Source organism: Haliotis rufescens, unplaced genomic scaffold, assembly GCF_023055435.1.
Source record: "Haliotis rufescens isolate VD_foot unplaced genomic scaffold, xgHalRufe1.0.p SCAF_3, whole genome shotgun sequence".
NCBI classification, from domain to species: domain Eukaryota; kingdom Metazoa; phylum Mollusca; class Gastropoda; order Lepetellida; family Haliotidae; genus Haliotis; species Haliotis rufescens.
In genome coordinates, this window is record NW_025964001.1 from 44,962,348 (window position 1) to 45,034,436 (window position 72,089).

The window sequence follows — 72,089 nt, forward strand, 5'->3', positions numbered from 1 at the left end:
TGCTTGGCCTGCAATCATGGGCCGCATGACAGATTATGTCCCTGAATCGCCTTTGCCCACTAGACGTATGCATATATCATACACATGTCGAATTTCACCCCATTAACAAAGCTGTCAATTTCACCTCTTTAACGAGTCTGCGTGGAATTGGCAAGTAGTTCTTGAAAGAAAATTCGCCCTGCGTGGAATAACATAAGTCCCCTTTGTCTCTTTCGGACTTCATGATTAGAGATCGGTTTTAATTGACAGCGACCCGATTTCTACACCAGCGAACGATATAATTTCATGAAAACCCCAAGTAGCGGATTTCGCCAGTCGCCGAAGGGCCTCCTCTCAAGTCCATACGTCAAGCTCTGTCCATTTCAACGTACGCGCTTGTAACATGCAGAGTGAACGGACCAGATTATCTCCCCTTATCGCATTTGTCGCGCGACTCGCGGGTTGTAAAATTCATAAATAGCCGATGATATCTGCACTGCGACCATTATGTTATCGAGTTGGCTTTACCACACTGGAGCCCAGATGAGATAATGTCACAAGACGTCTTCAGATACAAAATTTCGGCTTACGAATCTTGTCATATCCTCATAAATGTGTATAAAGTGTGTAATATCAACAAGGCAATATCGGGTCTGAAGGTCTAACTTTTAACCTCGCCGGAAAACAAATGAATGCAGTCACAACGAATGATTCTCTCATTTCAACCAAAATGAAAATTCTGAGATAAACAACGAAAACATTTAAATTTATGGAATACTAACTTGGGAGGGGGCCTATCAATGAATACATGCGATAGACGATATCTGCCGAGCTAATGTTGAAGAGGCGGATATCTTTATTTAATGTTGTAAACGTCCAGGATGCTTTGGTTCGAGAATATATCATTTTCAGAGAAATAACAGAAATGGGCAATAACCGTAATTTCAAGTTTTAAATCTTGCGGAATAACTTTTTAAAACTTAATGACCGCCCTTTGAGTGAATATCATCAAAATGGCATCAGTTGTGGACGTATGTTTACCTCGATCTGTTCCCACGAGAAGGTTTATTGTTTATCATATAACTGCTAGGAATGATGTAGAAATTCATAATGCACTTTAAAAAAAGAAAAAGAGGTTTAACTATTCGTTCAAACCAATTAATCACTTGTTAGAGATGCCCTATACCTGTGATATGAATAGTTACGACTAAATGACGAGTATCAACTTAACATTGTATGCTAAGTAACTAAAATTACCTATGGGGATTTAATTGTAAAACCTGAAAATAATGTTCTTTCTGAAATCTCCACAGTATTAGGAAATTATTGTTTCATTTTTTGCTAGACTCCAACAAAATGGAATAAAAAAATATTAATTTCACATCATATTTTCAATTATCGGAAAATCAGAATGGCGCCTGATGTTTTTCACTAAAATAATTTTCTGTAATTTGAGAGAAAAAAACAACTCTTTGTTGCCTCATTTTTTAACCAATACATCTGACACACAACTGTTTGAGGACTCACTCGGATTTTTTGTTATGATTATAAGGAAAATGATGACGTCACAAGTCGCTAGGCGATTCATCAACATGGGCCCTCTTTTTTCCAAGAATAAAAATCCACATTTGCTGAATGTCCCTATCATCTTTGTAAATGAAAGTGTCAGAATTCTTGCGATGGACGTCATGATACAACCAATCCTGCTCAGCTGATTTGGCGTTGTCAATTTCATCCATGGGCAATACGAAAACCTTCCCGGATGGGATTTTCCGAAACTAGATTCGAATTTAAACCCTCAGACTCACGGCGCCTCATTTGACAGAGAAACATCCAAATTCATAATTCCAAATCCCCCAAGATTAAAACGGGCCTTTCTTTCTATATCTGATTTCAGGAAAACATTAATATTTACAGCAGAATCGTCAGTATCTTTGTCAATTTGAAATTATAGAATCACTGTAAATTTCTGACGCGAGACGCAGTTTCTAAGATTAGGATTCGTGTTGCTTTTGCTTCATCTTGGAGGAAACGTCTTAATTTCTGTCAGAGAGGAGTAATCCATCATTATTCAAATTAAAAATACCAAAACAATGCTCATGCAAGAATAACAATACCTCGGTTTTTACATTGCTGCAATTGTCTCCCACTTAGCAAAACGTGGGAATACAATCATGTCATTTTCTTTTCGTTTTGTTTTATTAGTCGAGAATAGCAAACGGATATGTCGTAAATGCTATATTTTCTATTATACATTTTCCACATATATATATTATCAATTCATAGCTATGTAAAAGATGATTAAGAAGAGAATGTATATAAACGTCTCAGCAAAGATGGGCGAGGTATATTTTTATGATCGATTTGTTGAAATTTATTCCTGGAGTTAAAATTATTAGTTATTTTTTAAAATAATTTATTTATTAATATGAATATGATCTTTGAAAGCTTTGATAAGTTCGACCAAAACACAACACAGAGCCCTTGTCTGATGACAGGAAAACACATTTTCGATGAATTTTAAACTAACTTTCGAAGTCTGTACTTTCAGCTCAAATAATCTTATCCTTTTTGCTTTTTTAGCGTGCGGAAAACCCCTCCGTCGCATACCGGTGTTTTAAGTTCTCTTTCAATCTGAACGAAACGTAAGATTTCTTATACTATTAGAAATTATAGTTTCATGTCTTTGAGAAATACATTTCCGTAATCTTCAAATTGTCTTTCACAAGGCTTGAAAAATATTGTTTGAACGAACTAGGTAAAAGTTTCCATTTTCTTTGGATACAAACTAATTTGCATTCAATACTAAAGTGGTTATAACTATTCTACGATGACAACACTGTTCACTAAGAGTGATATATATTCGCTTTAGTAATTGAAAACAATGAAAGCGAATAATGCTTTAGTTCAAATTGTACCTTTATTTTACAAAGTGTATGAGACAATGTTTATTTATTTGTTAGTGAAATAGAATAGTCATTTGAAATGCCATCATCAGATTTATGATACATTAACAACATTCGTTATAAACAAATTAATATTTACATTCGAAAAAGATACTATTTCAATTTTTATTCCATTTCATATTAAACGCAACTTTATAAACAATGAATCCAATTAAACCCAGTCGAAACATTGATTATTTATTGCTCGAAATCAAACACTAAAACATATTTACTTATTTAAAACCGGTAATTTTGATTAACTTTTTTTTTTTCACACGAGTGACGAGGCTACCTTTGACGGCGAAACGGCATTATTTACTAGTGCGCATGGCGTCGGCTATTGTTTAGCGGAAGAAAAACTACCTAGGGTCAGAGTTCAGTAAACAAGTCATACATTTCCCTGTCAAATCACGGGCAAATTGTTTGGCTCGTGTCAACATATGATACGGTCCTGGGACCACCCTTACAACACAGATAACCCCCACCCAGAAGCGGGGAGCTCCACCCCTCTTTCATTTCCGACAGGTGTTTCACTAGGGGTGAGGTTTGTCTGCAGGGGGTTGGGGTGGGGCAATGCGAGGGAAATTGTAGGGTGATGGGGTCGCAGGGAGGGATATAAATGCTATTGTTGCAGCCAAAAATGTTACACGTGGTTGTTTGGGGGTTCACTTTACTTCTTGAATATATTGTAACACAACTATGATGACAATCGGTTGATGTTTATTTCTTGAAGATCGGTTGATAATGTTTATTTTGTCGTATTGTATTTCCACGTAATGCTGAATCTGTATACCAGAAGAAAACTCGTGAAGTATCAACTGCCTGCCCCGTGATATCGTCATACACAATACACAAACTGATGTGATCGTAAGAAGTTAATGAATATAACCATGTTTGTCTGGTGATAACGGTGTATTTACTTCTCATACCAGACGTTTATGATAACGGATAATGTGCATAGAAACTGGAAAGTTGCATTTTCTTTCGTTAAGTTTATGAAATTTCTTCTTCCTGTGTAGCTTTTTGAATGATGATGTTTTGAGCTTCTATAACCAATTTCATAACTGAATTATCCGTTTTAAGAGGACATGAGTTAGATTTTAATAATAAACAAAACCTACTAATATAAAAGGGTGCTTGGATCGCATTTGAGTTTTATTTCAATAATCGAAACTTTAAGGTCGTTTCAGATATTTAATATTTCCACACTTGGAAACATATTCTCGAAAGTCAGTAGTGCGCCTTGTTAGGGTGTGTTACATGCGAGGTCACAGGCACATTTGATCTCCAAGCAAAACGTTGTCAAATCTAATCAGTTGGCAAGTTCTGGAGTTTCATAATACGGGCAAGTTAAATAAGTTGAAAAATGATAACAAAGGGGAGACAAATTTAAGTTGAAGTCTGTTACTTGTGTCGCTGGAACTGTGAAGATTTAAAGATACAGAATCCCTTAACCTTTGACCTCTCCCGTTTTCGTCTATTTGCATCAAGCGAAACTGTCAGCTTCAATTTCTGAAGTTGTTTGTAACAATTTCCGTTTTAATTTGCACTCACCGCGGTAAAGGTGTTCCTTAACACGTGCCAATCCGTTTTTGTGTCATTCCAAATTTTTGTGAAAATTGTGTTTGTCAACCGCTCTAATTATAACACAAACATATAAGACACCTGACGTCCATTCGGATAATTTCTTAAAATGTTTCCGAAATGAATCTTAATTTTCTCACGCACACTTGATTCACCTGTTTTGTTTTCTGATCAGTATCGTGTTTTGATGTGTTTTGTGATCCGCGTTCGTTGATTGTCCACACTCATTGACCACACCGTTAATTACAATCCTGTCACCCTGCATGACTCGTGATATATTTCACAAGAATAAGGCCGAAAACAACGAAATATTCATTTTAGCGAAAACAATATGATTGAAAGTTATCTCGAATAGCGGTGCATGTTTTCAGAAGAAATCGACAGAGTTGACTGTGATAGTGAACATATAATAGTTATCATGGTAACTAAGGTTTTAGCGATTATGACCAATACATTTAGCTAACACATCGATAAAACGCTGTGGGTATTTTCTAAGTTAATATTAAGACAACTGGATCTTAACCGCTCAGTTTAAGTCTCTCTCAAATAATAAATACTTTCACAAATACGAGGTTTTTTTAACGCTCATAGTGATGTAGCTATTCAGTTTTGAGAATTATACAATCAATCAGTTAACTAACTCTATTCATTCAGTATTGTAGGTCGAAGGCCCGTCATACAATGATAATGCGGGGAGTAGCAGACTCATGATCAGAGCGCAAATTTGTTTCCAACACACATTGCTTTATATATATGTACGTAGATAGGTTCCAGACGATGTATTCGTTAGTGTAAAATTGTGTCTAGTAAAATAGATTCAATATCTTGGTGCTATAGATTATCTGGTAAATTCACAAACTGTTTATTTTTAAAAATCTATTTATACGAATTGTCTTATGTGGACTCATGGAGTTACAATGTTGAATGAATAGTGGGACAGTGTTACAATTGATAGAGCTGATACGTGTGGACATAGATGTTATGAGTATTGTTTTCGATCTAAATTGCAGATTTAAAATTATATTAAACTCAAATTTACTTCGTAAGACATTCATTTCATAGATTTCTTGCAATTATTCTAACTCTTATGTGATTCGTCGAAAAAGACAAATTGTATCACAAAAATTCCAGTTTTGACCAAAAATTTCAAAGAAATATACTTTATGAACAAATTTCAGAAATATTCTTTAAAGCGTTTATTTAAAACCGTTTTTCGTTTTTTAGTTCGTCGTCGATATGTGACACATAAAACATTTGAAATTGACAAATCCTCACATACACATGCATGCGCGCACACACAGATTGCCTCTCCTGTACACCTTCATCCGCACTGTCTGTCATACGTAGCCCGTCCCCACCCGCCCCTCCCCCCGCGGTCAGACTCTACCGGACGGGTAGGAGTAGCAGAAGTCCTCATTAAAAATGACACAAGGTTTTGTGTGAACCCTAGGGCCCCCTAATGTTGAGACACAAGTCGCTAGCGAGCCTTGACGTGTGAAATCTATCTTCGTCAAGCAGTCGCTTTTTAACCAAATGAATCGCAATATAAAAGTTGTGACCACGCCTAAACTTCGCGACTACAGTATCTCGTGGAAGTGAGGGACGGGCAGCTTTGCCCCGGGGTAGGGGGATAACGGTTTGGATATACTAATGGGTGATGATTGAGGTAATTATGCGTACTCTATCTCTCACCTTTGTCTCCATGCATATTGATTAGGTTTCGCGTAACATATCTCAAATGTGCCGATGTCCTTCATTTCACTTGGAGCACGTTGTAAATGTCTTTTTCTTGTTTCAAATGAGTTTATTCTTTCTTGAAATTCGTACGTGAAATTTTATTACCTTTATAGATTTCATTGAATTTGATATCTGTCCAATTCATCCATGCTACTTTCGTGAAAGTGTATCCATTGCGAATTATTTCCGAGACAATGTATATATAAATACTCAACACCCCGACATTTTACTAGTTTTACGAGCGTGTTCAAAGAAAGATGATGATGATGATGATGTATTTAGGTTACAAGATACGTCTGTATATCAAACGAATATTGAAGTTTACGTTGTTTTATAGCTACATCCATCAGTACTATACTACTCAATACTGTAGACCAGGATGCCTTCACAGTATCTTTTGCCATTTTATTCTTGTATTCTTATTTGCATACTTTCTGTAGTGAAGTTCAACATAATTGCATAATCAACGAGGTGACATAAAAGATAGCTAATCATTAAAACGATATGTGAATATCGAACTTACGAATTCACATTCACGACAAACAAATACACATATTAATGTTAATTTATCCATGTAAATACATGTATAATAGACCTTGTAACAGACGAATTATACGCCTGTGACAGAGTCGATTAATATTTTTTGTTACAACTCGGTGTTGCAAAGATGAAGAATGAAAAACAAAATTATAGATAGTGATTATCGGATTTGTTAATTGATTAATTGAACATTGGGGGGTTTGTGACATGTTTATGTCAAATTATAATGTTAGATCAGTATTGATTCAGCAACACCAGATAGTTGTAAGAAAAGAAATCCAACTTAGGTACGTGATTGATTCGTACATACAGCCGATTCATCATTCCTTGAAACTCCAAACATTCAGATCGCTGGAAATGTCATATACATGCCAAACACAGTGTTTAATCAACGGATAAAAATGAAATCATCTACTCTATCTTGTTGTTATTTCTATAGAAATCAGGAAAACTATTAATATTTAAGTGTTTTTGTACTTTCGTTAATAATTACATATTTTGAATTAAACTAATTGCATAATATTTTTATGTGAATACACCAACGGTTTACATTGTGTTTCTCACAAAGAAATGTGACCCTGGAAGTCACAGCAGTTTCAAATACGACACCCAGTTTCTTTTCTCCAAAACAAATCAAGTACCCGAGTTAAAAAAGACGATTGTCGTGATCCACCGGAGCGTAATGTCCACATGCAGTGACTTTGGGACTGCTTCTAAGGTATCCTTCGTATTTTCGTCAAATGATATTTAGAAAACAAACAAAAATATTAGCTTAAGCCCCGAGGCATAACACCCAGCTTTCCTCGGTCGATGCACATATCATTCCTCTGGTCCACTTAATTAATGTTCATTCTCTGTGAATGACCTACCCTGCTATTTCCAGTCTTTAAAGATGGAACGTGTTTTTATTTACTCAGGAAAAGGATCTTCTTTGTCGAAGATTTGTATAGTGAATACAAAGCTATCCACGTAAGACACAGTATCGGGGCTTTTATTCACCCAACAGTAAACTGATCCTAATATATTTAAAGAAATAACAAGCAACTCGCTTCCCCGACCCATGTAAATTAACCCTGGTGAACTATCGGTTAGGGGGAATCATTAAAATGTAAAGGAACCCTACCACTATTGTTAAACTGCCAGCCATGCGGCGTTCTCGATACCCGAAAAAGATTCCGCTTTTAATTACATTGTATATCGAAATTCATATTTACATAGGATATTCTGGCGTCAGTGTCTATCCCCTCGGGGTATGGTTTAACAGACGTACACCATGTCGAATTTGTCACTACAGGAATTCTCCCAAGCTGTCATTTGTGAGCCTGAGGATTGTGGTAATGGGACAGCATGTTACAGTCATGGTCGACCTGATCACATGTCACCTGTCACGTGACCAGGTCACGTGTACGCCCATCCCATGGGCACATCACATTTTTAGTATGACTAATACGCTATATGTCTAATTATAGCATTGTAATTGATATTTGAAATATTTAAAAATTGATCATGATCTGACATGTTGATATTGAAATTTTGTTCAAAGATTGCCTAAAGAAACGCTGGAAGCTAAATTTCAAAACTGAGCTGATCGTGCTCCAGTTCTTTGTTTAATTATTAAAGTTTAAAAACAAGGAATTACAGATTATTTTGATAACCAAACATATTTGAACAGAACTATCATAGAAGGGACATACTCATGAGGGGTCGTTATATATATGGCCCACTCCTGTAAGTGAAATCACAAATTTGTATTTGTCAGTTAAATAGCAACATAAAAAGCAATTTTAGGTCTCAGAGTAGTTGATTTATACAACAAACTTAATGTTTCTATGTCGTGTACAACCAGCTAACCTTTAAAATACAATGAGGATACAGACAGGGTAAAAACTCGGCACATAGGTGTCCTGCAAGGATCCTATCTATACCCTCGTCTCTTCATTCTAATTACAAACAGTTTTAAACAAAAACGATTACGTGCATAAATCCTGTAAATGTACTCTCACAAGTGATAACTAACACGAAACATTTAATGAAAATGTCACTTATAAAGTCGGACCTTTAATTCATATTGAAACGTGTTTGCGTTCATTTACTGCGTCTTGATCTGTAGTGTTTACTGTCGGTGAAGCCTTCTCAAGGTAAAATATGAACTCTTAAGTTACTATATCATTTTTTCGAGTCCTCAACACACATCTGTAAATCATGTTCTGGGCCTTGACACGTAAACGGTTAAATCCGGGGATTAAAAGGGAATATATAGTTTTTAACACATTAGAGTATATCCTGGAAACATCCCTCAGCTGTCAAATGGGGTTTTCTATTTTCTGTTTGCCCCACTGTCTATCCATAACCTTATCTTCCAGCTGAAACTGTATCGATGTACCCTCCCAACGAAACCCGAGGAAAATAAATAATACTTAAAAATGGGATCTGTCAATGATGTCCCTTGCAAATTCTGTAGCCATGACAAACTGATAAACTGACTAACTCCTACCCGTTCAAATCCTACCAGCGTTTGCGAATGTTCGTTTTTTCTCTCTCATCTGATATCAAATGGACGAAATCGTACTCCCAACACGCATTCATATCTTTAGTTGAACATGGTTACAAAAACAAAGATATCTTTTATTTGATTACACAAACATTACTTTGAACGACACAGATACATGATGCATTAATGAGGAACCAGTGGATATGTCTTGTCTGGGTCACAAAACACTGCTGTGGTTGTGTACGCTTATCTTACAGTCACGAATAAATTGAAAACTGATGGGTGACCAACTTTAAGACGTATCGAAATATTTCACTTTCTGTCGACATTTTCCCTCATCTAATCTACTTCTATGGCGAAATATAACACATGCAACACAAGACACCTGATTAGGTTGATTGGTTGATCGTTGAAAGCGTTGTAGGTGTTCGGGCAACTGGGCCATTTACACACTGCCTGTAAGTAAGGTTTGCTACGAAATGTCCTAGAAATGTCATAATGTAGCTAAACTTACCACACGCTGTAATATAAGCAAGAATGACATTATGAACTTCACATCGAACGGTATTCCCAGAACATAATAGTCCAGCCAATGAGATGGCAGTAATAAGAACTGTAAGAGACTCCATCATTGGCATTTACATATTATTGGCAGTGCATTAAATAATGAGCCACATTGTCTTGTTGATTACACACTGTACAATGTGAAGAAATGTCTTTATTAATAATATTGAGATATGCACCAAGACCACAATGGCCAAGACGAAGTCTGGTTAAGAGAACCTCTTGTCTCCAATTGTTTCGAGATATTTGTAATTTAGTAAAAAATGGCTCCATGCCATAGAGTTGGCGTCCTTTTGAGGATGATGCCCATCTCTGTTGCCATTTTGCTTCGGCATGGATCTTACTGACGGTGCCTAATTCTGCAGGAGAAGGTGATATTGTTTCATCCTATTCTGACTCATATTGTATCCCACAATAACATAAATGTGAAAAACTCCACGGTTTCAAATATCTTTAATCACCATACAGAATAGAGCTCAAAACCTTCCCAATGTGTCGTTGTCATTTTACTATCATTAATAATACATTCACCACTAAATTATAACCAACGACACAAATTCAAATGGGGATAATTCACTCACTCACTCACTCACTCTTTTTTTAAAGGAAAGAGAGGCTACAGACACAACTTATCCCACAATAAGACTACAAATCCGATTTTTGACAAACATACATTATCGACATATTTCAATGACTGTCAGTTTGTTCTATTACCAAGTATAGGCCTCTCAAACACATCCTATAACACATTTGTCATTACGTTACCATTTATCAACACGTAAATGTCATGGCTCAAACACTTGTACATCGATTTGGAGTCATACCCCTAAGATATATCCTACGGCTGACATGACCGACCACAAACCCGTATCTTGATACATCCATTCGTGCAAACATACCCCCAACACTCTCCCGTACATACGCCTCACCTTTTCTTTGAGACATTTTACCTGCGAAGGACGCGGCATAAAGAACACTTCTAGAAATCCCCGATGCCCCCAAGTCTTGCTAGGTAATTGTATTTTGTCGCGAAATCCGATAACTACTGTTTAACACCATCAGATAGAACTGCTCATCAATTACCGTTATCATTCATCATCAGCAAATATGACAGGTACCTGGGTCTAACAACACTTATCTCCCTTGAAACTGCAACTCTTCAATCACGAGAGATCCTTTTTTGAGAGCAGAAGTATGTTTCTGTTGTTTTCTCACGCCGATGAGGTTGAAGAAAGTGGTGAGAGACCACATACTAAGTCCATCTTGGCCTTCCTGAGTGTCGGTTTCACACGTCAAACATGTTATTTCAAATCTTTCGGGATCTCCGTTTCTCGCGGAAACTGGCCCCTGATATGTTTGGGTTTATCTATTATTAACGAAATAAAGAAAACACGCCCCGTCGGAATCATGGGTTTTATTTTTCAAGGAGTAGAATTGCAAATAGAAAGTTACGTTGCAACATTTTTATCCCAAATAGTTCCTTTTTTCAAGAGCGTCCATGTTTGTCACAACAAATATGTTATCTATCATGGTACAAACGTGTGTTGAGACATCTTGGACACTAACTAACAATTCGCTACAATGATTTCATACAAAACTATCAAAATTCAGTTTAATTCATTTTTTAAAGTTTTTTAAATAAAGCCAGTTTACAAAATAGAAGGGTTTAGTAATTTTAGCATATTTTCTTATTTTTGTGGTATTTCTTGTTTTTTGTCTTCGGAAAATAATTCTGGAAAATAAATGTGTTTGGTTTATCACACTGACGGCATGTTCTACCACATCTCCACTTCATCACTTCACAATCTGTTAATGCATCTCGCATCTTAAAATAGCATTAGACTGGACCTTTGCCATATCACGAGTTGTGTATACATAACTAAAAGCTTTGCTCAACCATCTACTGTTATATTTGTTTAAGGCAGCACCGTAGTCTAAATATGTGACACGTTCAACATAAATATTACTGCCAATGCGGAAAGTGTTTAAATTAGGGGTAAATTACCACCTGGAATGCTGTGAAGAAATGTGTCACTTACATTGTTGTGAATAGAAGTGATTAATTTACGGAATGTAGCGGACTGTCATGCAGAGTGTTTATTTGTGATGTTGTTTTTCGGTTATATGGCTATTACTGGTAGACAAACGCTGATCGTCGTCGACATCGTCTTTAACACCACTGTCGTGTGGGTCGTTGCTGTTGTTCACAAAAATCACAATATCATATATTTTTATGATTGTTGTTGTTGTTGTTATTATTATTCACGTTTACAATAACAAATATGTTGTAATCGGATTCTTCAACGTTGTCTTTAACAATTATATTCAATATAATACTTAATTTAAAAAGTGGTGGTAGCGACACTGGGTCTTTTAAAAACGATATTTAAATATTGTATTATTTAAACGTATTCTTGTTTGTCCAACATGCAACAAACAAGTCTCTCGGTTTCCAGACACCGCTTGGTTTGAATCTGCCGCCACAAAGTTATCGTTCATACTATTGTTTCCGCTTCAGTGAACAAGTCAAAATGCTCAGCCAAACAATTATTCAATCTGTGCTAGCCGTATATTCATTTTAATCAACAATGCATAAACATATAACGAAGAAGCTTCCATTTTAAGACATCTGTCAATTTAAAGAGTTGTATATTTCAACTGCTGTCTGATGAGACCCGCTCGTCTCATCATGTTTAGTTCAGACTACCATCAGACGTATTTTGCATGAAATACATGCGCGCACGTGCTCTGTAATGCACATGTGTATATATACACCGTGATTGAAAGGATCTTGACAGCCGGGGAAGTGTAGTGTTTCCACTGTTACACATTTGGACAGGTTGGCAGGTGACATGGAAGTCTTAATGTTGGATGCACACCCTCAGCGTATCAGAGTAATCTACACAATTACTGGCTAATAACGTGATTGCACATGACTTTCTGGGCTTGAAGTTGTACGATGATCGAGAGAACTCCATTTGTCAAGTACATTTTCACACTTCCCTGTCTCTACACTTCTGATATTCAGTAACATATATACTCAGATTAGTCACCAATTTTCCGTTTATTTTTTTTACCCGTGAAGATCCGGGTTAGAATAGGTCTTCAGCAACCCATGCTTGCCGTAAAAGGGGCCTATGCTTGTCGTAATGAGGTGACTAACGGGATCGGGTGGTCAGGCTAGATTGTTTACAGACCGCCGTCATATAGCTGGAATATTGCGGAGTGTGCCGTTAAACAACAAACAAACAAAAACCTTTCATTTTTTTTAATGTTAATTCCTAGTCTGTTGTTCGTTATGTGTATTAAATATTTCCCTTTCAAGTTTAAATATTATGTCAAATTGCCATTTTAATGGTATTGAAAATAGGAAAAGTGTCATTAAAATTTTGGATTTTTTCAACTATATCGATGAATTGTTGTCAGTCTTGCTTGACAGCGGTATAAGGATCTATACCGAAACGTCGCGATTACAGAGTAGTAGCGATTACAGTTGTCATCCATAAGTTTTCTCTACTTTGTAAGCTATAACGAAATAACAAAATAAGGCCATGTCTTTCTTCTTTCGAAATGTTTTATATAACATCACATCGAAATTATTCTGTCAATATTTTAAGCTATTGAAATAATTCATATTTTATTTTCTTAAGCTGCTTGTCATCTGTAAAAAAAAAGTTCTCATGCAATTTGGTCTTCAGTTTTGTATACAGTTACGTTTGTATTTATACAGTTACGTTTGTATTTATACAGTTACGCTTGTATTTATACAGATTTTGTTGAGATAGGTTTGGGTTTTATTAAATTATCAATGTAATAATTAAGATATCATTTTATTTCTTTCCCCATAGGGCAATATTTACTAAGTTGACAATTTCTTGCCAACTCCTGGGAATGCCTGTAATATGATTGTAAAACAAAGGCCACGCCGGTCGCATAGTCTAATAACAAGAAGAGCGGTGGTAATCAAATATCAAGAGATACCCGTTCGCTTTGGATTTATATAATATAGAATGAGACATTGTACTATTTGTCTTTACAGAAACGACACTTACAAGGAAGAAATTCCCTTTTTGTCAAATATTCAAACTTGCAGAATATTATTTTACCTCACATTTTTTTAATCTGTGACATTTTACAAAAGTTTTGCATGCATCCTAAAATTACTATTATTTTACAGTTATGTTTTTAGGGATTTGGCAAAGTTAAATGTTCTGCCACTGGAGTTGAAAAATGAAGTTTCTTTCAGTTGATACTTCCTTGTCGTTTTTTCAAGTAATTAAAAATCCAAATGATGTTTTTTCTCTGGTAATAATGTCAATTGTACTTTTACGTACAAATGTATTATTAAAACTAATCTCTAGTTGGTGTAAAATTCCCCCCAGCTTTAAGTGGATCGGCTTATCGTGATAGCCTCTTCGCTGACCTCACGTGGATTTTTCTCTCGACAATTGAATAAACAAAGCAATCTCATCAAAAGTAGAAAAATGCTCACTTTTATCGGAAGACATAAATAATATCGTCCAACTTCAAACGAAGGCCTGTCACAGGTATGAATGTATGAATTTGAAAAACTACTTGTTTCAGCCAGGACGCTGTCTTGGTCAAACACTGGGGCCGCGCAATGTTTGCAAGTCCATGTCGAAAATCGAAAGTTTTGATTTATCGTTTCGGTAATGACTTGTCAATTTCAGCCGCCCGTGCAATAGACACTGACAGGCGTTATATATACACACCCTGTCGACAAGGTGTTGCTAAACACGGCTTTGCGCAAGACTTTAATCACATACAGTAAATAACACCGATTTGCAAGCTTAACCTTCTCCGGATAAAGTTTTCACCTCAGAGAGTAACTTTTCGTTTCTCTATTTCAGCCGAGTTGTCGTTTCCATACCGGCTCTTTATGATTGCAATAAACTAACATTTTGTTCTGAATCTAACACATATACATGGGTAATTACACGATATGTAAATCAGCCCGTAATATTTGAATGGATGTTATGTATTTAGTGAATAGCGGGTATTTAAGGCGCATTTTACTTTTCAAGTTTTTAATAATTTATCTAAATGATTGTATTTGTTCATTATAACGAATAAACCAATCCAACATATATCAAAGAAACGCTGTAATAGGAATAGATAATAGAACGTACGAGATCGTCATGGTTGAACTCAAACACATATATACCAAGACGTTTTATATAATTCGCTTAATCATATTGAACTTTTTTTGAAGCAGTGTCATTTCTCAGGTTATGACCCAGTGTATTAACCGCTGATATTTTTCTTTCAGCACATTAATTTATTCAAAAAGTAAACTATCGAATATATTTTTCGATTCCTGTAAGAAATGTTTTAAGTAAAATGTTCCAAAGATTATTATTATTATTATTATTATTATTATTATTATTATTATTATTATTATTAATAAAAAGACTACTGTAGCTTTCATTTTACAAAATACTTACTTGGTTTATTTTACCATTTATTTTAATGTATCAAGTCTTTACACATGGGAAATAATTACTCACATTCTTGCTATGGCGTTGAGTACAATTCATTCTTCTGTCGGAGGCCTTCACAGATCGATACATCACACACAAGACAAAATATTGTCGTTAGTTTCAAAATCTTAATAACCATTGCGGATGAAGAAACGACTGTGATCACACTTATATGAAGATATTGAATTAAGTCCACATGACTTTGAAAGCTGTCACTTCACAAAACCCTTTCGGTTCCTTCAATACATCCCATCAGATTCTGTTAACTGCACGTGATTACCGAGAAGGCAGTAAACATCTCTGACTCATGGCAATGTTGTTATACAGCCCAATTGGTAACACAAGTTTATGGCGTTTCAGTCTCGCGAATTCTTCTAGATTTCATCAATATTTTTGTCAACTATATAATGTGTCATATATCGACTGCATTCCATAAACGACAAAAGATCAATTGTCATTATTATGAAGAACAATTACAAGATGACAGATTCGCGTCAGAGTTGTCAAGTTGGACATGTCTTTGACTTACATGTAACATACAAGACAATAATTCCTCGGGCGAAACAGAGGATGTATATCTACTTTGACAAGTGACGTGTCAATCATTCGAAGCAGATATCCATCTGTGTTAATTTCAGAAAAATTAAGGATTACAGAGAAATCTCATCTTTTTGAAAATCTGTTATGTTCTGAAACTGTTTCCTTTCATTATACATTCTAATATTCTGTATTTTAAATATAAAGTATAAATTGCTACTCTAGATTTAGAAGTAATATGTATCTGTTCATGCGATGTCACAGAAGTAATAAAAAAATCGGAATTCGGGGGGAAATAATAGGAAGATTTCTTCTGGAAATATTGTTGTCTATTTCACACACATGACACGTAACGTTATTGTAAACCTCTGTACTGGCGCCGTAGTGGCATCAGACTGCGACCACAGGTGACCCCACAAGCCCTCATTACAAAGACAAAGAATTAGCTTCACAAAATTGGTCTTTCGTTCAGAAACTTAAAACTGATATAATGTAAGAGACATCCGTGTTCGTAGCTCCGTAGCATCGGACAGAATCTAGCAGAAACAGAAGCCGTCGTTTAGAGACAGAAACCTGAATTTATTCAGTAGCGGGGCACCCGCGAGACGAATACATGTGCATCTATTCATTTTTGTCACATGCGCATTCCTACTTCTTTTTACCCAATATTTTTTCCGATGTTTCAAATTTTTCGTTTGACTCCCTCGTTTTCGCGGTTTCAATGGCTTACCGACGATCTTCATGTGGATTTATAAGTGACATATTTCTCATAAATGCACGTGTACCTATCTAATCTAATCACACCATACGCTTACGCATTGCTACTGTATTATCTTTCACCATAACAGAATGTTCAAAGTCTCAACTCGTGAGCTTGAAGTTTAGACGAACATGGGTAGCTTCATTTTTAACACATATCATTCATATATAATCGTGCTATAGATATATTCTGTAAATTAAATCCGTCATACAGCATTATTTTATAACCACCCTTTCTTAAATCAATAACTTTTCTTTTATGCTGTACGATCTCCATGTCTTTGCCATTATAAGTATTTTCTCATGCCTGACTTTTTCCCCATGAGTTTTAGCTTGTAACTTTGGTTGAACTTCATGTAAATTGAAATTCACCATTTTCAACATATAGGAGTCAAAATATGTCTCATATTGTTAAGGTTTAACAAAAAAGTGAAATCAACCATCTTGAAGTGTCATCATATCAATTATGACATGTCGATTTCTTCCTGGTCGCGTCCCACGCGCATGAGCAGTTTCACATCACCGCCGTGAAATCAACATGAGCTTGAAAGGCATTGACACGACCACAAAGTCGTCTCTTTGTCATATGTCTCACTTATAAAAGTCAGTCGATTAACACTTAAATCATGCGCAGACCTCCCCTTAGGAACAGAAATAACAAAATTTAACACTATGGACAGTAATGCGCCCAAAGATACGAATAGGATGGCCACGGTAAATGATAGCGTCAAGCTATAATGTCTTGTATTAGTCGTTTCACTACCGTCAAAACTTTGACGTTGACCCGTTACCCGTCAAGTTAAGTTAAAGAAGTACAAAAAAGACCTTTGGCAGGCGGAGCTTTGAGAAGTCTTAACCATCTTCGACGTTGTCGTTGTAACGTTAAGGAGAGGCGTTGACGTGTCATCTTGACGCTGGAATGTTAGACGTTATTAAGCGTTGAATTCTATTACGGCGTTGTGTGCGGGACAAAATTTGATTTGAAGTGTTTTTAACATACAGACTACCGACATTGAGCATTGAATGCTGGAAAATTAAAACGTTCATGAATTTTTGAGGTTTTTGTAGCTGACAACTTTTACGCAAAACATGATTATGAAACCGAGGCTGAAAGCCCTGAATCGCAGACTGTCAGCTCTGCTTAATTTCCACGTTCTCGGTTCTTCCTTTCTCTTTGTTCTAAGTGCCTGTACAGTGTGAGATAATTGTTTATAACTTTTCAGCATGTTTATTTCATATACGGCAGTGTCCATTTCACCTTTCCGTTACCAGAGCTCCTCTCACCTTCACTCACATGCCTGCAAACTCGTGTACATTTCAATACAGTCGAAATCAATTTCGCACTTATGTTTGGGTTTTTATTGGGTTTTTTCAACATGTCTAAGGTCATTAGGTGCATCGGAATTATGCAGAGCAAATATATGTAAACCATTCATATGTTACACCTGAAGCCGAATTCTTCGGGTTTTCTATCACACGATCCTTATCAGAATGAAGTTAAGAACAGACAGTTGAGTAAATGATGTTAATTTTTAGAAACTGCAAATTTGGCATATCTATGTGGCTGAGATGCTGACTTGTATTTCTAGCCATTTCTTCATCCATGTTTTAGTTGTTGTCGATGCGTTTGCAAAAAGCTTCTTCATGCATCTTTTTTACCCAACGTAAATTATCAATTCTACACACACAAAATATATGTCCTTTGTAACTGTCCTGTGGGGTTATGAGATTTCTACCGACGAATAACCAAGCTAGAACCATAAAAATGTGCCAATATAAAAGTTCTGTTGCCAACGGATTTAAAGCTTTCTGATAAACATCTGACATTAGAAATCCCCGACTTATTTTCGCTGTACCGTAAGCCGCACCATTAAAGACAAAATCACCAAATTCCCATGTTTATGTCCATCAGAATGGCACCTATTTGGTAACACTGTCAGGGACCGAAATAGGTAGAGACCTTTGCGTCTAACAGCAATTTGAAGTGGAATTTTAGTGACTGTCAGTTTCGTTACTTAAACACGTGTGCTGTTGACAGAGAGTACTTACAGCCACGTTTAGGCGTGACACCGACATCAACACCTGTCAATCAAGTGCTCCTTTTCCCACATCAAATGTTTGTCGCCATTGTCAATTACAGACAAATATGCACAACACAGCCATGTCACCTAAATGGTTTCGACTCCGTAGTGGCATGAGGCTGCGACCACAGGTGATCCTACAGGCCCTCATTACAAAGACAAAGAATTTGCTACACAAAATTGGTCTTTCATTCCTAAACTCGTGGGTGACTAGATGTCAATTACGTCATAGCGTTCGCGATGGCTTCAATTTTCAGAAAACCAAACTGACAGAGTGGGCTTTTAAATGACTTAAAAGCTTCTAAATAATGGAAATGGTGTCTTTGGGAATTAGTTGCTGACACACTGAAACTTCTTGCAACATTTTCTCTGAAACATTTAACCCAGGAAGGCATCACGGGTATTCCCCCTTGGGCGAACAGGATCACACACTTCAAAAGTTGAAATTTCGGTTTTTTGATATTTTAAACTTTGACAAACAGGTTGTTGAAGGCTAAATACTTTCAAAGAAGGTAGCCGAGGATAACTGACAATGATGACTGAACTGAGAGAAGCGACTGTTGAAAAGTGCAAACTGTTCAACTAGCATGCAATAACACAACCAGAATATACACTCAAAGTTTTGGTTCATCAGAATATGCAATATAATATATTTTTTTCCAGATATTTCGCTAAAACGTCATTACCGTATTTTCTTGAGTATAGTGCGCACCCATGTATAATGCGCACCCCCCTCTAGCGGATTTAATATTTTGGAAAAAAAGAAATTTTAATATTATGCGCAGAAAACAATTACACCGTACCCCTTCAGCGAAGTCCGGCAAACGAACGGGTGATGAGAAACTTTGTCAGTACAAATTCGAAATTTGAGATAAAAAATCACCAGACATGTTGATTTACCGTTTAAATTGTATTGCTTGTTCAGCTACGCATTGTTTTATATCCAGGGATTAAGATTACCTTGTGTATTTTTTCGTAAACTAAGCCGGACACAGCAATCAGCTGTACACACGTTTTCTTCGAATCTACCAGTGATTCGGTCAAGACACACCCAATGATATTACTTTACAGTATTTTAATGCAAGGATCGGCAAAAGTTGTATCTGAAACTATTTTTTAATCAGGAATAATATATTGCAATATCTTGTTAGTTTAGATGCAGCTTTTACTAAACATATTTAAAATAATAATAACCCGAAGCGAAGCAGCTGATCGCTATTGCTTGTTTTGGGGGGTACTTGTTTTGCTCTTACAAAAGTATGCAGTACCCACAACTTGGTGTTGTCACAATTCGAGATACTTTGAAATATTATTTTTTTTAATGAAAAGGCGACAATGTACGATTGTAAGTGAACTTCATTGAAATTATTCAGTTACTAAAAATTCTCTCCTACTCATATTCGGTTGTTAACATGTTATCGACTACATCAATCATATCCTGGAAATATCAAACACTACTTATTATGCACATTCTACTTCTTTAAACAAAATACGTCCATATTTATTGTCAGTCCTCTAATGCATGTTTTGCGACATTTGCTAACGAAAGAATCCAAATAGATAACGCCTTATAATTTTATGTTTAATATTCCAATACAGGTATTGTGTTACTGTTATCTGATTGTTCAGAACCTCCATCTGCCATGACCGTATGCCGCTGCCTGATGTCCACATGTCTGTCAAGGTTCTACCCATTCTTTGTGCAACCACTCCATCCCTCTAATCCTGCCCAATTCTTGATGGCATTGACATGGCGTTAGATCAATTAGTTTCTTACCAGATCTTAACATTCTGTCATTCAGTTCGAATGTTTCTATATCCAGATGCATCTAATTATCACCAATCAACTCAAAAGGTAGGAAATTTTATCAAATAATTTACAGAGATATCCAAACCTGTTAATCCCCCTTAGCAGTGTGTGTCAGTCTCGGGTCACTCCGGATTAACGCGTACCACGTGGTCTTGGTGAGATTTGATTTAACACTGACAATAGTTGACAACTGAGGGATCTAGCCTGCTATGGTCTGGCAGTGGCTTTAATCTACTATTGTAAGGGGCTTACGTGCAGATCTCGCTGCATGATATCAACATTGTCTTCAGCAATGTATAGGCTTGTTATTGACATCACTGCAAATTTAGGTAATCTCTGGCACCATCGCAGAGTTAAATTACCATGTGAGATTTACCTGTTAAAGTCTGTTTTATGTCATTGTAATTCGTTGGTACATCATAGAACCATAAAAAAATATATTCTTTGAGTGTATAAATATTGACATACTTAAGTTTTAATTGAAAATGGACGTTGGCTTCTGATATACCTGAGGACAATAAACCAATCATGCATTCCCATTCTGTTACTCATGACGTAAAAGCTAGTTCCGTGTATTGTTATATGCCGCAGTCAGTTATATTCCAGCCTTATCACGATGGCCTGTAAATAACAGAACATGGATCTGACAGACTACATGCAATGACTGAGTAATGAACCAGTCTCACTCCGTCGGGTTAGATGACACTCATCCACGAACAACCTTCCTATTGGTCACCTCTCACTATCTTCTTCTTGGAACCTGTTCTAGTCCGTCCCAACAACTATTGGAAATCAGATTGGGGTGGGATAGAGTGGTTATCCTTCAAAACATTGTTTGTGTTTGCCAAATTTATTTTCTATTTCTCCACATATGACTGTTTATTCGTTCCGCTGAAGGCCCTATACGTTGAGATAATGGCCATAGTTTTTACAGGGTGTAGCGATACACATGCATGTGCCTCAACTCATGTACTCTTGCAGGTTAATAGCAATCCTAAATGTCATTCGGTTACCGGCTTCTAACACAAGAATGTCAGTATTTTGCGGTGACTTGGTTTAATGATGCGTCCAAGATTATTGCACTTATATAGCGACGTGTGTGTGTGTGTGTGTGTGTGTGTGTGTGTGTGTGTGTGTGTGTGTGTCTGCTTGTACCAGTCCGAACTAATGCTGATTTTATAGTGCTACCATGACTACCCCAGTCAGAAAACAGTATCCGAGCCGACCAGTCATTGTTTTTAGCCAGGCATGGTAACAACAAGTACCATCTTTTAATGTATTTTGGTATGACGCTGCCGGTGATCCGCACACAATGCAGACGCTCTACCACTAGACCACTGAAGCTGTCGTCGCCATTTTGAAGCAAAGAGAGATTATATATATGACTGACATGGCAGAAAAAAATGGATTTATATAAATGTCATACAAAACCTAGTTAACAAAAGGTGATTAAATACTAACGTTAAAATCACGTACCTTAAATAAACTCGACGTTATTTGTAGATTTTAGGATGGACTGGATATGCAATAACAACCATCTATCCATAAAAAAGGGGTACAAAATCCTTTTTGAAAAAAAACATTTCAATAGAAAAAGAATGGTCTTCAGACAACTAAGAGAGGTCGAGAAGTTCAAAGAAAATGTATTTGTACCGAGTAACTTCAAACGATAACAATATAATTGTTACAGACGCTATCAGGCGATTGTCAAACACTTCGTTATAGAAACGGGGTTCAAAGCACCTACTGTGTAAATATGTTTCAACATTTTTCAGCAATAAAGAATTGATATTCAAAATCGTTTCCCATGCATTTCAAAATTCAAGGGTTTGAAATAACGTGCATTGTACGATACATAATTCATACGTTGTAGGAAAGAATGAAGATGAATAAGTTGATAGAACTTTTCAAGACAGTTTTTGTCGATTCATTTCCTTAAAATAAATTGCCAAGTTTCAAATACATGTATGAACATATAATTGATAAACCTACCTTGAATCACTTTATTGGAAAAGTAAATTAACATGTCCCTATCGGTAAATATGGCTTTGTCTTAAATATATATCGTCATCCATAACCTATGGCTCTTTCTTCATCATGTTCTTTACCGTCACATATGATCTTGTCTTCTGTCGTCACATGTGACCGCGTCCTCTGTCGTCATATATTGTCTCGCCCTCTCTCGTTATATAGTATCCTGACCTCTGTTATGAAAAATTATCTGGTCTCCGTCGTCCTATATTGTATTGTCCTCTGTTGTCACATGTGATCTTTTTCTCCGTCGTCATATATTGTCTTGTCCTCTGTCGTCATATATTGTCTAGCCCTCTGTCGTCATATATTGTCTTGTCCTCTGTCGTCATATATTGTCTAGCCCTCTATCGTTATATATAATCCGGGGGCACGGGTGGCCCAGTCGTCTAAGGCGCCGCGATTCGCTGTGCAGAGTTGCGTCCCTTTGGGCACGCCAGAAACCTACTATTGTGGGTTCGAATCCCGGTTCGCCCCGATAATGTTTCTAGGTTTGTCAGCACCATACCCGTGCTCGTGTGGTAAACGTCTGAGACCTGCATTACTTTGGGCTTTCCCCTCACATTAAGCTGACATGCCGTGATATAACTAGAATAACGTTAAAAGCTCACTCACTCACAATCATATATAATCCTGACGTCTGTCGTCATATATTATCTCGTCTTCAGTCGCCCTACATTATCTTGTCCTCTGTCGTCCTATATTGTCTTGTCTTCTGGCGTCATATATTTTCTTGTGTTCTCGCGTCATATATTGTCTTGTCTTCTAGCGTCATATATTGTCTTGTCTTCTAGCGTCATATATTGTCTTGTTTCCAGCGTCATATATTTTCTTGTCTTCTAGCGTCATATATTTTCTTGTCTTCTAGCGTCATGTATTGTCTTGTCTTCTGGCGTCATGTATTGTCTTGTTTCCAGCGTCATATATTTTCTTGTCTTCTAGCGTCATATATTGTCTTGTCTTCTAGCGTCATATATTTTCTTGTCTTCTAGCGTCATATATTTTCTTGTCCTCTAGCGTCATGTATTGTCTTGTCTTCTAGCGTCATGTATTGTCTTGTCTTCTAGCGTCATATATTGTCTTGTCTTCTAGCGTCATGTATTGTCTTGTCTTCTAGCGTCATATATTGTCTTGTATTCTAGCGTCATATATTGTCTTGTCTTCTAGCGTCATGTATTGTCTTGTCTTCTAGCGTCATGTATTGTCTTGTCTTCTAGCGTCATATATTGTCTTGTCTTCTAGCGTCATATATTTTCTTATCTTCTAGCGTCATGTATTGTCTTGTCTTCTAGCGTCATATATTGTCTTGTCTTCTAGCGTCATATATTGTCTTGTCTTCTAGCGTCATATATTGTCTTGTCTTCTAGCGTCATATATTGTCTTGTTTTCAGCGTCATATATTTTCTTGTCTTCTAGCGTCATATATTTTCTTGTCTTCTAGCGTCATGTATTGTCTTGTCTTCTAGCGTCATATATTTTCTTGTTTCCAGCGTCATATATTGTCTTGTCTTCTAGCGTCATATATTGTCTTGTTTCCAGTGTCATATATTGTCTTGTCTTCTAGCGTCATATATTGTCTTGTCTTCTAGCGTCATGTATTGTCTTGTCTTCTAGCGTCATATATTGTCTTGTCTTCTAGCGTCATATATTGTCTTGCTTCCAGCGTCATATATTTTCTTGTCTTCTAGCGTCATATATTTTCTTGTCTTCTAGCGTCATATATTGTCTTGTTTCCAGCGTCATATATTTTCTTGTCTTCTAGCGTCATATATTGTCTTGTCTTCTAGCGTCATATATTGTCTTGTTTCCAGCGTCATATATTTTCTTGTCTTCTAGCGTCATATATTGTCTTGTTTCCAGCGTCATATATTTTCTTGTCTTCTAGCGTCATATATTGTCTTGTTTCCAGCGTCATGTATTGTCTTATCTTCTGGCGTCATATATTGTCTTGTCTTCTAGTGTCATATATTGTCTTGTCTTCTGGCGTCATATATTGTCTTGTCTTCTAGCGTCATATATTGTCTTGTCTTCTAGCGTCATATATTTTCTTGTCTTCTAGCGTCATATATTGTCTTGTTTCCAGCGTCATATATTTTCTTGTCTTCTAGCGTAATATATTGTCTTGTTTCCAGCGTCATGTATTGTCTTATCTTCTGGCGTCATATATTGTCTTGTCTTCTGGCGTCATATATTGTCTTGTGCTCTACAGTCATATTTTCTTCTCCTTGTCAGGTACTACACAATGTGAAATAAATAGTCCTAAACCAGAATAAAAACCAAGCATTTATATAACAAATAATGAATCCCTGGTCAGTACACTGCCGTGAACGTTTATAAACAGATGCGACGTATCAACCTGAACAAGCTACACATAGATCTACAGCCAGTGTTTCGGCTGTGGGTAAGTATTATCATTCGCACCTACAAGAGTTTATATTTACTGTAGAAGTACCATTAACACAAATGAAAGGACCGCCCATCCGCTACACTAACAGGTACATGTTTATCTATATAGTTGCATGATTCATCGGTCACTGGTTTACATTTGAAATACGAATGATGTGTAACGTTGCCTCACAGTTTATTTTGTCATATAAAAGTGTTCAATATTTTAAAATATATTATGTAAATTCAAAATCAAGATTAGGAAATGTAGAGAAACAGCTCCTTGGATAAAGTTTTCCAAAGTAACATGATCATAAGTATTGAAGTGATGGATTGTTTTTGCAAACCAATTAAATAGCGAACGTTTCGTCGGAACAAAATTGTATCGTGTCTTTGTTTTCTGCGGAATAAAGTGTCATATTTGTTGTGCCATTTCGTCGTTTCCGCTTTTCTAAATTAGTAAAGTAAACGAACAAAAAATAAAAAATTAAAGCAGACAAATACTAAATGCCTGAGGTTTGTCGCTCGTTGTCTGTCAAGTTTATAAAACAAGCATCATGATAAACAATCAGTTCAAGATTGGATGAAATGAATGATAATGACTCTTTGTTTCCACTGAATACATATTTAACGATGTCCATCACTGCAGTAAGTGTAGAAGACGAAGATCGATTCGGCTCAAGTTTTCATTGACCAGGCGTTAGTTGTATGTACTACTGAAACACACACCTTGCCCGGCACGTGTGTAATTGACAAGCTCAACACACACACGGCATAAACTTAATAAGACCTGATCGTGTGTTTAGTGTCAGAAGGGGTAGATACAAGTTGGTATTTCCGTGACTAAGGCTTGTCACGTGCTCTTGCTTTGTTGTTGATATCATAAATAATGAATTTCAACGCGCAAACAAAGGACTACCATAATTGTCTTAGGTAGTTTTGAAGTGTGAATGTCACGGGACACTGTCTTTGTTGAAATGCAGGTCATTTCGCTGACAGTTTTATCTGTCACCTTCAGTAAGTAACACTAGGGAACCAGGCATGGAGGGATTAGAACCGTTTCACGGACACTGAATCTGGTGTGCATTTCAATCAGTCAGTCTCATCAATCTTTGACACCTGCCATATTTGTCAATCTTTGATACACGTTCCAAAATAAAATGAATTCATAGGAAAAGTTGTTGTTTTTCTGATGGTTGTATGTTTGTGCCAGGTTTCCCTCGTTGATTATGACGTGTTTTGCGAATGTTTTCTGGTGACATCCGTCAGAGGAACTATTCCCAAGAACAAGCATAGGAAAATATTATTCTTTCTTTTCCCGTCGGTTTCCTTGTTGATATTGTGGCTTCACCTGTTTTTGTTATGATATATAATATTCATTAAGACTAACACTATCTTGAAATTACATTGTATAACATCCCTCAGAACAAAAAGTGTAAATTTGTTAAATATCCCTTTATTTTGGAACGCTTAAGTACCCTACTAAATTTGTAAAATAAGATGTGCTCGGAGCACCAGAATACATATTCTCGTCAGGTTTTTAAGAATAATTTTTTTCTTATTATAACTCATGCGTTGTTAAGTCAGTTTCGAAATTCACCATTTACGGAACGTATATCATCTCCATGTTTAATCATACATAAACATAATATTTTAACTGTTTCAGTTCAAAACCGTTTCTCTTACAATTCTCCCAGAAAGGGTCCGGATTTTGTTATATTAAGCCTCTAATTTCCAAGCGACAGGCCATCGTTCTTCATGGTTAGTTTACTCTAGTGTTTTTGTCACTGCATTAAGCGACAAACAGTTGATTCTTTTCACATGAATAACTTTGTCAGATTAATCATATTTTCCACCGTGTGATACACTCGCCTCTCCGCCAAATACGTGGACGGAGTTAGAAGTGCGAAAGGACGAAGAGCTCACTCAATAAAGTATCGTTTTTTTCGCGACAGGATAGTAACTTCCTTAACTTAACTCCAGTATTTTAAATTTCAAAGTTTTCTGAAATGTGACATTTCCGACGACATAGTCACGCGATTACGATCACATTTCTGAAAACACCGACACCGTCAGGCCAAGAGACATGTGTCAATCCGTTTTAACAATTTCGTGCGGTCTAATCTAGCTTTTTGTTACCGTAGAATGAATCGACATTATAAAATAAAAGCTTTTAAATCAGGCCGGAGAAAATGTAATAAACAGCGACATTACAAGTTAGTTTTCTAAACTGAGAGATCGTTCGGTTGCGGGAGAGACGAGGATCCATCAACCAGTCGAGCACATTCGCTCGAAAAGCTACACCAGCATGGTTCGTGTTTTGCAAACAGATATCCTCTGCAAAAAATAAATTCGAGGAAAGGCGAGCGGGGAAAACGACTTGACAATTACCTCTAGCCCCGGCTTTGGCATTCTTTCTTATATTTCTGTGAAATCTACACGCTATCGACACGGAAAGTGATACCATGTCTTGCTTTTTTCTCTCGCTTTTTTCATCACAGGGTTTTATGCCCCATTTCAAACGGAAAGGCCAGTTTAATAAGAAAATGGAAGTTTTAAGAAACCTCATCTTGTGAGAAAATAGATAATTGATGGAAACAGAGGGAGCTAATTTGCATGTAATGAATGTGTGAGGTTGATTTCGTACGTAGCTGACAAGGGATGTCGATTGCATGCGGTGATCAGATGAAATAGACACGAAATAGACAAGCTTGAGTGATATGAAGCAACTCGGATTTCAACCTCAAGCATGTCATTAGTCCTTTATAGAAGTGATTCTGACACATCGTGAGTCCCCATATACATTATCGTTTCTGTTAAAGTCCATACCACAATTTTATTTGAACTTATACTCGATAATCAATCAACGGGTCATTAGTTCTAAAGTTTCAAAGTTTCATATATAAGAGCGAACAGGCACACGTGCAGAACTGCTAGCAACTTCAGTCAAAATGTAAACAAGGTATAATAAAAACAAACTTGTCATTGCCTGTGTCATCATTGTATCATCTTATCGTATAAACTGCTTAGGAAATAATTGTTTCATAATAGGAACCTGCTGGTTCAAATACAATGTTGTACAATAGAGCTTCGTTTTGTGTTGATTTGTTTTTGTTTAATAATCGCATATATGCGTCATTGATCTGGATTTAGTGTTAAAGTCTTCAATTACATTTTACTTAAATATATCGGATTTCGTTTTATCTAAATGTAACGCATTGTCGTGAATCGTGATTATCAATTTTAACGGAAACGTTTGAACGGAAGTTCTAGAACGGTTTACGAAATATGGAGGTTATTATTAACAACTATTGAATTTCTAAACGTCGTTTAAAACAGTATATAGGAAATGGAGCTATGTCAGATATTGTGTGTAGGTTTAACGGTGACATATTCCATCGTTGTGAATTTTATGCCTACCGCGTGAAACGCCACTGATCCACTCACCCACCTTGGATAAAAACGTGTTTTCAATTAACGACGACTGGAAACAGTCCGTCCTACAGAAAACCAGACTAGTCAGAATGATAACTGACAACTACAGTCTTTAGTGAGAGAACAAATATTACCTTCTCCACGCAAATTTGATAAACTGCGTCACATGCTGGAACTTTTGACACCGTGATAGTTCCATCTATCATAAAAAATCAAACATATATTTTGAATGCGGAAATTAAAAGAAAACTTGATGATTAATGTAAAATCCAAAACAAAGTGTACAAAAGTAAACTAAAGGAAACGAAATTAAAGCCCTCTGTCTTCTGACACAAAAAAATCTACATCGCAGTCAAGAGAGGAATTCCAAAATGTCGGTTTCGCTTTCTTGGTTAAAAGTTGATGTTTATTTGCCGGAAGATGCATCGAGTGAATAGGCGTGTCAGGCATACAATTATTTTCCCTTGGAAACTAATTTACATTGCCGTACTTTACGGAATTTTAGTAAATTTGTTCTTGCTAATCTTGCACATGAACTCAATAATAGATGAGAAGAGTTGATTGAGAAATGTGACTTGTTCTAAAGTAAGATATTACTGCTTCTTCTGAGGTAAATGGTTTATACTGGCCGCCTTGATTATCGTATCTTTTGTTTGACCACTAATGATAGAATAAATGATTACTTTGTTGTCGTTTTTAGTAGAATGTGTCTATTTCAGTTATGCACAAACAAGGATATCAATCTTAAGATTGTGGTGGTAGTCGTTGTAAGGGCAGGAGAAGTAGCAGTAAAAGTAGCAACATCAAAAGTAGTAGATGTTTTTTGGGGGTAGCAGAAGTGGCAGTAGCAGCAGTAAAAGTAGTAGCAGTAGCAGCAGTAAAACTAGTAGCAGCAGTACATTATTGGTAGAGTAAAAACACAAGCGGTAGCATCATATCTTGTAACCAAACTGTACATTATGTAATACGTAAACAGTTTTAATATGCAGTGTTTGGTTTCAAGATGTCATAACAGTCTGTATAGAATTTCACATTTGTGTTTGGGAAAGTAGGTTACATTAAAATGGTATAGATACCACAAATGCCGACAAAGCAAATCTTAAACTACTGTCGAAAGGGAAACTTGAGTTTACTGAGAGTAATTATATTTCCCGTGATTTGATTTGATAGTCTACGCACATGCATCTGCAGGGGGCGACTATATGTGATGCATGTCGGGATGCACAGTTGGGTCAGTATTACTCATGACGTCATCATCTCCAGAAAAACTCAGTATTAATATTTTTTTGTGTTTCCTAAAAAAACATTTAAAAATTGTGTTCCGGTATAATACATCATTTTGAAGCTAACGTCAATCCCTTAATCCATTTTTTATTTATTAAACATCCTGCCGGTCTTAATGTCAACTATTGTCACTTGTCATTAATTCAATCTTTTGTCAAATACAAATTGTGTAGAGTAAGACGTCATGCACCATTCTTAACAGAAATATACATGTCAAATGTCCCTAAAAACGAATACTTACACCCTGATACATCACGAGGCCTTTACTGTTTTCAATATATACTAACATTTTGAAACAGAAATATCTCATTTTAATTATTTCAAGGAAGTGTCAACAGAGAAGACAAACTTGGATGACATTACCCTTAAATATAATCACTTTTTCAACCTCTCCTGTCACGTTTGTACACTAACACTTGCTTCAAGGGATATTCAAACTGCTTGAAACCAGACCATCTCACGTTCAGGGACAATTCAGTCTCAAAGCTGGATTTTGTTGTTAATTACTTGGCGACATTTATCACATCTTGAAATATAGTCCCCCGAGGGCCATCGGCGGAGGGATATCCGTCAGAAATGTCGCAAAATGTCCCCGATGTCGTAATAAGGAGCAATAAGTATCACTGCACTGACAACATCCATTGTCAAAGATTTTGACAGGGGCTTTGCTCGTTTCAACGGACAAATAAGCGACCACGTCTCTATCTCAATCGTGGTTGCGATTTTTTGACATATTATCAACTTGTGGTTCTTTATGTTCAACTGCGCAAGTTAGAAACTATGTATAATATATATGAGTACCAAGTACTTGAGTATTGCAGGAATAATCAAATAAAAGTTTTATTTATAACGATTTATTAATTTGAATCTTTGAAACGGAACTCTCAATCACACCCTTGTTTCAGTAAACAATGCAACTATAAACATTAATTCAGATAAACTCTTTCAGAATGTTATAATCCAAAATATTTAGTTCACGCCAAGTACTTACATAGTTTTAAATAAATTAAAGAAAGCTCTTGAAATGACTCAACCTCTAAATCCACTACACACATTAAGAAAATATTATCAGTGTGGAAATGAACTTTGAAAGTGTAACCCAATGTCAACCCCAGTAATTCCATTCAGCGATTCAACTTTAACATTAAGTTTATTAGGAATCTTCTCTGTTGTTATTACAAATCATATTCATAACGTTTCTTTATTAATATTATTATTTGAAATACAATTACAGTGTCATGTGCACACAGCTCACCGCGACGGTATTAATTGAATTAAAGCAATGTATGTGTCGATGAAAACCATTTGTCGTAACAGGTTTGTCGTGGAGGTTTCGTACACTGTGACCAGTTTTGTACTTTGTGCACTTTTGGGGACCATCAAAAGCAGCACACACAAAATTAAACCTCGGTAACTGAACATAATGATACATCTGGACGAATTCAATGGTTTCATGTGACGAAAAAATATTTAATTCATAATCGCCTACTCTCAGAAACATAAACAGACAATATCCACAAATATTTCGCACAAAGCGAAATGTTTATTTCTAAATCACTTACAAAGTAAGCACCATGGATATCTTTTTGTGAAATAAAAGAATAAAACCACCGATTTTCTTTACATAATGCACATTTTTCGGTGCACTGCTAACGTGTTTTATGCATGCATCTATTGTACGTTTCTTACAATTTATCTCTGCAAGAAGTCTAGTCTAGACGTTTTCCTTGCATTGCGTGGTTAGAATTAGCAAATAAGTTGGTGGGAGCATATCTCCTTTTATTTGTGTATCTTTCGATCGCGGTAGTCCGGTATATTTCTCATTAAATGGGTCAATAGCTCTCTTGAATAATACTTTTTACTGGGATTTTTTTAAAGAAATGTAAACTGTACCTATCATTCACTCGTATGCCCATGTGTTGAATATATATTTACTCAGATGCAAATTGTTCTAACGTCTTTTATGTTTATTCTAATGTTGGTAACCACACACAAACTGTTCATAAAGAAATGACGGCTCATCACGCGACAATAAACTTTAACAGAACAACAGCATGGTTTTGCTTTTTTGTTTCACTTCTAATTTTTTTACATACTTTATATACATATTACGAAACATAATTCTATCCGGACGGACTTTGCGAACTGTAATTTCTTTTAAAACCAATGGCAGCATGTTCTGTGATGAGCTGTCCATATCTGTCAATGAGATGCGAATCTACTAACATTGGGATATTGGTATTTATCAAAATATTTATATTAATTTGTTTAAAATAAAACACCAGCAACTAGGACGTATGTATATATCTATTTTAAACGACTGTTTCTTAACTTAATATACACGGCGTCTTTTGGAACGAATTTATCATTTTCATCCCATTTAAATGACACTACGTTTAAAATTCTTGTTTTTGAAGAGTTGCATGCGGCTGATGAATAATTTTTAGCGATAATATAACATCTGATAATGCCATGACAGTAGTTCTCCTGTATCTTAGTGACATAATCATTCGTTACTAGTACCGTCATTGCAGAGAAAACTAATTGATTGGATTACCTGTGTGATAGCGATAACTACATATAATATGCTTAATTGATTTTCATGAATATCAAAGTCATCCTTCTGCTGTCGGTAAGGGATTGTGTGGAGACGAAACATAATTATCCGCAGTCGTGAGGATAATTGTTTCAATCAATATGAACTGCCTTATCATGTTATCATTACTTATATATGTATCTTCATCGTCATATTTATTTAACATGTATGAATGAAGCTATATATAAAAATGTATACTATCCCTTTGTAATGTACCTACCCTCTACTACAATAAACAACAAACAAACACCAAAAAAGCAAAATGGTAAGTGTTTGGGAGAGTTGTGGGGTAGGGGTGGGGTGTAAATATTCCTACCACACAAACTTTCAAAGACAGTCAATGATGGTTAATAAGAATCTACACCCGTGTTCTCAAATTACACTAATTTATAGCTCTGCAGATGTGTTTAGTCTCTAAAAATGGAGAGAATCTCTGGGGGGTTTTCTGTAAAATATTTTCATTTATGAGACTGGATGTTTGTCTAAAGTCGCTTATAACTTCGCTATCTATCTTGTCTTTTCCTCTCTCCCGCCCACACAACTCATCATCTAGTCGGAGATCTTTAATCGTATATGAGATATTTGTGGTCACCATTTACCTCACGATAAATGAATTTCTTAAGAAATCAAAACTAACTGTGCAGCATATATCTGTGTGTAGATAAATTCAAGTATATTTATTTGGCTATAATAAATGCTACATATCATGAACATCATTTTACCTTAATATATAAGTAGTATAATAACATAAAACGACCATAGCCGCCTAAAATGTATTGTTATAATTCAAATATGTATAATACGCCTTTGTCTTCGAAAGATGTAAGGTTACTAATCTAGGTATGTATATATCTATGCCAAACATCATTACATGAGGCAACGTTTTGCAAAACACTGGAATACTATGTTAGTTATGTACCAATGCAATATGAATATATGCATCTAAAATATAAACACTTGACTTGACTATTCCAGAATTGAAAACGAAAAAACACATTGATAAGCAGCCACCGAAATGTCAGTGGAATCAGCTGTTATTGTGTAAAATTTATAATTATTGACAAGATAATGAGAAACAAATATCACTATCACTGATGTCTAAATTGATGTAATCATTATCAACATCATCACCGTCACCATCATCCTCATTGTCAACAACAGCAGCATCCTAACATCCTTGTCATAAATCATAGATTAGAATGATAATCATTATCATCGAAAAGGCTGGTCATATCTATTCAATTCATAAGGTATATTCATGTCTATTACGTCTATCAGGTATATTCAATCTGTTCAGTTTATCAGGTATATTCATAACTATTCATGCAAATTGACAACTCCAAACTTTTCCATGTTAACAAATAAAAATAACAATGATTATAATTTGTAGTCAGGTTTATGACTGTTTGTTTATTCTGTTGACAGTGCTGTGGATCGAAAAACACTGAACATGATCCGTCGCTGATGTTTATCCACGGGAAAAACCCATGAGGTCATGCCAAGGTCAGAGGTCAGGTCATATGACAGGAACACAATGATCCCACGATGGGAAAAACAACGACGGTAAAACTACAAACATTCTGGATTTTCCGTCTTTTATTGTGGCAACATACGTACGAGGCCGATCCGGTTTCGACATGATTCGATTCGTCCTACCCAAAGAAAATAAAACAACTTTCTTTGCTGTGAGACTTTGGCTGGAAAGAAACTGGTTTCGTTTTCAGAATGAGTTTATACAAAAATAACCCAAACAGTAAAGTATGTTCGGCTTGTTTGTTTGTGGTACGCTGAGATCCATGTATAAGCGATGTCTCTCCTCTGAAAATGGACTGCCAGAATCTGTGAACATAAAAAGATATTTAAAACAAACAAATCGGTAAACGTCAAAATTGAAATATATACCTCTAGAAAACGAACGAAGCACCTCACAAAAAGAACCTATTTCACAGTGAACATTATCTTCTGGCAATGACATCGTGACGGCTGTTAACAAGATTGTGTCATCAGCGCAAATAACTCAGTCAACTAGTTTTAGGTTCGACAGGAAAACTGTTTGTTTACTTTACAGATTGTGAGCGACTGGGAGCCTCGTTGTGCAATAGCTTCTCATCATAAGTATGCAATGAAGAATAAATGTTTTTTACATGTTTAAAATGTGGTATTTCCTACCTGAATATCCTTGACCTCGTTTGTGGAATAATACCAGTTAATTTAAAGGTACAAGTTTTTGAGATGCAAGTGTTCTTTACTTAAATCATCATTCATTTATTACCGATTCCTCGATCATTAGAAGCATTTATACGACAAGACGAGGACAGCTTCTTTCTCAGCACAATTCCTTAAACCCTAACCAACCCATCCCCTTTCCCCCGACCCCACACCGTTGTTATCATCATCGTCATCGCCTATTATGTACAGATTGATTTATTAAAATTCAGCAAAAAGATTTTGAGTGACCCAGGCAGTAAGACTGGTAGCAGCAGCAGTAGTAGTAGTAGTAGTAGTAGTAGTAGTAGTAGTAGTAATAGTAGTGGTGGTGGTGGTGGTGGTGGTGGTGGTGGTGGTGGTCGTAGTAGTAGCAGTATCGATTAATCGAGTTCGTTAGATCCCCACCCTCACTCTATTTCTTGAATTGGGAAAAGACGCCATCTTTCCCAATTGAGTGAGTGAGTGAATGTTGTTTTACGCCGCATTGTACACTGTTCTCGCTAAATCCCGCCATGTCACAAGACAGACACATACACAGATATATTACTAGGTTACACAGAGATGAGAAAAACACAACCGTTCAGTAGCATTGACCCAATAACATGCCTGCTTGTGTTTCACAACCCTTCACTGTGTGCACGACACTTCTACAGCTAATATAATGTAAACAGGCAAACAGACCAAAACCATGTATTTACCAACTCAATGACATATGAAATCAAACATTCCCGCTGGGAAAATAATTAACACTCCAATCATCGTAACAGATACGTACGTGTCTCGACATTGGCGTGCAACCCGTGCGGGATGTTTTGAAACGGACTATAATGTTGTCACACGAGCACGTGATTTCATTTAATAACAACATTTGTGTGGTCTTCGGGCGAACTCGCATCACGTAACTGTTGTTAGAGGACATTTCAAACTTAAGTTTATAATGAATTTCGAACTTTTTAAAGAATTTGGTTTTTAGAAATATGCGTGGAATTGTTATTTTTATAGCTATTTTTAGTCTTCTTTTACAGTCGATCGAACATTCCTCCTTTTCAGATTAACAGATCACCACGTGAACTTTGCCTTACTTCTATATGCAAAGCTATCATATAACCAACAGAGTGGTTATATCATAGACACACGTGCGTATGGGACGCATGTAGATAAATGTATATCCATATGTTACGCAACACAACACAGCTGTCAAACAGGGAAACCGCACTTGTCCAACATAAATCGTCTAAAATTCGTGTCAAATATTGAACAGCTAAAGACGCCGTTTCACGAGAAATATTAACAATTATGACACCAAGTGCAAAGTTTAAAGAGGAACCTTTGGATGTGAATGCGATCTGATTGAAATCTCTACCGGAACGGGGGTCTACCAGTTGACCCGAATTTTCGCATTACATGCTATATTTCTGTAATTAAAACCTCCGACCGACTACTTTATTATCGTCATTCCTAGACAAATGTTCTGTGGGATAAACAACGATTTGGGAGCAACTACAGCACCGGCGTATCAATCCTCAATCCATCTGGAACCACATGAGATAACATCTGATCCTGTGTGGTTATGCTTCGTCTGTTATGGCTTGTGTAATTTACGATACCAAGTTGCTACATCCACTAGAAACTCCCAACCGCAATCCGCGTAGGCTTAACAAGAATTCACGGCATTTATTTCTGAATTTATTTTGAATTTTACAAATTCTATGTAAACATGGCCCGTGTTTACCCAAAGCTTGGGGCCAGTTCCCTCTCAGCCATACTCTGTTTTGAAAGATCCAACTGATGGAGTATCGCCTCCTGGAAAAAATAGCGAAATTATTTTCAAATGGCACCGTTGGGTTTTTTAACATTTCACCACATACATTTCTACGTGATAACGAGAGGCCAATTTCGCTAGGTCCAGATGGGGTGTAGAAAACCGATCCGTTATGACGCGCGTTACATGGCGTCTTGAAACCTCGCGTCGGCTTCGGGTACGTCTCAGGTATCGCTTTATGTCGTCGCTGTCTTCATTAGCCAATTTCAACGCAGGAATTATCATATTGGATTACAGATATTTCATATTTTTCTCACTTCCAGATCAATTCTAAGGAAAGTCTGGAATTGGGATTCTGATCGCGATATTACCAACTTCTGGGGAGCTTATCAATTGTTTCGGTTTAAACTGTGTCGTTGATTAAACGTGTAACTCGAGGACTCCATTGTACACGATGAATCACGACCGGCAGTGTGGCTTCGACTACAGCGACAATACAATAAGATCTGGAGGAAACATTTTCATGACAAATCCAACAAATGATATTTTTTTTATCAAGAATGAAAATCGAAACTAAGAACACATACTAAAACACTTCACGACAAGAACTGCGTATTTTTTCTACATAGACACACGATAATACATAACCGGGACGGACGAGATTCGGCAGCTAGTCGGAGGTGACAGCTCATCGGTGGATGAAGTGTGAGTTTGTCAGTCAGTGAGTGAGTGAGAGACGCCGCTTTCAGCAATACGTCGGCCTAACAACGACGGAACATACCACTATATACAGCCTAGCCAGTAGATCAAAGGACATCAACGAAAACGTGAAGAAAATCCAATCGCTTATATAGCCAATATTATGTCAAATGCAATTAGAATGTTTCTAATTTAGCGTCTTGGCCGGCTTTGATCACCGCCAAACTTACAACGTAACATGACAATTACCCAATATTGACATTAGCCTAAATAATAGAAAAGGGGATGTTGGTATCCATTCTCTTAATTTTAAAGTCCCAGTAAATCAGGAACCACCCTCATCCTGACCAGACGTGTCCCCTCAACGGGGCGGATTCACCGTCTCACACTACCCTCATATTTTTTCGGTTAATAGCTCCCGCTGACATAGTAACCCTGGCAACGCATGACACCACGTTGATGTGCATTCTTTCCGATGCTAGTTTTTCCAGTTAGCTTGTAGTATTTACATATTTCGCCATAAAACCTCGCTTGTCTGGTTTCGACGGCCGTCTAGATGCAATTTTAGCGGCAAACTTCGCATGCTCGTCATTCGACTTGAAATGTACATGCCACTTGCACGTGGAGCACGTGCGGAATCCCGAGCTCATCGCTGTTTCCTAATTAGCCGACTCCGTGGACGCCATAGAGGATTGTACGAAGACGAGGGTGCCATTCGGGTTCGACCTCAGTCAGCAACAGTGAGGGGGAATTCTACATCGATGGGTTGGTGAAAAAAGTCTACAGTTCCAAACCAAATTTAAGAGAATAGATATTTTATTCCGACATAACTATTCTTTACGTCTGTCATCAATATCCGTTTGAAAAACAAACTGAGCATAAAAGAGGCTGGTTTTTTTGTTCATGGTCGTAATGGTAATATTATGGCTTCTTGGAATATTTGTATTTTTTCTGGTTATTCGTTAAGAAAGATGAATTGGTTATACTATTAGTAACTATTCCTCACAATGTTTTCTTCGGAAATTAATTTTACCACTTGAAATACATGTATCATTAAAATCCATTTTGAATAAAGGTTTTTGAGCGTACACGCTCGTTTTTGGAATTGTGTGCAATAAATGATGAAGAAGAAGATTTATTGTACATAAACACCCACAGGGGGCAGAGTAGACTAACATTTAGTCTCTGAAATCTTATATTACACAATATCCTTCTTGACTCTAAAAATAAAAACAATTCTCTATGCTGATTTCAGAATAGAGCTAGCTTGAGATGGCTAGACTTGCTTTTGTATGCATTTCTAGATTATTATTTTTTCATAAAATAAATATATTCCACGGTCATGGTGCAGGACTAGGGGCAGAGTACAAAGCATGAACATCACTAGTTATAATGGACAGTTATAAACGATTCACATGTAACAGAAATATTTTTAGCTTAAGGCCTCGTGTAGAGATGAACATTTTTCTTTTGCATGAACATTTTGAAAATGAAATAGGAGATAATTTTAGCTGAAGGGGCTGATAGATTTAGTAGTATTTAAGTGATATTGGGTTCATAGGTAAGGCCGGTGATGATATATGTTTCAGTTGCAGATCGTTGAAGTGCATTTCAACAGAATGAGTTCTTCATCTTTTATTGAGTTAGTTTTACAGTAGATATGTTCTTTCTGCTGACACAGTGTAAGGGTGTCTTCATCTCTCAAGTTGACGGTCGTGAACACTGTGCCTATGCGAACTGCTTTGTAAGTTGTATCAGTAGACCATGTTGGGTTTTTTCACGATGTATATACGGATGAGTGGCTAGAAGTGTACCGCCGATTTTAACAATAGTTCAGTTGTGGTCAGGGTATCGGCTAAATGTGGAGGGAGCAGGGCCAAGCCCACCAGAACAGATACCGCTAGCTGTGGAGTGAGTGAATTGGGCCCAATGCCGCTTTGAACACTATTTCAATTACATCATGGCGTGTCGGTTGAATCAAGGATCGTGAATGAAGTCGTAGAGGCGTATCCCTGTAAAACCCACGAACACTGTATGGAGCTGACACACCAAGGATCATATTGAACTAACTGAAGCATATTTACATTTCAAAATGAGAAAACACCGTAACACTTCACAAAGCTAAGACTGAGTGATCACAGACTATTAAATAAACTGGGTAGTAGAACAAGACCACCTACAACTTTGGATGAACCAAAGACGTATTCAGACGTAATATACGTCTGTGGATGAACGTATCTGTGATCATTGTTCAGATGAAGAACACTGTTCGATTTGGTTGGTTGGCTGGTTGGTTTGTTGTTTAACGCCGCACTCAGCAATATTCAAGCTATGTGACGGCGGTGTTTAAATAATCGAGTCTGGACCAGACAATCCAGTGATTAACATCATGAGCATCGATCAATTGGGATTGATGATATGCATCAACCAAGTCAGCGAGCTTGATCACCCGATCCCGTTAGTCGCCTTTTACGACAAGCATAGTCGCCTTTTACGGCAAGCATGGTTTGCTAAAGACCTATTCTACCCCGGATCTTCACGGGTTTGATAGTAATAGTAAATATTCAGATGTAAGGCACTCTCTCTTTAATTCTCTTTCCTAAATAATAATTCTTTGAAAGCCTTACCATCACAGAAATATTTGGCTTACATTTTTCAAATCATAAACCAGGTAATAAATAATCTGCTATCACATATACAACTTCAAAGAAATCTGAAATACTTATAGATAATCCTAGGTCATAACAAAAACTATTTGTATTTGCACGTTGTTTGGCCATCCTGACTAATTCTATATCTGCTTATGAAGTTAATAGAATATTGTCACTGTTTGTACATGGAACGTTGGAGCAAATCTGAAATACTTTTGGATAATTCTACGTCGATACCAAATTACATTATATCTTGTATCTTGTATCATAACCAGGGAGAGTGTGGCATTCGAACTCGCAACCAGAAGATCCTGGCAGCGAGGGGACACAGCCCTTTGCAGGAAAAAATAGCACCGACCACAGTGCGCCTGTATTTATTAGACGTTACACGTGCACCATCCTGTTTTCATTGTAACGAATGTAAGCAGCTCCCGTAACAGCCCGAATTCCGGCTTCCTGTACCTATTCAGCATGTATTTGTTGTTAGTACCACATACACTGTGTGACAGCTTCGCACAAGCAGCACATCTGGTCTTAATCTATTCTGAGGCAACAAGCAGCTACTTGTCATTTGGCAGCTCCACAAATAGGTACAACATCATGCACTGCGGGGACGTCAGGAATTACACCATCACTGCTTCTGACATATTAAGTACGACCTGTGCCATCTCGACATTCCCCGCTATCGGCCCTGTCACACTGGATTCTCACCTATCTAGACTGTCAAATTGTTGTTTACAGTCAGTCACTATGGTCAAGCTGCCTCTCCATGTCGTAAAGTCGGGACCCCGGTGGGAGCAGTATCAGGCCACATAACCCAGTAGCCAGGCGAGGAAAATTGGAAAGTTGGCTTGATAAAGAAAGCATTTCCAAAAACCGTGACTGATTCTTATCTGTTGGAATGCTATTCCCTATCTGCCATCAATAGTCGTTTCGCTTTGCCGGAAAGAGGAACCACGCAGAGCTAGGACAAAAGGAATAGTTTCGAACTTGACTTGATTAGTTTCGTACCCGATCTTGCGCGCCCTCGTCATCGGATACGGTTTTTTATCGACGTAAATATGATGATCCGGTGTTATCTTAAACCCATCAGCCGAAGAACGCGGAGGTCCAGACAGGTCCGGTGAATGGAGACGACACTGACCAGTGGCCACGCTGTCAGTCTCTGACATTATCTGTTTGTCTATCCCTGCCCCTGTCAATCATTCAAGTGCTCTGCAATTCATCTCCTAGCCTCATTAGTGACATAGATAGGTGTGAATTGGCTATGGTAGAACGGAAAATATAATTACACGAAAAATATACAACTGGCCAGTGAATGCACAAAAAGTCGCTTCGCTTTCAAATTACCAGTGTCTATCCTGGTCGCTCACGGGTGACTGGCGTGAAATTGATTGTTTGAAAACGAATTCTTGGGCCAATATTATTGTCTGAGCGGATTTTCGGAGTTCTTTGTGAAATGCCAAGAAAAATGGTTTTGACCGTCAACACATTCATCATACATGTCGGAAACACATTTCAAAGGGAAACATTTAAATACTTGGAAGAAGTTATTTTCTCACAATAGTACATTCCCACAGTTTTATTAAACATATACATGAATGTATTTTGTATAAACAATTTGCAAACTAATCTCACTAAGTCGACTGTGCCTTGACTACTATCATAGAACAATTATAAAACACATTATCGACATTCCGCTCAATAAAGACCATCCCGTCCAAGTTAGATCCAAATCAAATAATCGGGTCGTCTCCCCTCGTTAAAACCAAGTAATGCTTGAAATAACAAAGAAACGAATTTACCTTTAGCGCCAACGCATCCCTATTATCAAATTCCTTAAAGCATTATCTTCCCCACCTATTAGCATATCTAAGGAATGTCTGACCAAAATATCCCTAAACCTGAAAAAAGGCTTTTACCATGTCCTGTATTCGTTTTCGATTTATTCTTGTCTTCGATCGACTCTAACAACACTCAAAAGTTGCCAAATGCTGTTCTCCTAACGACCAAGCTTGTCTGCCACTCTTCAAAGTAGCTAAAATTACTCATATCAAAAGATTTCGGATGTGTACCTCTCAAATTAATGCGAATCTCTCAGATTTAGTCCAATTATCCCGGCCAACAGACAGACGCTGTCTGTTGAAGTATTCGACTAGAGAGAGATAGATCCCTGATTACTGGAACGGCACATTGTTACCGACCAAATGGTCTGAGTCAAATTTCAGTGGGTTTGGAGGTTGTAATGTGTTTGATGCGAGATGGAAAGCGGCAGTTGTGAAAGCCCTCCGAGATATGTATCCCCTTCACACATGGGTCGTATTCTTTGCAACAACTTTAACCATAGCGTGTACCTTTGAACGTTCTTATAGCTTTGTCTCGGCTTCATGTTTTCTTACCCATTAAAGTGATATTTTCTTTACTCTTAAACTGATGCAAAGAATAAACTTAGTAATGGTATCATAAACTGAAATGTAAACATTTTCAAAACATAAACAAATAGTTTTGTATGCCTTATCATCAAAAGACAAATTACACAAACATTTAAGATACAAAACGTTCAACTGATTTCAGATAGCATAACATGTTTACCTTCAAATATGATATGTATTTATAGAGTTTTCATTTAATCATATCTAAAGTAAGGTAACTTTGAACGACAGTAAACATGAGATGACCTACCCTGTATATCATTCAACATGAGATGACCTACCCTGTATATCATTCAACATGAGATGACCTACCCTGTATATCATTCAACATGAGATGACCTACGCTGTATATCATTCAACATGAGATGACCTACGCTGTATGTCATTCAACATGAGATGACCTACCCTGTATATCATTCAACATGAGATGACCTACGCTGTATGTCATTCAACATGAGATGACCTACCCTGTATATCATTCAACATGAGATGACCTACCCTGTTTATCATTCAACATGAGATGACCTACCCTGTATATCATTCAACATGAGATGACCTACGCTGTATATCATTCAACATGAGATGACCTACCCTGTTTATCATTCAACAAGTGATGGCCTACCCTGTATATAGAAATGCACCACTTGGCTGAAATGTTTTGTGAATTTTATATTTTCTAATATTATACAGATTACAGATAGGCAGTCTGGGAGACCGGCATGCTGATAACTGTAAGTAAGTTTAGTTAAAAACACGAGGAGTACAAGTGTTCTAATCAGGAACAGACTTAGCCAGTGTCCCGAGTCTAGTCCCACTAGGAATAACTGATACATTTTTCAAAAGTTTTGGAGAGGGCTGTATCTCCCCGAGTGGTCCCAGTCTTCAAAGTTACCAGGAGGCAAGATGTCCGCTGTGTTTGCCTGCATACAACGGTAAGAATTAATGCACGTAATATTCTGTATACCTTTAAAGTCATGGTACATCATTGAAATTACTCTCATGAAAACACGCCCCATCAATTTCTCGTGACACCCAGTTCATCTAATACATGGTAAAGTCGTTAATATTTATTTTATTTTATATTATTTGTTCAAAATTTCTTGCAATAATATAGGTCTGTATGGTTCCGACACACTCAATAAAACGTATCCCAATTGCGCAGATCGATGTTAATGATGTCAATCACTAGATTGTCTGGTCCAGACTCGGCTATTTACAGACCGCCGTCTTACACCTTGAACATTGCTGAGTGCGGCGTTTAACAACAACCAAACAAACTTCAGTCGGGAATTAGATTACGAACATAAACCTATTTTGAATATTTACATCCATGCTTGAATGTCCGTTATATTATAACTTACTTCTATTACGATAAATACTAGATTACGATAAATACGACCCGTGAAGATCCGGGGTAGAATAGATCTTCAGCAACCCATGCTTGCAGTAAAAGGCGACTATGCTTGTCGCAAGAGGCGACTAACGGGATCGGGTGGTCAGGCTCGCTGACATGGTTGATGCATTGCGTGGATAAAAAAAAGGACACGTGAAGACCCGGGGTAGAATGGGTCTTCATCAACCCATGCTTGCCGTAAAAGGTGACTATGCTTGTCGTAAAAGGCGACTAACGGGATCGGGTGATCAGGCTCGCTGACTTGGTTGATGCATGTCATCGATCCCAATTGCGTGGATCGATGCTCATGATATTAATCACTGGATTGTCTGGTCCAGACTCGATTATTTACAGGCCGCCGTCATATAGCTGAAATACTGCTGAGTGCGGCGTTAAACAACAAAGCAACCAACCAACCAACCAATCATGATATTAATCACTGGATAGTCTGGTCCACATTCGATTATTTACTGACCGCCGTCATATAGCTGGCACATTGCTGAGTGCGGCGTTAAACAACAAACCAACCAACCAACGATACCCTGGCGCCATTCGTCACCATAGCATCGTTTCGGAAGTGACGTCTCCACATCAATAGATCCAATATCTAACTTAGTAAAGAAATGCTCTCGCTCGTGGGAGTAATTTGGTTGGACGGCAAGTTTTTACACCATACTTTTCGAATTGGGCTCTTGACGAAGCTTTGGTGGCGAATGGGTGCAAGTAGTTTATCACAGGAGAATGGGGGTGTAGTTCACTGAATAACTGAGGATGGCTTATATCATATCCGCTTAAATGTTCAAATCTAAGAGGTACTTACATCGGCCTATTTCAGCACTGGTAAACATGAAGTTGAAATGAGGCGCATTGAAATCCAACATGCATTTACTTTCTTCAGCAAAATAACATTTCACTATCCTAACGTTTATCCTCGTTAGATACCTAACCAGAAATGTATATGTTAAAGTGAGAGTTTTACGTCGCGTTGAGCAAAATACCAACATTTTCTGGACAGAGAATAGACTTTATATATTGTACAGTCGTAGGGTTCGAAGCCGTGTCTTTGGCACTGCCTCTTATGAAGTCAACAAAGCCATGGTTTAGTGTATACATGTCACTTAGATAAATACAATTCATTTACTGAGGTTTTACTTGTAAACAATTTCATTATTAATTTCACATCACCATACAAACTGTCTACACTTCCCAAGGGTAATAATGAAACTTTCTCCTTTCTACAAGTTTACTCAAAGGTTTAGTTGTTGAGTGCTTCATTTTACAAACCATCCGTGAATTTTTATATCATTTATCTATTTTCCTATATCCAACTGATATATTTCTTTAAATTAACAATACTATCCCTTTTGATTTTTCTGCATCCGACACATGCTGTCTACACGATCTATACCAATTCGACATGCATACGACCTCCAACTATGTGAAGCTGTTCCAAGCATGATACACTTGATTTCCTCACGACTGCCATCTGGGATATCAACAATTACAACTGATGTCTATCTGAGCCCATCTCTATAACTGTTACCAGGCCACCAGAGGTAAATAGTTCATTATGGCCCGTAGTCCAGTAATTCCTCTGCTCCAGACACCATGACCTGTCTGGGGCTTTATCAGTTGATAATGCCCTGAGTCTGGCAGAGATCGTATTTCAAATCCAGATTTGCCACCGTAGTTGTACGAGAACATTTGATGAATTATTTAGTTGAACATCAATAAAGGGTTATGTTCTTAATCCCCCCATGAAACTCTGTTGCCAAGATCTGCTAACATTCATTATCGGTGTTGATTTAGAACAGCCGTTTTACTATCTATTCTGGATCTACTTTTCCTCGAGGCGGTATCAGATATTGTATATTCACTTTCGGTATGGGATGTATAAGTACATAATTACTATTGAGGTTTTTTAAGTTCACATTTTTTCTGAAGTAATGTTTCTGATCCAGTAGGATTAGAGTTGTAATATTTGTACTGATTGTCGTCATTGCTAATCAGCCCTGAGACAACGTATACAGTTTGCACTAAAGCTCTCTCATAGATACGTAGCTAAAGACGTTTAGATCTGTTCATTGGACATGGCAGTGAAACAAGGTCCATTTCGTTTCCCGTTTCTAAGCAAAATAAGTAACAAAGTCTGTTTTTATGTGGCTTTAGTAATGCTAAAAGCGGCGTTAAGCCCAAAACACGCACTCACTTTCTCGACCATTTAACAAATGTAAGTAACTTTTAGGTGTCCTAAAGTTCAAAAGAGCAAAGAGCTGTTTTGTCGCACATCTGGGCAAGGCACAGCAGGACTAGAATAACAAGACGCGTTGGTTTACGTCGCTTGCATAATGACTAGACAGAAGGTATGTCTTTCTATGCCCATTCATTGATGGTTATGGCGCGCAACAAATGTATGTTATAATTTATTATTATTAACAGATTAAAATTAAAAAAAGCAAAGAGAGTTTGGGTGATCCTGACAATCAGGCTGGTTAGGCTAATCATCAGCTCAGGGCCCTTGCCCCTCTACACGCACCCCATAAAGCGAATGGGACTTCTCCCAGGAAGCGCTGCCCAGTCGAACCCACCCAGAACCTTTCGGAGAATGTGAAGACTCCCCAACACTGCAGCCAGTTGCATTACCCCGATTGTCAGAAGGGCTATATTCCTGGCACAAGCCCGGGTACTCTCCCAATGTCAGATTGGGAGGTACCAAACCTAAGGCACCGAGAACAATGGAAGTCGGACACCATGGTAATGGGATGCAAGCGTGACATTTCGAAAACGAGGTCCGCAAATTTGCCATGTTTTTCCTGAATATTGTCAATCACATTGGTGTCAAAAGGGACCGAAAATTCAACGTTATTAAGTATTTTATTGGATATATAAAAAAGGACAAGATCGGGTTTGTTGGCCTTGATACGTCTTAGGCTGTATACGGCCTATGCCAAAGAATTTTGTTTTTATCATTTTTCATGACGCCCTCTACATATTCTAGGTCGTACCATGGAGGGACCTCTGTGTCAACACCACAAGCATGGCGAAAACGTTAATAAAATGACCGAGCTACTCCATCATGTCGCTTAAGATACTGTGTTTGTGCCAAAGCTGGGCATCCACTGACAATGTGTTGGACAGTCTCCTTAGATTCATTGCATAGTCTACATTTCATGTTTACATTCTGATGCAAAATCACACATTGGCGGTTTCGAATGGGAAGTGACTGGTCCTGAGCAGCAAACAGAAAGCCTTCTTTCTCACTTTTCAGGCCAGACGACTTCATCCAAGCGAGGGACTCTGCAGGGTTGCCACCTTCTCAACACAAACACTCTCTGCACACAACCTCGATGCAGCGGTCCTTCATGTAGCCTCTCCTTGTGTCTGGACCGATTTGATATGGCACTTCGCTTGGTTGATACTCATTTCTGTACCGTCCAGCAGTACAGAACTATCAAGAAAATCAACACTGACACAATTATGTCCCACATCCTTGGCTCCTTGACATGCTTCACAAGAGGACAATCAGACAAGTAAATGTCTGCAAAATTGCACAATACAATTATATCATGAAGAGCCTCCAGGTTAATCAAACCAGACCCTCCCATTATGATTGGTAAATATAAGCGATTGAGGGAAGTGCAGGGTTGTGGGATCTATTGTCTGACATGATTCTTTGTGTGAGAGTGTCAATACCCTGAATTTCTTGTTTCGTCCAATCAACAACACCAAAAGAACACGAAAGGACGGGTACAGCATAAGTATTTGTGGCTTTAACTTTATTGCGAGCGTTCAGCTTCTTTTCGTCGCTCCAATGTTTTGGAGTTATGACAATAGACATTATAGATGTATGGTTAAAATGTGTGAAAATTTTAGACGGTTTCAAGAAACGTTTTTCCTTGGTCATGAGCGAGTCTTTGACAATAAGCTGGTATTTTAGGAGATGTTTGTAATGACACTGCAAACGTATGGAAAACAGGTCACAGACTTGGTCTCTCGAAGTTCGAAAACTGTCATTGGTTTAGAAAAAAGGTCATAAGGACATTTCTGGGGATATTGGGGGGCACGGGTGGCCCAGTCGTCTAAGGCGCCGCGATTCGCTGTGCAGAGTTGCGTCCCTTGGGCACGCCAGAAACCTCTGATTGTGGGTTCGAATCCTGGTTCGCCCCGATTATGTTTCTAGGTTTGTCAGCACCATACCCGTGCATGTCGGTTTCACCGAAGTGGTAAACGTCTGAGACCTGCATCTCTTCGGGCTTTCCTCCCACATTAAGCTGACACGCCGTGATATAACTGGAACTCTGTTAAAAGCGGCGTTAACCCCAACTCACTCACTCACGCAGGGGATATTTGGAGAACAATAATTCCAATAGATTCCATGGGGCCATACAAAGCCATGTTCATTATACATCATCATCTGCAAGATTGAACAATATTTTACTAACTAAAACGAGTAATAAGCGAGTAGAATAATTTCACAAGTCTCTGTAACTATCACTGAAATGGAATTGATGGTGATTCGATTGGTGGCAAAAATATTGACGCTGAAATAAACACTGGTTGCTGTTATGTATTATTGACCCGGTTAAGTGTACATTGAAAATCTGATTTATCAGCAGCAGCAGTCGCAGCGTTGAAGGTGAAATATCACCTCATACCTTCCAGGTAGAACCATCTCAGCAAATTTTCATTGTAGCGAACGGAAGATAATTTCTACCAAGAGGACGCGAGCATTTGAAAACTATTCCAGCAGGACCACTGTTAAAACCCACAATTTATTGAGCTAAAAGAGAATCTCATTAACATTTCAACCTAAAGCTCATACCTGTGGACGTTTTTTTAGAGTTTGAAAAAGGCTCCGAATGCAATCAACGCCTCAAGTGGGTTGTCGGTTTCCATAAACCTTGCTTGAAATATAATGCATAATGGATATGTTACTCAGAACAAGTTGTCTGTTCAGGAAAGTCTATGACGGGGGAACAGTGACTGAAACCTAAGGTAAATAACATCTGTTAAAAAGTGTGTGTTTTTCCACACAAAACACTGTAATCGGTATGTTTCTGGTTTTGATCGCTGTTCTTTTTTTTCTTTTCTTTTTTGGTTTAATAAATAGTAAGAAAGGTAACTTTTTTGTTTTTGAAGTAACACTGAGCTATACAGCACTGTTTAATGTCACGCACGACGCTACTCAGTGTCAAAAGATAATACGTACATTTCTTATACCTTGCATTATTATAAAACAAATTTCGAACTCACAGAAAGGACACGGTACGACATAAGTAATGCGCCAAACTTTTAGAAATTGTTGAGAAGGTGATATAAGAACAAAACGCTGTTCATTATTTTGACATTTGCAACATTTTGGACTTAAAACATGTTGTGAAGGCTGATTTTTCAGGAGGCATTTTATGCTATCTGAACATGAGCAAGTATATCCCCAACCTAGAAGGAGAAGAAGACAAACTGCCCTTTTCATTCCCTGCTCATTTTAACAATATTTATGCGCTGGATCATGGAAGAAGTCCTATCCTTCTCGTCCAAAAGGGCTGGTTGTCATTTGAACATGTTTGATAGTTTTCATTACAATATTTCTTAGTATTCTCTACCGTTAAATAGTTACCTTTCTAATAGGCAACAAAGGGTCCTATCATAACTCGATTCAAAGAATATTGTTCAATTAAATGACCCAAGAACTAAGATTTGTGTCTTCATTTCTAAGCCTTCCATCATTCACACACATTTGTTTTTCAATTCACCAAGCCGGACTGCGCTGCATTAATGAGTATGTTACATTTTGTCCTGCTGCCGAAAAACAATGCCCCGTGTCTTCAATGATATTAATGCAAACTGTTTGTGAATCGAGTTAATAGCACATGTTATGCGATTAGGGCGCAACGGGACTCCTAGTTTATTTCCACTTTCCAATTTACATATTTGTTTACATTCTCATTTCGGCAATAGTTTTGCCATAATCCCCTCAACCACGTTGGCACGTGTCAGCTTTTGTAAATTCTCTGTTATTATATCGTTATTTTGCCTAAATGGCGTCTCTCGGCCTCACCCCCTCCCACGAGCCAGGGAGAGTGTGTATCAAATTTCATTGAATTAATCGTTACCGAATTTCTAACTCAGTTTTATATGATTTCTTATAGTTTTGTTCCGAGAATAGCCAGCCTCATAAAAATAATTGGCTTGAATAATTCACGAACTCTAACATAATGCAAGCCCGCTAGGGTTTCCATAACCCGCTGGTTCGGAGCCGCGGACTAATAAGTCAGCTTTGTACGGTGGATCAGCTACCGTAGTCTACATACATAAACACCCTGCTCACAATGTCCTGGCGCTGCGGTAGATTAACATCTAGATCCAGAGATGTTGGAACAGTTACAGATTGATCTCTATTCTTTGATGCGATACATATAAACTTTGATGAATGCTAAGAATCTACATTGATTTAAATATACACTTTAATGAGTGAGTGAATCAGTGAATTTTTAATAATAGTACAGCAATATCAGGTCCAAAATCAATCCAATGGAAATCGTTTTTCAACATAGAGAGAGTGGCCAAAAAAAGACTGAAGCAAAATATTTATGATGATGATGGTCCAAGGGAATTTTCAAAATGGCTGAGTCGGTGGCCATATTGAAATTCGTATCTCAATAATTGAGCAAAGTTAAGAGACACTATTGTTTGGATCCCAACTCAATTTTTCAGTTTCATTTGATCAAATGTGAACAATTCAAGAACATAGGAATGTGTGGACTACGGGCGTCAGGCCATAATAACAGATGAGTCGGTCTTTGAAATCTTCATATAAATCTCTTGAGGTTTAAAAATTCAAATGGATTGGACACAAGGTTTTGAAATGTAATATTGTTTAAATAATGTATTAATTAATAATGTTTTATTTAATGTACCAGAAATAAGCTGCTGTGCAATATATATTTATGTTTATGTAAGCGCAACGTACATGACATTTCAATTCAAGAAGGTATACGGATGTATGAAGGAGACGTTGCATGCAGTATGAACCTTCATAAAGTACAGAGTAACGACGCCCCAGCTACTGTTTTCATACACATAACTGGATGTATGTGGTATAGACATTCGACATCGACTTAGTCATGTATGCTTATGCTTAACCTTTTCGAGAACAACTTGTGTCATCACTGATTTTCAGTGATCCATTCATATAATTTTCACATGTTGCCTTTCCCCCTTATGGAATCTGTTTCTGTAGATAATTCACACTGATTGTTATCTGGCGTTGGCGTTTATAATAAAACAGAATGTGTTGCTGAAGACAGTCAGACATAACGACATATTGTAAAAATGATATATCCATGCACTAAAGGATGGACAAACATGTCATGTTCAAAGTGTGGAAAGTTTTCTATCCTTGTCAGCTGAAACCCTCCACAGTATTAAGCTCGTTACCAACTGTCGGAACTGTTACTTGATGTCAAAATTCGGCTCAGTGACCACATCTATCTTTACATACCGGATGAATTAACCTCTCTTTCACAGTACATATAGGGTATTGTAGGTATTTCCTAAAAGTATAAATGAAATCTTACAATGTCGTCTGAGATTATGTCATTAATCTCGAAATTACATGACTCTTGAAGTTTTCGACAATATTAACGGTCACTGTGCGTATATTGTGGAAATATTACTCCCTGTTTCGCAAAAAAAGTTCACAATTTGTTGTATTTACATTTAATTACGAGATAAGTGAAAGGGCATATACTCCGTATTTTTTGCAATGTTCCCGCAATATCAGGAGGAGGAAGATTTACCCTACCGTCACTGACCACATGGAGAGATTTATGTTATATATAGGTTTGGTACGCCGACTTCTGTTTGGCATGTGTCTCGTTCAAATATCCGGACAAACGCGCATTACCAGGTATCACTGTTAACAACTGATATCGGATCACACGCGCGTATTAGACATTATTCGAAGTTTCTTGTTGAAAAAAACAATATCTATTATCACTTCAATGGAAATCTATTTAGGTTCGGTATTACAGACGAACTCTATCATCCGAAGTCGTTATATCCGAATTTGAAAGTATTTGATATCTAGGCATCCAAAATCAGGTGCATATACAATCTAGACACAGGGGAATAATAGGCACATATAAGAGAACATAAGGCTCGAAACCGTAGTCGTCATCTAACATATTCAACAAAGTAATTAGTAAAAATCTATATTTTTCAAACCGTGTTTGAAAAATTCTTTGAAAACATTCAGTCCACATTGAGTACGAGTACGGAGAAACAACGTGCAAAATGTCCTGTATAACACAACATTCTTCTTCAAGGTACGATAACACTTACCACTATACTCTCACACTTCTACTTCTACCTAACAAGGACTATGAAACGTGCTTGTTTTTCATACATTTACTTTATCAGTTAACTGCGTCTTGATGACAGGAATACTGGAGTTATCAACAGTGAAGTCAAGGTATCACAGATGGTAAAACCTATGTGTAATATTCTAAAAATACGGTTTAACTGATGAAAAGAGACAGTATCATCCATTAAAAGAATCATGCGCGTCTCTAAGCGTTAAATAAGTGCTTGTATATTACATGTCACCATGAGTGATGTGTATACACGATCGTATATATAAAAACATAGTTTTCTTTTCACTTGCAGCTAATTCCCCTCTCTCTCTGAGTTCCAATGTCCTGCCCAGCCGCACACACCTCAACGAAAACATTATCGATTTTTCCTGAGACTAATCATTTCGACACGATACCCTTCCAATTCATTTAATACGGTAAGTGACCACAATGTCGGGGGAAAAAATGAAAAAAGCAATGATGCAAAATGTCAATTGTCTCTTTTCATTTACAGGTGTTTTCGAAATGAATTATTGAGTATCTTCATCCTGTATTCTTCGCTAGCGGATGATTGATGGTTGTAGTTATCTCCCTTTGATTGTGATAGCCGCCATTTTGGGCAACATGGCGCTATCAGAGTAGAATCGGAAGTGGGAGCAATGTATTTAGTATGAAGAAGTAATTTGGTTTAAATTACAACTGAGATTGCTCGGTTGTTGTTGGGTTTTTTAACTTTCGTTTTGTTAATAATTCATATTGGTAATAATCTTAGAGACTAAGTTTGCCCATTGCGTGACAGATAGAGTTCTTACAACAAAACATAAAAACCTTAAAACAGAATAAAACTTGTCGAAAAGATAAAGAAATAAATATATTATGAAAGACTTCATAAACATAAACAAAGTCATCGTTAGTCACCAATCCTTTGAGTACAATGTCAGATTCAATGACAGGGTATATGGGGTCCGGTTTTCTTTCAACACAAGATTGTATACTTCATTGATTAGTTCTAAACGTTTACTTAGCCTATATAAATAAGTACAATAGTTATTTAGTCTCTCAAGTGTTGGGTCGAAATGCAGAAGACATACGGGAGAATGTTTGAAGACAAATTCTGGACACACACCCTCACCCCGGTTCAAAATACATAGCCAATGACAATAGTAAATCAGTTTCTTTTAACTTAACACAAATGTAGACATACCAGTAAAACTATATAGGGTGAGTCTGTAAATATATGTCTATGTTAATCTGCAATAACACCCCAAATATTTTCGATCGGTATACTTGACATGTTGGGAAATTGACAGACTTCGAACGACAGTTGACCAATTATCTGAGGACAAAGGGCAGGGGGGACACGTGACAGCATTGGTCACACACCACAATGACAAAGGGTCTTAGAAACAATTAAACTGACTAACGGCTTAATCTTTGCTATTAACAATGTAAAACGTCGTGAGGACATCACAGACAGATGAATTGCCCCAGGAATGACTGATGGTCAAATAAGATCACATTGCCTTTGTTATTTGTCTTGTTAAAGGAAATTCACTTGACGAGGATGGCTTCATTTGACTTCAGTTTTCCAATCTTGTCCCACAGAGCAAGAATATTTCCACAAGAACACTCGTAGCTTTTAAATTAAAGTTCAAATTACCAGGGTCCGGTATTCCATCTGAGCGTATCGCTGGGAACATGTGGTCTCCATGAGGTCCAAACATCACCTCAATGTTTAAGGTGAACCAGAATGGTTTTCGGATGTTTTAAATACTGGCGATGATACATTGCCAGCTGTGTCAAATTTCTTCCGCCCAACACACATGTACATCGCCAAAGTTACGAAACTTGCAGTCTTCTCAAATATCTACACACTCATTGAACAACATAGTAGAAAAAGAAGGATAAAAACCTACGGAAGCATACGGAAGAGTTGAGTAGACATATGCCTTAAGATATGTCCTATCTTACCACCGGGTGTTCAATGAGTGAGTGAGTATGTTTTAACGTCGCTTTTAGCAATATTCCGGCGGGGGACACCAGAAATGAGCTTCACACATTTGGAATCGAACCCGCATCTTCGGCGTGACGAGCGAACGCTTTAACCACTAGCCTACCCGACCGCCCGGGTGTTCAACGAAATGGGGATCACTTGTATTATGCCCTATCGTACTACCAGATATTAAATGAAAGGAGGATCACGTCTTGTTATATCTCCTATCTTACCACCAGGTGTTGAATGAAAGAAGGATCACGCCTAAAGTCTTATCTTACCACCAGGTGTTCAACGAAAGGAGTATGGCGCCTTGTTCTATGTCCTATCCTACCACCAGGTGTTCAATGAAGGGAGGATCACGTCTTATTATGTCCAATCTTACACCAGGTGTTCAATGAAGGGAGGATCACGTCTTATTATGTCCAATCTTACACCAGGTGTTCAATGAAGGGAGGATCACGTCTTATTATGTCCAATCTTACACCAGGTGTTCAATGAAGGGAGGATCACGTCTTATTATGTCCAATCTTACACCAGGTGTTCAATGAAGGGAGGATCACGTCTTATTATGTCCAATCTTACACCAGGTGTTCAATGAAGGGAGGATCACGTCTTATTATGTCCAATCTTACACCAGGTGTTCAATGAAGGGAGGATCACGTCTTATTATGTCCAATCTTACACCAGGTGTTCAGTGAAGGGAGGATCACGTCTCATTATGTCAAATCTTACACCAGGTGTTCAACGGAAGAAGGATCACATCTTGCTATCTCTCCCATGGTACCACCAGATGTTCATGTCTTGTTCTATGTCCTAATCATTCAAGTCATATACAACTTTCCTGTACATAACTATTATGAAAATTGTTTCAGAATGGTTCTTTCTGGAGGCTACTGTTACACTCTATGTCTGAATATACAAACTGATTTTGAATTAAAAACTTCTCAAGTAAATATCATGGTTTTCTTGACAAACGACGTGCTAATGAGTGCGTTGTTAGTATGTACTACAACATTATTCATATCAGTAACAACAGTAGAGCAACAATGGTCAAAACATACACAACCTGAATGAATGACGCGGCACTTTTGCGAAACGAGAGATTGATTAAACAATGTGGTACCTCCTTCTACCCTTTCTAAGAAATCCCCACCACCCTTTGAACTTCTTTTACCCTTTCTATCCCTTCTATCCTTCTACTTGCCATCCCTTATAGCCCAAATACCCTTTCTGTAATCCCTTCTACCCTCTCCTGGAATGCTGTTCAAACCAGCCGTGACCAGTTGAATGTCAATATTAGGAAGGGCTTCGCAGTTCCTATCTTGATAAAGTAAAACGTCAGACGTTTCAACAACATCATGCCACAACCTTCAGTTGATGATTCCAGGATTCACATATTGTATCATTTATGCTAACGAGAGAAATACATTTAACGCCACAGCAACTAGGCACGGCGACAAATTATACTGCGGAAGAAGTACTTCGGCGTTCTTCATTGGAATAATAATCACACTTCCACCCAAGAACGTAATCAACGAAACGGACTAAATATCAAACCAATTCCAGCTACCAACGTCATATCATATTCAGTTAGGATGCTAATACATCATGCAGTTTGACTAAATGAAACCGACTCCAAATGACATTTGAGTCCATATTACAGAGCTGTGATATAAACTAGGATAGCCAACAGCGTATCTACGTCATTCAAATGAAACAACAACAGCGCAATCCCCTCAGCTACATATTAACAATTAAACAAGAAGTGCCCATTATACTGTAGATGTGTCGTTCCCTCGCAGCATCTATGTTGGAGTGTCTGGTCCATCCCTTTAAGCTTAACCAGGTAACAGCAAAAACTCGACATCAAAGGTATTTATTGCTTAATAATTTCCCCAAGAGCAAAAACGTGGCTGTTTGACCATCGACTCGACTGGTCACTCTGCAGTGACCAGTGGTGTCGGAAATAAAAGTAACAGTTGGAATTCTGGATCGTCTTGCCCAGGGAGGAACTGGTGCCAGACGGATGATTAGTCTATCGCAATTATTAGCAAAAAACAACTATCTTTGTTGTTGTGATTAGACTTCATTTCCGTTGAAAGACATGATCCCACTTGTTGACCTCTTGAAATGGACACGTGTACATTTTGTTTTTAGATATGTCCATTATCTATTAGCAGTGTTTTTTTATGTACACGTCTGGTGATTTGTTAATTGTTTGAATATAAAAGTATTTGACTCTATTTACCGTTCGTTTTTGAAACCACAATTTCCTCTTTGCTACCTCAGGCAGTAATTACTACTTTCTAGCGTTTTTCAATCTGCTTAACTTCGATGAGTTCTACTTATCTTAAACAAATTATAACTTGAAAAGGCATGACAAAAGACCGCTCAATATTCTACTACAAAGCCCCCTGTCTTTTTTCCTCAAGATGCACGGGTGACAATTTCGAGCCCGCTACTTCAACGTGACATTTTTTCAGTGCGGGATTGTCACCTCTCGTCTTGAATTCTCGCCGTAATCTCGCGAGAGATTCAATTTCGCAAGTCAAAAATGTCTGCCTGCAGTTGGCGAACTTCACACCTAGAGCGTCTGCCCCCATATGCTGTCCAATGAACCAAAGGTTCGATGCTTAAATTTTCCCACCTCTTCAAAATAATTTTTACTGGGGACACCTAAAACCGATTGAGACTCTTAACTCGCGACGGTTTCAAACTGACAAGGGACCCAGATGACAAGAGACTGTGTGTATGCAAATGAAGGAATCCAACTCGGGGCAAATGGAGGTCGTGTGAATGCCATGGTTACATCTCATGATCATGTCTACAGAGACGAAGTCAGTAGAAACTGCCTACGAAGAGTCAGTTTAGCAACTTGGAAATTCATCAGTATCAACAACACCATCGTTGAACCGGCATTTTCTGCGATAAATTGCTTTGAATTGGGCTAATCGGGTGACCTCTTGGCCGTGAGTCGCGCCCCTGTCTCATCAGCCATGCAAAAGAAGTTTTTCGCGGAAAGCATTCATTCAATCGAAATACATATGCATCAAATACATAACGGGGTCTGGAGAATACAAAACATATTACAGTCAGAGAAAATAACAGGGAATGCTACTTGCCAGAAAACTAAATCAGGTTTGCCTTGCATTTATTCTCCCAACGGATCGCACTTTGGGAGAAATTGTTGTTTTCGGAATTATAATAGGTATGGATGCTTTGGCCATTACAGTTAATTCGCTTATCTTCGCGTATTCTGTATGCATTTATTTCAGTCAGTAACCTTTCTTGGGGATTCAATGTTTTATCGAAAACAATTTTGACATAAGAGATATTGTACGTTTTTACAATTTGTCAACAAAATTCATGAAAAAACGGCTTTGGTGTATAGTAATAAGGTTATCCATCCCAATGCAATTCATGGATTTCCACAAACTTCAATTTAAGTCGCATTGATTCTGGGAGATTACATAGGCAGAAGGGTTGGAATTTGGTGGAAAATGTATAAATACAATAATTACACGAAGACGTATTGTTGCAATATTCAACAACACAAAGAAATCATTATCAAACATGATTGCAACATCTGGAGCTATCACCATTTACATATTCGGACTCATGTTTGTCAGCGACTTCCAAGAATAATGTCAGAGGTATACCTCGTGACGTGGGTGCAAAGACTGTTGTTGATATTTGCTATATTTCTACTTGAAGTTAAATATGCCTTGTGCATTTGTTAAGATGGCGTAGTACACTATCCTATACTATCAGCATCAAATATCACAGTTGTAACTTGGTTAAACAAATACGTTTTCTGTATATAAAGCGCCTTATAAGTTAGTCGAGGTAACAAAAGGAACAGTGGACAAGACCAGGAATCGAACCCAGAACCTTCGACTGCAAACGTCAACGCTCTTACCAAGGAGCTTCCTTGTCGCTATCATGTCCCTTTACACCTCTTACATGTACATAACCTGGCGGGGCTGCAGCATGGACACTGTTGGGCATGGGACCTCTCATGTGTGTGAACATAATGTATTTAATTCTTGTCTAAAGAATGAGTTCTGTGGACAATACACTACAAGGGCACAGTTAGCCTTGCTCCAAGGCTGTACTGAATGATAAATCCGTGGGTGTACAGAAATTATTTCCTTATAACCGGAAAGTCTAGATAAGCGGACAGTACACTCTAAGGACGCCAGTCTCTTACAGGGACAACCTGTTCTTATTATTTATATAATCTACAAAGTATGATTTGAACTAATAATAAGAGACTCGTGCAAGTCAAAGGCGAAGGAGGTACGCATGACCAAGAAGGTATCGATATTGTGGGTCGATAGATTGTATGTGTTGTATTCGACAGATTCTCCCTTTCCGTTCAAATAGGTCTTTGCTGTTAGTTTGAATCAAACAATCGAGACGTCCACTGTAAATCGGCGGCATAGATCTCGACATATCGGCCCTACGACAGCTCTCTATAATAGCCATATAGCTACCATACTGTAGATGGGCTTGTGGAGTTATGCTGACTTTCAAGTCACCAGTGAGGTAGTATACAACTATCACATGTATGACTGAAGTCGTTATATTTACCCGAAACACCTGTATGGCTGAAGTAGAGATATTTACACCCACAACTGTATGGCTGAAGTAGAGATATTTACACCGACACCTGTATGACTGAAATAGAGATATTTACACCGACACCTGTATGACTGAAGTAGAGATATTTACACCGACACCTGTATCGCTGAAGTAGAGATGTTTACACCCACAACTGTATGACTGAAGTAGAGATATTTACACCAACACCTGTATGACTAAAGTAGCTATACTTACACCGACACCTGTATGACTGAAGTAGAGATATTTACACCGACACCTGTATGACTGAAGTAGAGATATTTACACCGACACCTGTATCGCTGAAGTAGAGATATTTACACCCACAACTGTATGACTGAAGTAGAGATATTTACACCAACACCTGTATGACTGAAGTAGCTATACTTACACCGACACCTGTATGACTGAAGTAGAGATATTTACACCGACACCTGTATGACTGAAGTAGAGATATTTACACCGACACCTGTATGACTGAAGTAGAGATATTTACACCAACAACTGTATGACTGACGTAGAGATATTTACATCGACACCTGTATGACTGAAGTAGAGATATTTACACCCACAACTGTATGACTGAAGTAGAGATATTTACACCGACAACTGTATGACAGAAGTAGAGATATTTACACCAACACCTGTATGACTGAAGTAGATATACTTACACCGACACCTGTATGGCTGAAGTAGAGATATGTACACCGACACCTGTATGACTGAAGTAGTAATATTTACACCGACACCTGTATGACTGATGTAGTGATTATTTACACCGACACATGTATGGCTGAAGTAGAGATTTTTACACCGACACCTGTATGACTGAAGTAGAGATATTTACACCGACACCTGCATGACTGAAGAAGTAATATTTACACCGACACCTGTATGACTTAAGTAGTAATATTTACACCAACACCTGTATGACTGAAGTAGATATACTAACACCGAAACCTGTATGGCTGAAGTAGAGATATGTACACCGACACCTGTATGACTGAAGTAGTAATATTTACACCGACACCTGTATGACTGATGTAGTGATTATTTACACCGACACATGTATGGCTGAAGTAGAGATATTTACACCGACACCTGTATGACTGAAGTAGAGATATTTACACCCGACACCTGCATGACTGAAGAAGTAATATTTACACCGACACCTGTATGACTTAAGTAGTAATATTTACACCAACACCTGTATGACTGAAGTAGATATACTTACACCGAAACCTGTATGGCTGAAGTAGAGATATTTACACCCACACCTGTATGACAGAAGTAGAGATATTTACACCGACACCTGTATGACAGAAGTAGAGATATTTACACCGACACCTGTATGGCAGAAGTAGAGATATTTACACCGACACATGTATGACAGAAGTAGAGATATTTACACCGACACCTGTATGACAGAAGTAGAGATATTTACACCGACACCTGTATGACAGAAGTAGAGATATTTACACCGACACCTGTATGACAGAAGTAGAGATATTTACACCGACACCTGTATGGCAGAAGTAGAGATATTTACACCGACACATGTATGACAGAAGTAGAGATATTTACACCGACACATGTATGACAGAAGTAGAGATATTTACACGAAACGCCTACATGCCGTGATATTAACACAGGCATCCACATGATGGAAGTAATTATATTTACACGAAACGCCAATATGACTGAAATAGCGATATTAACACGCACACCTAATTTATTGACATACATGACACGTGTAAGCTGGTATGTACCTTGCCTGAAGTTACGATATTTACACGGAAACCATGACTAATAGTAGATTCCATGTTACAGTCTCTGGCGTATAGATGCACAGCAGTACACAGTAACAGATAGACTTATAAACAAGATCACATAATCTATGAAGAAATGAAGGAAGAGGTTTAAACAAGTTCATAAAGGACACAGCTATGAAGTAGGAAATATCAATAAGATCACAATGAACTCAACCTACGAAGTAACACGTACTAAAAGTATGATCACAGATAAGACGATCTATGAAGGAAGAAGTAAATACAAGACCATGGATCAGTCTACGAAGTAATAAGTAATAAAAGGGTGACACAATCTATGAAGTAAAAAGTATAATCCAGATCACACAGACACAATCTATGAAGCATGTCGCTCAAACAAGATCAAAGAGGACACACTGTACGATGTAAAAGGTAATAAAAAAAGAAAAGAAAGAACACAATCTATGAAGGAAGTGGCTTAAACGAGATCATAGAGGACACAATTTATGAGGTAAAAGTATAATATCATACTGGACATAACCTATGAAGTATGCAGTATAAACAAGGTCATAAAGGAGACAATCTATTAAGTTAAAAGAACAATCTATGATGTATGAAGTATAAACAAGATCATGGAGGGCACAATCTATGAAGTCAGTAGTATATACAAGATCATGGAGGGCACAATCTATGACGTTTGAAGTATAAACAAGATCATGGAGGGCACAATCTAGGAAGTATGAAATATAAACAAGATCATGGAGGACACAATCTATGAAGTATGAAGTATAAACAAGATCATGGAGGACACAATCTATGAAGTATGAAGTATAAACAAGATCATGGAGGACACAATCTATGAAGTATGAAGTAGAAACAAGATCATTGAGGACACAATCTATAAGTATGAAGTATAAACAAGATCATGGAGGACACAATCTATAAGTATGAAGTATAAACAAGATCATGGAGGACACAATCTATGAAGTATGTAGTATAAACAAGATCATGGAGGACACAATCTATGAAGTATGAAGTATAAACAAGATCATGGAGGACACAATCTATGAAGTATGAAGTATAAACAAGATCATGGAGGACACAATCTATGAAGTATGAAGTATAAACAAGATCATGGAGGATACAATCTATGAAGTATGAAGTATAAACAAGATCATGGAGGACACAATCTATAAGTATGAAGTATTAACAAGATCATGGAGGACACAATCTATGAAGTTTGAAGTATAAACAAGATCATAGAGGACACAATCTATGAAGTATGAAGTATAAACAAGATCACGGAGGGCACAATCTATAAAGCCAGTAGTATAAAGATGATCAAAGAGGGCACAATCTATGAAGTATGAAATATAAACCAGATTATGGAGGACACAATCTATGAAGTATGAAATATAAACCAGATTATGGAGGGTGCAACTATGAAGACAGTAGTATAAAGATGATCATAGAAGGCACAATCTATTAAATCGGTAACCTCAACAAAATCAGAGGACACAATCTGAGAAGGAGGCAGCTTAAGCAAGATCATAGGGGACACAACATATAAAGTAGTAAGGAGAAAGAATATCATAGAGGACACAATCCTTGACGTATGAAGTATAACAAAACATTGGAGGCACAATCCATTAAGTCAGTAGCCTCAACAAGATCAGGGAATCAACAATCTATGATGTAATAACATATCGTAAATCAAAGAGAGCACAATCTATGAAGTATGTAGAAAAACACGACCATAGAGGCAGAAATCTATGACGTAATAAGTATAATCAAGATCATACGGGATACAATTTATGAAGTAAGAAGCTTAAACATGATCACAGAGGACACACACTATGAAGTAGTATATATAAACATACTCATAAAGGAAACAATCTAAGAAGTAAAAATTATTATCAAGATCATAGTGGGCACAATCTATGAAATATATATGGTATAAACAAGATCATGGAGGACAGTCTATGAAGTCAGTAGCTTAATCAAGATCACAGAGGAGGTAAAATCTGTAAAATAATAAAGTTGCCCAAGATCAAAGTAGACAACAAGAAACTTTATGGATAAAAACTTCTTTATTAACTGCCATAGCGACGTTTCAGTACAGATACCGTTGTCAAGCAAGACTGAATGATAAATATGGTACAGAATGAAATATGGTGAGTGAAGGATTAACAGTAACACCACTATTGTTACCATATTCCCCTTCTGTTATTATTTAACCCACTCACGTTAATGCCACTGACGAATGAAAATTGTTCTTACTGTGAATCCGTCGCCCACCATATATATTTCTGTACAATGTCCATTATTCAGTCTTGCTTCACCACGGTGTTAGGATCTGTACCGAAACGTCGCTATTAAAGAAGTCGTTATCAATAAATGAAAAAAATGTCTACTTTCTCATCCGTCAACTTCAAACAATCAAACAATTCATGACTAAGATCATATAGGGCAATCTACAATCTACGAAGTATGAAATACAAACAGGATCATAGAGAACACAATCTAAGAAGTCATGAGTCAAAAGAAGTTCATATTGAGCACAATCTATGAAGTATGAAGTATAAACAAGATCATGGAGGGCACAATCTATGAAGTATGAAGTATAAACAAGATCATGGAGGACACAATCTATGAAGTATGAAGTATAAACAAGATCATGGAGGACACAATCTATGAAGTATGAAGTATAAACAAGATCATGGAGGACACAATCTATGAAGTATGAAGTATAAACAAGATCATGGAGGGCACAATCTATAAGTATGAAGTATAAACAAGATCATGGAGGGCACAATCTATGAAGTATGAAGTATAAACAAGATCATGGAGGACACAATCTATGAAGTATGAAGTATAAACAAGATCATGGAGGGCACAATCTATGAAGTATGAAGTATAAACAAGACCATAGAGGACACAATCTATGAAGTATGAAGTATAAACAAGATCATAGAGGACACAATCTATGAAGTACGTAGAATAAACATGATGATAGAAGGCACAGTCTACGAAGTCAGTAGTAAAAAGATCACAGAGGACACAACCTAGGAAATAAAAAGTATAATCAAGATCATAAAGGACACAATCTACGAAGTATGAAGTATAAACAAGATCATAGAGGACACAATCTATGAAGTACGTAGAATAAACACGATGATAAAAGGCACAGTCTGCGAAGTCAGTAGTAAAAAGATCACAGAGGACACAATCTAGGAAATAAAAAGTATAATCAAGATCATAAAGGACACAATCTACGAAGTATGAAGAATAAACAAAATCATAGAGAACACAATCTACGAAGTACGTAGAACAAAAATGATGACAGAGGGCACAGTCTACGAAGTTAAAAGTATGAACAAGAACACTGAGGACACAATATATGTAGTATGACGTATAAACAAGAAGTATAAAGTATAAAAAGATCATGGAGGACACAATCTATGAAGTAAAAATTATAAACAATATATTAGAGTAAATTATCCTCAGGAGTTAAAGGAGAGAACATCAGCCACATATCTAGACAGTTTAGGTCGTCTATTTAAAATAAATTTGCAGGCGCTCTATTGTATACATGTGAGATATTACTACATACACTCATACACTCATACCTCATACACTGCGCAAGACACACTTACCGAACGCTGTCAGCATATAGCGATGGTAAAGTACTGAGCAATACATAAGTTCTTACATTTGTGTTTTGTACATATGACTAATAAGGTAGGGTTCATGTCATCTTATTAATGACAACATTGATTAAAATACAAGCTGTGTTCACAAGAAATAATGTACTTTGAACATTTGGAAACAAACATCTGGAATGTTCAGCTTCAGTGCACGTAGAGGGGATGGGATTGTCCACAATTACAGGCGATCATTGATCTGTAGACCCCTCAGTAGTGTGCGATTTGTCTACGATTGGCGTCAACCTCACACCACCAGCCTAGTTTTGGGATTGTGTAGAATACTCGATTCAGCCACAACGGCATGTCGGAGCTCCTGTGTGTTCTCCATGGCTTGATCACATCAATCTAACCTCTAGAGAAACTTGGCCGATACATTTGAGATCTGGACTCTTACTAGGCAACGCATGACACTCAATGTCATTTTGTCCTTGACCTCTTGACCCATTCGAGTATAACGAAGGCGTGTATTGTCATCCTGATAGAGCATTCATAACCAGGAATCGCATGGGGAAATGGGGTCAAGTTTTTTTTATATGACGTCACGCCTGTACTTGTAACGAGCAAAGGGGCTAAGAGCAACCTTGACCTCCACATAGAGTCATACGTGAGTATTCCGCACATGGCTCCAGATCCAACTACTGCAGGCGTGTACATACCTGGGGTTCAATAGGCGACAAGTCAGCTACGTACAGTTAATACCAGGATTCCATATTACACACCATGGTCGTAGTGTCAATATTTAGTCCTTTGTAGTTCTTGATACACATATTAAATAGTTATGATCAGCATGATGAACCTCCTTGGATGACCCCTGTGGCCTACCCTGTGATTGCTTACCTATTGTTTAAATGCTAGTACAGCATAGCAATGTCTTCGTGGCATCAAGCAATATTAAGTCATTTCGTAAAAAAAGGCGAGAGGCGCAATAAAGAGTCGGGACATAAAGGTTCCGAAACAAACACAATGAGTTTGTGTGTCACATACTGTCACGAGCTCTCGATCCCACTTAAAGACCCCATTATCACATTTTACAGGTGTGGTACACTGTTCAAGGGAAAGTGAGATCCGCAGTGTACTCATTGTAGTCAAATAGAGAATCTCACCCAAATATATCAACACGAGTTGAAAAGGGGGAAAAACTCCGAGGCTTGCCGAGGAGTTTTTCCACTTTTATCAACGAGTGTTATATATTTGATATATTAAATATATCAAAAGACACGAGGGTCTATCATCCAACATCATTCTTCCAACTTTTTCAGTCTGCAGACAGGAATAAGCAGTGTCTTAAGTGTAAAAAGTACTGCTAACAGCTTCAGTAGCAGAGCCATGAGTGATGTCATTTGATTATGACGTCACAATGGTCTGCAAAGCACGGTAATGCAATTTCATTGCAGTGATATCTACAATGTCGATATCGCTTGATCTCACCCAAGCGATATCTCCTGCGGGGGCCAGTTCTGGATGATAAATAACAGTCTAACACAAGAACAAGAACCTTTAGTTGTGTTTTACAATGTTTAGATATACAACTTGTACTGGGTTTATAGCTGCACATGAAGGAATCCCACACACGAGCTGTTAACCTCCAAATTTAGGGACTTAATTGTACTCGCGATGCCCTACATGTTTGTTTCGTGTCAATGTCACAATTTCCATCATTCATTATCAAATTATTTAATAAACGTTTGGAAAAAGTGACAGTTTCAAAATTCCTGAAAGTAGAACTTGGTACAAATTGGATTTCATGAAGCTAAGACGAAGCTTGTGGTAAATAACAGATCTTGAAGTTGAATATCATTTGTGTTTACTCATTCAAGTAATTATAAGGTTTTATTAACTTTGCGAACTTAGCATTATTCATTAGCGTAAAAGTCAGGTTCCTATCAGTTGAAATAAATCAGAAATGCAAATTACACACAGTGGCATGCAATTTACACACACAGACATACAATTACACAGTAGATTTACACATAGTGACATGAAATGTACACACAGTATGAAATCAATTACATATTAAGAACCAAACGTGGCATTTGAGACAAAATTACCTGTCTAAAGTGAACACAATCTATCTAAATCTGTGGTTTAAAGAATCAACGTCTAACAATCTATGTTACTTTTATCTATTCTCCTAGCTATAATGTATGTATATCACAAGTTCATTAAGGGCATGTTGATTTTAAAACCCACCCTCTCAACGGAGAGTTGCCACATGTCCTGAGGTCATCTCCTGGGTCAAGTGGACTCGCCGAGAACAATGAACAGGGACGAATGAATCCAGTCATCAATCACTGTCTTGGACACGAATACCAGCTTAATATCAAACTCCAAAATAGAATGTCCACTTAAAATAATCTTTAATAAAACATGATATCATATTTCATATTAATATCGAAGATCAACCCACCCGTATGAATATGGAGGGTCGACTGGGGTGGCAAACCTCTCGATTGGACAGGGGCACTTCAATGCATCCATCATGGGCCCCTGTCTGACATGGTATTTTAACGCATATATGGGTGGTCCACCCGTATAATAATATGTACCCTTCAAATGCATATCCTAATGTTTGACGATTTGTCACCTTAAAGGCCTGCGTCATTTCAAGGTCAATAGTTAAGGTGAAGGTCAAAATGCTGCGTAATACTGTATGCAAGCATTTTCGATCAACGCTGAAGATCGGAATTACATTGCTTCTAAATTACAAACGCGAAATGTATAAATGTTCTGAAAAGTAGTTTTTCGTTGGTGCAGGTTCTCCAATGGCTGGAAGAATTAATACGTTTTTGTTTCTGAATTTTTGAGGTCATGAAAAAAATTATACAGCGTCAGGATAGTAATAAGTGACTTTGTCCACACTATACCAGCTGTATAACGACGGCCTGTGAATAATCACGCCTAGACCAGAAAACAACAGAGATTGGAGCAAACATCCTCATCGGTCACCGACGACGAACATTCCGCCAGGTAACAATACATAGTGATCATCCAATCTGTTCTACCTAATTCCCCACGAGACTGGTCCGTTGAGGTGGACTATACGACACAAATATTCCTACCTACCAGAAACGAAATCTGAGGTTGAACAACAGGGCACTTCAATATATCCGTAGCTTCGCGACAAACGGATTAATACCAGAGTGCAAAATGATAAATATATAACCAAATAAACATGACAAACAGTATATTTTTAAAACCGATTGTGAGAAAGCAGCAAACGACTGAATGCTAATTTACTCTCAAAGGTCTCCCGAAACAAGACAATACACTGTAAGTCTAGACAAGTATCTGCATCACCTGTACCAAAGAACGTTAGACATCTGCAAATAACATGGGGAGGTTCTCGCCCATTGAGTCCTTAATTGGGTAAGTCAAAGTTGTTATCCGTGTGTATTTACTGTCAGATTTAAAGATTGGATAACTCCCGCCGACATCAATCATAGCTGAACAACAGTCTCGGCTCTCAAGGGTTCTCATACTATTCTCTGGAAGAACGTCATCGTAAATCTTCGCAACTAGCATGTCAGCTTCCACATATACATGAATCGACAGGACAATAAATTTCTCTTACAGAAACACTTTGGGGCGTAATTTTCGTAGAAGAAAATCTCTTTTGGTGAGTATTCTCAACTAAGGCTGAAACACGATTCGAACTCGGGACCGATACATTACAGTATAAAACGCCGGGGAGGGATACCAAAAAGGATGAAATATTTGCCTCCCTTTGTGAATATCGCCAGTCAGCTTCTCTCGCATATACGTCAGTCTTAAGTTTCAACTGTCTTTTCGCGTCCATGGCGTTTTACGGTCACTCTGGGATAGCATTGAGGATGTCGTACTACTGAATATCAATATTTGAATAGCAAAGCTCTGGATCATAGAAAACACGACGTTATAGCACTATGGGGAATGGAGCAGAGGGTTAGATTTCAGAGAGGCAGGAGACGGGGATGTTGCAGTCTCCGTGGTGGTGTTCAGTGTACGCTGGCCGGTATCCTATGGCTGTTGGAATCACTGTGGGGTGTTGGGAGTTACTGCGTCGTTGAACACGTTGATGGTTTAATAATGATAGAACTTTGTCTCGCCAGTGGATGAATGCCTGCAAAGAACATGTCAGCTTTTTAAGACTACGTAAACGTTCTAAAAAACAAATTGCACATATGATATTAACATACACACCGTCTTAAAATTGGATTATTGTCAAACCATAATTTCCCTCAGTGGGGTTTCAACAGTAAAACATGTGTTTACTTTCAAAATCAAGAATATAACATCTCTAATTCTGGTACATCTATTTTTTTGGAGCATTGCGTCTGAAGCAGTTAATGTATCGTACTGTAATTTTACAAAAGTATACACATCCATAGTTCAAGCTAGTAAAACGAAACAGAATTGCATGCTTTTGATGTGTTCTAGATGTTCCTATGTGCATAAAAGAGGTCAGCCTATTCCACGAGCCTTCTCTAACACAGACCCAACAATCAATCTCCTTTTGCCTCTTTGACCGGCCAAATTAAATTAAGCTCCTTTTATATACTCCACGATTGACAACATAAAGCTCTTTACACCTTCTCGATCTAAACATGATACATGGTGTATCTCTCATGTATCTATGTAAATGCAGTCTCCTAATCCACAAGGGCGAGGCCAGTGCAAGATTTATATCAACCTTGCACGGAATGGGGAAAAAACGGAAAGAGCTTAATTATCGGTCTGGTCAGGTCATTGCTTTACACTTCATATATTCACAGCGGCGAAATAGCTAACTCAAATGACATAGCGGGGCCTTACACTGGTCAGTCTGGACAGTCGTGGGCGGACAGTTGTCACTGGCCTTTTGTGTGACCTGGTTTTTGTCAAACCGAGATAACCGTCGGCGATAGATAAGCGTGTTTGACCAGGGCACGATAATCCTAACCACGTTTCCACACAAAAAACACGAGGAATACGTACATGCCTGACAATGAGCCCCGTGGCAATATACCGAAATAATGTGGACAACTGTCAAACACAAAAACTGTCCAAATCGCCATTTTCAGTGCCAGCGCCGTCGCGCATGGACGGCGTGGGTTATTTGAAGGGAGGTAACTCTGACGGGACAACGGCCATAGCTTCCTTGATCTCGTCGCCTCGCTTCCTACCGCCAGGCGCGCTGACAACTAGGGCATCCTGCCTCCATATTCCTAACTCCAAATATTTTAGGAGGCTTATCTCTGATGCTACGTAGCATACCGTGGCATGGGCCCTTCTGGAGGAAGTATCGAAACGATTGGACATGATTACATCGGACGTTTACAATTAAGGAACCGATAGGGGATTTTTTCCCACTTCTTCGAGCGAGTGTGACATATTGCTACGTGCTGAGCTGCAGAATATCCGATAGGCTGTATGATAGCAGCGTGTATCACGTTTCAACTACCAAACCGACAGTACAAGATTCGTGTATTCAAAATAATGGCAGTGCGGGATTTTTGGAAACGTTCGCGTTTCTACTTCCATGAAAAAAATAGAAATAACCAACCTTTCACAGAACTGATTAATTTGTTTATAAGAAATGTTATTCCCATATATCACTTCAGATTATGGAAATCAAAATGGTATTCCTTTCTTTGTTATTTTCTTTTAAATTGGATACAAATGATTATTTTATCTGAGAGGATAATTATGTAGTGTGGGTTATTGTCATGAAATGTGAGAAATGAAATTTTGTCCTGGAAATATTGCCTGCTTGAGGGTCCGAGGATTCAAGGAAGTTTGTAGTTCGTGACGTTTTCGGTGGTCAGTTTCATAATATTCAATATGTTCTTCTGTAATAAAAACCTTTATTTCTATTATAATAACATCAATTTCTTAAAGAATATTTCTAATCCGTGATATGTATCATTAGGCATATTTTTTTCTGAAGCCGAAGCATGCCTTTGTTTGCATGAAAATAAAGGAATTTTAAAATATTTCAATAGTTTTCTCTTAATATGAGGAAAACACTTAATCGCAGAACTTAAATTTCTAAACGATGAGGCACAATACCATGACAGCAGTATTTAGTCGTGGAGGGTTCTTGTGGTTTTGTCGACTAATCCGCGCGATAATCCTCAATTTTGCCAGGAATACAACGCTGACAGTCATTGAAGACAACTATTGTTGAAAGACAATTTATGTTCGAAATCCGACACGTCAACCAAACAAAGCGACTGAGTCTATCCAAATAAATTGGTTTCAATTACTTGAATTAGAATTTAATTATATCTACATAAGTGTCCGTTAAAATCTCCGTAGGCGTCGAAGCATAATGACGACGTGGATCTATTGTACGAAACTAATGTTGCATTGCACACAACACTAGTCTTCAGCGATAAAACAAGCACTTTGTGTGGTCACATCAACATGGTGTGGTTAGAGCATCACAACACTAGTCTTCAGCGATAAAACAAGCACTTTGTGTGGTCACATCAACATGGTGTGGTTAGAGCATCACATCACTAAGTTTTCGTTGTTTCAGTTATCGTCAGGTTTTCTTGGGTTTTTTTACAAATTGACAGATTTAAATTAAAACATTTATTTTAATTATTGGCGTAACATTAATATACATAACATTCTCATATATTTTTTTTAAAAGTTCATGTTATTTTTCTGCTTTATTGATGCATACACTGTGAGAACTGTGAGATTTTCTGAGTTATTTACCAAACCTAACGATATGGCTGTGTAAATATTGCATAGCGAAAAGGTAGGATTTCTACATGTTTAAGCATTTTTATGTACCAATAACAGACAGTAGAAGTGAGGAAATGTTACTGTGAAACGTCTGAAGCCGGTCGTACTGATCCATACATTTACAGACATAATGCGATAACAGTCATATTTCAATCGTAGGCAATACTCTTATACATCACATAAATTAACATAACATTGAAAAAATATTTATATTCAGATTTTATTCGCTATACATAACAGTCATATTTCAATCATAGGCAATACTCTTATACATCACATAAATTAACATAGCATTGAAAATATTTAGATTCAGAACTTTATTCGCTATACATAAAGACCAAAATTGCGAACAAATCTAGAGACACACGTTTTCAGGATTATGAATTAAGAGCTGGATATTATTTTTAACATATAAGATTTTGACAACAACAAATTTTCTTTCAAGCCTAGTGATACAAAACGTATTCCACATTACGGAATGAAGACGTCTCTTAAATAAAGACGCTATAATAAGATTATAATGGATGTCTTCGAGGACAAAATCGTTTTGAATAGAAATGTCATTTTAGATTTGAAGTTGTACAGTAGTCGAACAAATTAAATTTTGAAGTAATCGTTTATCGATCTAGTGTTTAAAAAATAACGTAAATGATTCATATATTTAACTTTGAGAAAATTACACTCCAACAAAGTTCCTCAGCACACTTTAAGGGTGCCTGGAGACTCGAGAAATATTCAAAAACGGAACATTCGCGTCTTTGTAATAAGCCAAGGCGCTTAAAAAGCTCTAATAAGAATCGTCTGTTTTATTTCAACTTAGACAAAAAAAAATAAGAGGAAATAAATTGAAATTCAAGAGCAAACTATTGCATGTCGTTCTAGAATTCTTGTTGTAGATGTGTGTAAAGTGTAGGCGAAATTGTTTCGTAAATGTCCGTGACATTTAGAATTTTAGAACATTTTAAATCTATCCTTCGGTATCACTTAATCATTTAAAATTGGACAGCAAGGAAAAATTTAAAGAAATGAAATTGATAACACGTGCCTCTTTTCACTAAAACTTATTTTAACTCAATGAAAACAAGTTCCAAACCATCTTGTCAAATTCGCCGCGTCGCCGCTTAAATTTGTTTTGATAAATTTCAATAGTAAATGATAATGTAAACATTTGATTTGGACAGCCATTCCATTAATGAAAAGTTAAGTTGATTCCAGATTTAGAAAAACAGATGCAAATAACTCGGATTTCTTAGAAACAGCTGCTGTTGAATGTCAATTTCAGCGTGCGGTGAAATGCATCACCTTCCCCCATGCATTATACACAGCAAGTCGGGGTAAATATTGGCTCGAGGCGGTGTACATTTCACATAGAAACTATCGTTTATTTTTCTATCGTTTAGACTGTGTAAGAGACTCCACGGGCATGTATATACAAACCGTCTTTCGTATATTTATCGGTATGCAAAGAAATTGTGGAGCGCTCTTCGAAGGGAAATATACAACAGTTGTCAAAATGACGAGG

General features: G+C 37.5%; 2 long non-coding RNA genes across 2 annotated transcripts; one reads left to right on the forward strand and one right to left on the reverse strand.

Moving 5' to 3' along the window:
- The first annotated feature begins 6,047 nt into the window (after positions 1–6,047).
- On the forward strand, positions 6,048–34,413 carry LOC124124302. The gene is made up of 2 exons (XR_006859437.2): positions 6,048–6,174; positions 33,685–34,413. It is a non-coding gene; the product is annotated as an uncharacterized LOC124124302 (long non-coding RNA).
- On the reverse strand, positions 33,637–40,522 carry LOC124124295. The gene is made up of 3 exons (XR_006859436.2): positions 40,291–40,522; positions 36,200–36,270; positions 33,637–34,098 (listed from the first exon to the last, which is right to left on the reverse strand). It is a non-coding gene; the product is annotated as an uncharacterized LOC124124295 (long non-coding RNA).
- Between the last annotated feature and the right edge of the window lie 31,567 nt (positions 40,523–72,089).